The 72,089-nt window shown below is 41.2% G+C and overlaps 3 non-coding genes across 3 annotated transcripts; all 3 read left to right on the top strand.

Moving 5' to 3' along the window:
• Window positions 1-6: 6 nt before the first annotated feature.
• Window positions 7-79, top strand: TRNAF-GAA (transfer RNA phenylalanine (anticodon GAA)). Its single transcript has one exon. It is a non-coding gene; the product is annotated as a tRNA-Phe (tRNA).
• A 4,476-nt stretch (window positions 80-4,555) lies between these two features.
• Window positions 4,556-4,628, top strand: TRNAF-GAA (transfer RNA phenylalanine (anticodon GAA)). Its single transcript has one exon. It is a non-coding gene; the product is annotated as a tRNA-Phe (tRNA).
• A 36,982-nt stretch (window positions 4,629-41,610) lies between these two features.
• TRNAL-CAG (transfer RNA leucine (anticodon CAG)) lies at window positions 41,611-41,693 on the top strand. Its single transcript has one exon. It is a non-coding gene; the product is annotated as a tRNA-Leu (tRNA).
• Window positions 41,694-72,089: the final 30,396 nt, after the last annotated feature.

Below are 72,089 nucleotides of genomic sequence, written 5' to 3'. Positions count from 1 at the left end.
TGTCCTGCCGAACAAGCTCAGTTGGGAGAGTGTTAGACTGAAGATGTAAAGGTCCCTGGTTCAATCCCGGGTTTCGGCAAAAGTTTTTTTCTTCACCCATTAAATTTTAAGCAGAAAATAAACAAAGCATATGGACTGACTGTTTACAGAGAATGTAAAAATCCTAGTTATTATAATTATCTACAGGAAATAAAATGATAGAAACTTGAGAACCGAACACTTTTAACTTTTGAGGAAAATAATATTTTTTGTAATTTTTCCTTCATTCTGGACGTCATCACTTTGTTTTATTTTAGTTTGACTTAGCTGTATAAGGATTTAAAGGAAACCTGATAGCTAATACGGGCAGCATGTATCAGACACTAGCTGAATGATTTCAGCCATTTATGTGTGACTATGAATCGCTGTGGCATTACTGAGACAAATATGCTTCAAAAATATGCCAGGAACAAAGCTGTTTGGGGAAAAAGCCAGGAAGGCAAAAAACACAAGCCCCAACTCATGAACGTCATCTTTCATTCTAAAAATAGGGGTTTCCACGTTAATGGTAAGACAAAGAATCCACAGATTTGGCATTTCTCTAGCGAGGAGAGCCCACTTAAAATGTATGGGGTGCTAGTCTCCATAAGCGCAAGCTGGGCACTAAACTGGCTTATTTGCAATTCTCGATGTTGCAGAGTGAAAACACCTGTTGGACATTAATAGTAATTGCCGGTGTTGATGAATTCATTGTGAGGAGTAATTTATAAAATTGGATCACTTTGGAGGGATTTCTGCTGTTTTGGTACTTTTGGAACTCCGCAAATGTCACCCTCAAAATATTCTTGCAAAATCTGCATTCCCAAAACCCAAATAGCGCTCTTACTTTCAAAGCCCTGCTGTTTGACCAAACAGTAGTTTCTGAAGGCATATGTGGCATCACCGCATTTCAAAGAAATTGTGCAACTTTAGATATTTTCACAAGAAAAACTAAATATATATTGACCTAAATTTACCATTAATATAAAGTACAATGTGTTACAAAATAACACTATCAGAATCATGGGGATATGATAAGCATTTCAGTGTTATTGCCACATAAATTGATACATGTCAGATTTAAAAAACGGTGCTTGGTCATGAAGCTCAAAATTGGCTGTAACTAATAGGTTACAAATCAATATTAAACTAAAAGAAATCATGGTATATTTCCTTTCATCACAAGTAATGCTCATCTTTCTACTGCTTAGCTTAGAAAGAGTTAAATTACAAAAGCCAAAAGAAGTCAGGATGGCCGAGCGGTCTAAGGCGCTGCATTCATTTCACAGTCTCTCCTGGAGTTGTGGGTTCGATTGCCACTTCTGACATTAACATTTTCTTTCAAGAAATTGTACAGCTTCACTCCTGTTACTGATCAGTTGGGGTTCCGCTCTATTGGTGTCAATCTCAAATCGAAAACTAAAAGTGATGGGGCTTAGCAAAACCAATTCTCAAAGTTGGCACTTTGGCAGTGTTTCTGTGGGTCCTTGAGGCAAATCTTAAATGTCCTGAATTTGTGCTTTCACAAAAGACTTCTGGGAACATCAAATAGTTTCTTTGTGCGTATGTTAGTTGTTGTTTTGGCATCGGAAAAATACTGTGGATAGGAAAATGAGAGGGACTATTTCATCTCTATGTGTCCTCTGTCCCTATTAGGGCAGAGAGTGAACCTCCTAAGGTGTTGTCGAGGAAGATTCCTAGAAACCGAATTACCAGTAAGTCTAATTTCAGATTTTTCTACCTCAGGAATCAATGGACTATAAATATACTTAATAAACAAAAGCTAAAAGAGCAGATGAACATAGTTTAACAAGTCTGAAAGGCACATGTGATACTGACATCAAAGTTTCACCACATTTTGGGACAAATGTTTTCACTTTCAACATTAACAATCAGTAGAATATTTTCTCTAAATTTACATCTCCTTTCTTCACTCCAATTGTTTCCACCTAAGAAAAAATAAAGCTTGATGCAACATTATGCTTACAAATTGTGTTTTATGCTCAATCATCACCTGTCCTACAGAGACACAGTCAGAATTACCCTGGCGAATTGAGTAAATTTGAAAATGTAAAAAAAATGCAGAATTGCTGTTTTTTTCTATTCATTCAAAAAGAATTAATGTATGTTCTTAAATATTTACGCAAAATAGCAGGACTTTCAAATATAGATAATCTTGCAAAAACAAGTCAAAGTAAAAATAAATACATCCAGTTGTGACATCTACAGTGTGTTGAACATTCTTGAATCTAAATGTGTCCTGCCAAAATTGCTCATTTGGGAGAGCGTTAGATTGAATATCTGAAGGTCCCTGGTTCAATCTCGGTTTTCAGCAAAAGTTTTTTTCTTCACCCATTAAATTTTAAGCAGAAAATAAACAAAGCATATGGACTGACTTTTTACAGAAAATGTGAAAGTCCTAATCATTATAACTATCTACAGGAAATAAAATGATAGATACTTGAGAACTGAACACTTTTAACTTTTGAGGAAAATAATATTTTTTGTAATTTTTCCTTCATTCTGGACGTCATCACTTTGTTTTATTTTAGTTTGACTTAGCTGTATGAGAATTTAAAGGAAACCTGATAGCTAATACGGGCAGCATGTATCAGACACTAGCTGAATGATTTCAGCCATTTATGTTTGACTATGAATTGCTGTGGCATTACTGAGACAAATATGCTTCAAAAATATGCCAGCAACAAAGCTGTTTGGGGAAAAAGCCAGGAAGGCAAAAAACACAAGCCCCAACTCAGGACCGTTATCTTTCATTCTAAAAATAGGGATGCCACTTTAATGGTAAGACAATGAATCCACATATTTGGCATTTCTCTAGCGAGGAGAGCCCACTTAAAATGTATGGGGTGCTAGTCTATATAAGCGCAAGCTGGGCAATAAACTGGCTTATTTGCAATTCTGCATGTTGCAGAGTGAAAACACCTGTTGGACAAAATTAGTAATTGCCGGTGTTGATGAATTCATTGTGAGGAGTAATTTATAAAATGGGATCACTTTGGAGGGGTTTCTGCTGTTTTGGTACTTTTGGAACTCCGCAAATGTCACCCTCAAAATATTCTTGCAAAATCTGCATTCCCAAAACCCAAATAGCGCTCTTACTTTCAAAGCCCTGCTGTGTGACCAAACAGTAGTTTCTGAAGACATATGGGGCATCACCGCATTTCAATGAAATTGTGCAACTTTAGATATTTTCACATGAAAAATTAAATATATATTGACCTGAATTTACCATTAATATAAAGTACAATGTGTTACAAAATTACACTATCAGAATCACGGGGATATGTTAAGTATTCCAGTGTTATTGCCACATAAAGTGATACATGTCAGATTTAAAAAACGGTGCTTGGTCATGAAGCTCAAAATTGGCTGTAACTAATAGGTTACAAATCAATATTATAATAAATGAAATCATGGTATATTTCCTTTCATCACTAGTAATGCTCATCTTTCTACTGCTTAGCTTAGAAAGAGTTAAGTTACAAAAGGCAGAAGAAGTCAGGATGGCCAAGAGGTCTAAGGCGATGCATTCAGCTCATTGTCTCTTATTGAGGTGTGGGTTTGAATCCCACGTCTGACATTAACATTTTCTTTCAAGAAATTGTACAGCTTCACTCCTGTTACTGATCAGTTGGGGTTCCACTCTATGGTTGGCAATCTCAAATCAAAAACTAAAAGTGATGGGGCTTAGCAAAACCAATTCTCAACACTGGCACTTTGGCAGTATTCCTGGGGGTCCTTGAGGCAAATCTTAAATGTCCTGAATTTGTGCTTTCACAAAAGACTTCTGGGAACATCAAACAGTTTCTTTGTGCATATGTTAGTTGTTGCTTTGGCATCGGAAAAATACTGTGGATAGGAAAATGGGAGGGAATATTTCATCTCTATGTGTTCTCTGTCCTTATTAGGGCAGAAAGTGAACCTGCTAACGTGCTGTCGTGGAAGATTCCTAAAAAACCGAATTACCAGTAAGTCTCATTTCAGATTTTTTTACCTCAGGCATCAATAGACTATAAATATACTTAATAAACAAAAGCTAAAAGAGCAGATGAACATAGTTTAACAAGTCTGAAATGCGCATGTGATACTGACATCAAAGTTTCACCACATTTTGGGACAAATGTTTTCACTTTCAACATTAACAATCAGTAGAATATTTTCTCTAAATTTGCATCTCCTTTCTTCACTCCAATTGTTTGCACCTAATAAAAAAATAAAGCTTGATGCAAAATTATGTTTACAAATTGTGTTTTATGCTCAATCATCACCTGTCCTACAGAGACACAGTCAGAATTACCCTGGCGAATTGAGTAAATTTGAAAATGTAAAAAAAATGCAGAATTGCTATTTTTTTCTATTTATTCACAAAGAATTAATGTAAGTTCTTAAATATGTACGCAAAATAGTGGGACTTTCAAATATAGATAATCTTTCAAAAACAAGTCAAAGCAAAAATAAATACATCCAGTTGTGACATCTACAGTGTGTTGAACATTGCTGAATCTAAATGTGTCCTGCCGAAATAACTCAGTTGGGAGAGTGTTAGACTGAAGATCTAAAGGTCCCTGGTTCAATCTTGGGTTTTGGCAAAAGTTTTTTTATTCACCCATTAAATTTTAAGCAGAAAATAAACAAAGCATATGGACTGACTGTTTACAGAGAATGTAAAAGTCCTAATCATTATAACTATCTACAGGAAATAAAATGATAGAAACTTGAGAACTTAACACTTTTAACTTTTGAGGAAAATAATATTTTTTGTAATTTTTCCTTCATTCTGGACGTCATCACTTTGTTTTAATTTAGTTTGACTTAGCTGTATGAGGATTTAAAGGAAACCTGATAGCTAATACGGGCAGCATGTATCAGACACTAGCTGAATGATTTCAGCCATTTATGTTTGACTATGAATTGCTGTGGCATTACTGAGACAAATATGCTTAAAAAATATGCCAGGAACAAATCTATTTGGGGAAAAAGCCAGGAAGGCAAAAAACACAAGCCCCAACTCAGGACCATCATCTTTCATTCTAAAAAAAGGGGTTTCCACGTTAATGGTAAGACAAAGAATCCACAGATTTGGCATTTCTCTAGCGAGGAGAGCCCACTTAAAATGTATGGGGTGCTTGTCTCCATAAGCGCAAGCTTGGCAATAAACTGGCTAATTTGCAATTCTGGATGTTGCAGAGTGAAAACACCTGTTGGACAAAAATAGTAATTGCCGGTGTTGATGAATTCATTGTGAGGAATAATTTATAAAATGGGATCACTTTGGAGGGGTTTTTGCTGTTTTGGTACTTTTTGAACTCCGCAAATGTCACCCTCAAAATATTCTTGCAAAATCTCCATTCCCAAAACCCAAATAGCGCTCTTACTTTCAAAGCCCTGCTGTGTGACCAAACAGTAGTTTCTGAAGACATATGGGGCATCACCGTATTTCAATGAAATTGTGCAACTTTAGATATTTTCACAAGAAAAACTAAATATTTATTGACCTAAATTTACCATTAATATAAAGTACAATGTGTTACAAAATAACACTATCAGAATCACGGGGATATGTTAAGCATTCCAGTGTTATTGCCACATAAAGTGATACATGTCAGATTTAAAAAACGGTGCTTGGTCATGAAGCTCAAAATTGGCTGTAACTAATAAGTTACAAATCAATATTAAACTAAAAGAAATCATGGTATATTTCCCTTCATCACAAGTAATGCTCATCTGCCTACTGCTTAGCTTAGAAAGAGTTAAATTACAAAATCCAGAAGAATTCAGGGTGGCTGAGCTGTCTAAGTCGCTGCGTTCAGGTTGCAGTCTCTTCTGGAGGCGTGGGTTCGAATCCATCTTCTGACATTAGAATTTTCTTTCAAGAAATTTTACAGCTTCACTCCTGTTACTGATTAGTTGGGGGTCCGCTCTATTGGTGGCAATCTCAAATCGATAACTAAAAGTGATGGGGCTTAGCAAAACCAATTCTCAACGTTGCCACTTTGGCAGTATTCTTTGGGGTCCTTGAGGCAAATCTTAAATGTTCTGAATTTGTGCTTTCACAAAAGACTTCTGGGAACAATCATTATAACTATCTACAGGAAATAAAATGATAGAAACTTGAGAACTGAACACTAGAGATGAGCGTTGTTCTACTCGAACTGTTCGCCAATCTCAAATTCGAGCTGTTTTGGGCGGTGTTCGAGCCGTTCGGCGAACACGAACAATTTGAGAAAAATTCGGCTGTTCGAGGTTATGTTCGATAACTGTTCGTGCACCAAAATCATAACTGGATTTTTTCTCAGTAATGATGAAAATTAATGTTAATACACAGTTTGAGTGTACAGCGGGGTGGGGGGAGGGGCAGGGGGTGGATCTCTGCAGGAACAATGAAGATCTCCATTTTTTTTTCTCTTTCCCGCATTTACAGTGGGGAGGTGCAATCTGTCAGCCTATCAGCAGCGCACACACGGAGCGAAGTGCTTTTTTTCACACAAGCAAGGGCATGTGTCATTGGCAGTGTATGTCACATGTCCTTGCCCTATAAGACCAAGCCATTTTCCCCGTCGCCACCATTTTCTCACTGCTGCATCTGCGTGTTAGACGGCACCGCTGTTGCTGTGTGCGCTATACCTTGTTAATTTCAAGCAAATTTTCACACAAATATACAGATAGCTTGGGAGTAGGGAATAGTTGTGATTGCAGTCCTTTTAAGGACTAGGTTACAGCATTTCCTACGACTTTTATCAGGGAGGTCTGTGCTCTTAAATAGATAGGTTGTGGGAGTAAAGACTAATTGTAATTGGAGTCCTTTTCAGGACTAGGTTACATCAGTTCCTATCAGTTTTTGCCAGGCAGGTTTGTGCCAGTGCTGTGCAAGTTTTTTTCACAGCATTTGGCTGAATCTAGCAAAGATAATCCTTTTTGGCCTATTGCAGAGTGTGTTAGTCAGTGGAGTAGCCTATCTGTGTTGCAAGATATACCACCTGTGTATAGAATACCATTTTTTTTACTGCACCTAGTGAAGTAAAATCTTTTGGGCATAGCATCAGTCTATTAGTCCATCTATACTGACCTCCATCAGGTTGCAAACTGAATATATTTTTTTTTGCATCTACCTCTGAAAAAATATTGGGCTTCTAGCTGTGTGTGGGTCTTGTTCTATTAATCCATCTACACTGACCTCCATCAGGTTGCAAACTGAATATATTTTTTTCTGCATCTACCTCGGAAAAAATATTGGGCTTCTAGCTGTGTGGGTCTTGTTCTATTAATCCATCTATACTGACCTACATCAGGTTGCAAACTGAATATAATTTTTTCTGCATCTACCTCTGAAAAAATATTGGGCTTCTAGCTGTGTGTGGGACTTGTTGTATTAATCCATCTATACTGACCTCCATCAGGTTGCAAACTGAATATAATTTTTTTCTGCATCTAGCTCTGAAAAAATATTTGGCCTTCTAGTAGTGTGTCGGACTTTCTCTATTAGTCCATCTATTCTGACCTCCATCAGGTTGCAAATTAAAACTAATTTTATCTGCATCTACAGTACCTCTGAAAAAATATTTGGGCTTCTAGCTGTGTGTGGGACTTGTTGTATTAGTCCATCTATACTGACCTCCATCCGGTTGCAAACTGAATATATTTTTTTCTGCATCTACCTCTGAAAAAATATTGGGCTTCTAGCTGTGTGTGGGTCTTGTTCTATTAATCCATCTATACTGACCTCCATCAGGTTGCAAACTGAATATATTTTTTTCTGCATCTACCTCGGAAAAAATATTGGGCTTCTAGCTGTGTGTGGGTCTTGTTCTATTAATCCATCTATACTGACCTCCATCAGGTTGCAAACTGAATATAATTTTTTCTGCATCTACCTCTGAAAAAATATTGGGCTTCTGTGTGTGGGACTTGTTGTATTAATCCATCTATACTGACCTCCATCAGGTTGCAAACTGAATATAATTTTTTTTTGCATCTAGCTCTGAAAAAATATTTGGCCTTCTAGTAGTGTGTCGGACTTTCTCTATTAGTCCATCTATACTGACCTCCATCAGGTTGCAAATTAAAACTAATTTTTATCTGCATTTACAGTACCTCTGAAAAAATATATGGGCTTCTAGCTGTGTGTGGGTCTTGTTCTATTAATCCATCTATACTGACCTCCATCAGGTTGCAAACTGAATATATTTTTTTCTGCATCTACCTCTGAAAAAATATTGGGCTTCTAGCTGTGTGTGGGACTTGTTGTATTAGTCCATCTATACTGACCTCCATCCGGTTGCAAACTGAATATATTTTTTTCTGCATCTACCTCTGAAAAAATATTGAGCTTCTAGCTGTGTGTGGGTCTTGTTCTATTAATCCATCTATACTGACCTCCATCAGGTTGCAAACTGAATATAATTTTTTTCTGCATCTAGCTCTGAAAAAATATTTGGCCTTCTAGTAGTGTGTCGGACTTTCTCTATTAGTCCATCTATACTGACCTCCATCAGGTTGCAAATTAAAACTAATTTTTATCTGCATCTACAGTACCTCTGAAAAAATATTTGGGCTTCTAGCTGTGTGTGGGACTTGTTGTATTAGTCCATCTATACTGACCTCCATCCGGTTGCAAACTGAATATATTTTTTTCTGCATCTACCTCTGAAAAAATATTGGGCTTCTAGCTGTGTGTGGGTCTTGTTCTATTAATCCATCTATACTGACCTCCATCAGGTTGCAAACTGAATATAATTTTTTTCTGCATCTAGCTCTGAAAAAATATTTGGCCTTCTAGTAGTGTGTCGGACTTTCTCTATTAGTCCATCTATACTGACCTTCATCAGGTTGCAAATTAAAACTAATTTTTATCTGCATCTACAGTACCTCTGAAAAAATATTTGGGCTTCTAGCTGTGTGTGGGACTTGTTGTATTAGTCCATCTATACTGACCTCCATCCGGTTGAAAACTGAATATATTTTTTTCTGCATCTACCTCTGAAAAAATATTGGGCTTCTAGCTGTGTGTGGGTCTTGTTCTATTAATCCATCTATACTGACCTCCATCAGGTTGCAAACTGAATATAATTTTTTTCTGCATCTAGCTCTGAAAAAATATTTGGCCTTCTAGTAGTGTGTCGGACTTTCTCTATTAGTCCATCTATACTGACCTCCATCAGGTTGCAAATTAAAAATAATTTTTATCTGCATCTACAGTACCTCTGAAAAAATATTTGGGCTTCTAGCTGTGTGTGGGACTTGTTGTATTAGTCCATCTATACTGACCTCCATCCGGTTGCAATCTGAATATATTTTTTTCTGCATCTACCTCTGAAAAAATATTGGGCTTCTAGCTGTGTGTGGGTCTTGTTCTATTAATCCATCTATACTGACCTCCATCAGGTTGCAAACTGAATATAATTTTTTTCTGCATCTAGCTCTGAAAAAATATTTGGCCTTCTAGTAGTGTGTCGGACTTTCTCTATTAGTCCATCTATACTGACCTCCATCAGGTTGCAAATTAAAACTAATTTTTATCTGCATCTACAGTACCTCTGAAAAAATATTTGGGCTTCTAGCTGTGTGTGGGACTTGTTGTATTAGTCCATCTATACTGACCTCCATCCGGTTGCAAACTGAATATATTTTTTTCTGCATCTACCTCTGAAAAAATATTGGGCTTCTAGCTGTGTGTGGGTCTTGTTCTATTAATCCATCTATACTGACCTCCATCAGGTTGCAAACTGAATATAATTTTTTTCTGCATCTAGCTCTGAAAAAATATTTGGCCTTCTAGTAGTGTGTCGGACTTTCTCTATTAGTCCATCTATACTGACCTCCATCAGGTTGCAAATTAAAACTAATTTTTATCTGCATCTACAGTACCTCTGAAAAAATATTTGGGCTTCTAGCTGTGTGTGGGACTTGTTGTATTAGTCCATCTATACTGACCTCCATCCGGTTGCAAACTGAATATATTTTTTTCTGCATCTACCTCTGAAAAAATATTGGGCTTCTAGCTGTGTGTGGGTCTTGTTCTATTAATCCATCTATACTGACCTCCATCAGGTTGCAAACTGAATATAATTTTTTTCTGCATCTAGCTCTGAAAAAATATTTGGCCTTCTAGTAGTGTGTCGGACTTTCTCTATTAGTCCATCTATACTGACCTCCATCAGGTTGCAAATTAAAACTAATTTTTATCTGCATCTACAGTACCTCTGAAAAAATATTTGGGATTCTAGCTGTGTGTGGGACTTGTTGCATTAGTCCATCTATACTGACCTCCATCCGGTTGCAAACTGAATATATTTTTTTCTGCATCTAGCTCTGAAAAAATATTTGGCCTTCTAGTAGTGTGTCGGACTTTCTCTATTAGTCCATCTATACTGACCTCCATCAGGTTGCAAATTAAAACTAATTTTTATCTGCATCTACAGTACCTCTGAAAAAATATTTGGGCTTCTAGCTGTGTGTGGGACTTGTTGTATTAGTCCATCTATACTGACCTCCATCAGGTTGCAAATTCAAAATAATTTTTTTCTGCATCTAACCCAGCCAATAGTTTTGGCCTAATACCACAGTTTGGCCACTCAGCTCTGCTCGGTTACCATCCATTGTTTTTTTGTGCAAACAACTCCAGAGTTGTGAATTAGTTAACCACCAAAATGAGTGGAAAAAGGCCTGCTGCTGGTGGAAAGGGGAATAGGCGTGTTGGGAAGGGGAAAAAAGTTTGTGTCCGTGGGGTAGGTGTTAAAGCAACAGTAACATCTGCAGAAGAAAGACCATCTTCCAGCCAAACTAAAATGTCTACTTCTTTTAGCGGACAATGTGATAAGATCCCTTTCTTACGGCCACGCCAATCGCTACAAATTCCAGATGAGGCACAAAAACAGCAGGTGCTTCAACGGATATCAAGTGCTCCTTTAAGTGGGCTCTCCTCCACATCAACTTCAACATCACAAATACTCCAGTCCTCAAAGGTGTCACCCAAATCGCACTTGCTTCCTCACAGCTCCCAAATCTCCAGCTGCCCGTCTGAGTATGAGGTAGAACAGATGGTTGAGTCTGCAGAGCTGTTTACTCATACTATAGCCTGGGAATCAGAGGTCGACTCCAGCGCTTCTGTGAATCCAGACGAGGAAATGATCTGCACTGATGCCCAGAATCTTTATGAGTCGGATCCAGGACCGGACGCAGAAGGTTTTGACCATAATGTAGACCCTCATTCCCAAACTGTAACTCCTGTTGGTGGAGACAATGAGGAAGACGATGATAAGACTCAAATACCTGATTGGAGCGACAACTTTAGTTTTTTGTCAGGGCAGGAACAGGTTGGCTCTGAGGACGACGGGTGTGATAACGCACAGGGTGATGATGATGAGGTCGGAGATCCCACTTACTGTCAACCCACAGTCAGCCAAGAGATGAGGTCAGCAGAGGAGGTGGAGGAAGATGCTAGTGACGACGAGGTCAGGCTGCGCCTTCCTGGACAGAGACGAAGTACTGGAAGCACGTCAACAACTGCATCCTCAAACACAACTCTGCCTCTCACCACAAGTCGTGGTGGCTCTTCAGGTCGCATGGGTGCTAAGCCTTGCATAGCCTGGGCATTTTTTCAGATCGATAAAGATGACCCAACTCGTGTTATCTGTAACATTTGTCAGCAAAAGCTAAGTAGAGGCCAAAAAATACATAGTTTGAGTACTTCATGCATGAACCGGCACATGGACATGAAGCATAAGTTGCAGTGGGAAGCTCAGTGTGCTACAATGCGGCCTATCCGGCCGGGCAAACCACAGTCTGCCATATCTTGTGCATCCGCGGCCTCTTCATCCTCTGTGACTGGGGGGACAGCAGTCACACCTGTTTTGGGGCGCAGACCTGCCACCTCTTTACACGCAACAGCCAGCGTGATTGGCAGGTCATCATTTTCTTTGGAGGTGGTAACACCAGCTGGTGTTGAGCGCTGTCCGACATCGATAGCACCAGCTTTGGATCAAGGCAACCTAACATGTCCGCCTGCATCTTCCTCACAGACCGGCAGTTTGCCGGGGACACCCTTATCAACCCCGTCTAAGCACAATAGCCAGCCCTCGGTCCCTCAGATGTGGACAAGTAAAAGACCATTTCCTCCTAGCCATGAGAAAGCTAAGAGGTTGAATTTCACCATCTGCAAGCTCTTGGCTACAGAAATGCTGCCTTTCCGCCTGGTGGACACAGAGGATTTTCGAGACCTTATGTCCGTCGCAGTGCCCCAGTACCAGATGCCCAGTCGGCACTACTTCTCAAAGAAAGGTGTGCCTGCGCTCCACCAGCATGTCGCACACAACATCACTGCTTCTTTGAGAAACTCTGTGTGTGACAGGGTGCATTTCACCACAGACACTTGGACGAGTAGGCATGGAAAGGGGCGTTACATGTCGCTGACTGGGCACTGGGTAACTATGGTGACAGCAGGACAAGGGGCTGCTGTCCAAGTCTTGCCGTCCCCACGAGTTGTGCGTCAATCCTCTTTATGTCAAAGTTCCTCCACTGCTTCTGCCTCCTCAACCTCCTCTCGGTCTTCCACCTGCACCCAAAGCCTGTCTGGTCATGCCACAAGCTTTCTAACTGCGCAGAAGGGATCCTGCACACCTCCTTACTATGCTGGCAGTAGGGCTCAACGTCATCAGGCGGTTTTTACATTGAAATGTCTGGGAAATGTGAGTCACACAGCTGAGGAGTTGTGGTCAGCTCTGGAGAACCAATTTCATGAATGGTTGTCTCCACTGGACCTGAAACCAGGGAAGGCCGTGTGCGACAATGCTGCAAACCTGGGTGCGGCCCTTCGCCGGGGCAATGTCACACACGTGCCTTGTATGGCTCACGTGTTGAACCTGGTTGTCCAGCAATTTTTAGCCCACTATCCCAGACTAGATGGCCTTCTGCAGAGGGCACGGTCGCTGTGTGCTCACTTCCGCCGTTCGCATCCCGCAGCTCAGCGACTTACATCTCTACAGAAGTCGTTGGGCCTGCCACTTCACCGGCTAAAATGCGATGTGCCTACCCGGTGGAATTCAACTCTGCACATGTTGCAGCGACTGTGGCAGCACCGACAAGCCCTGGTGCAATACGTTCTGACGTATAGCCTGGGCCAACGAGATTCAGAGGTGGGGCAAACCACGCTGGAGGAGTGGTCTCAGATCAGGGACCTATGCACCCTTCTGCACAGTTTTGAAATGGCGACTAGAGATGAGCGTTGTTCTACTCGAACTGTTCGCCAATCTCAAATTCGAGCTGTTTTGGGCGGTGTTCGAGCCGGTCGGCGAACACAAACAATTTGAGAAAAATTCGGCTGTTCGAGGTTATGTTCGATAACTGTTCGTGCACCAAAATCATAACTGGATTTTTTCTCAGTAATGATGAAAATTAATGTTAATACGCAGTTTGAGTGTACAGCGGGGCGGGGGGAGGGGCAGGGGATGGATCTCTGCAGGAACAATGAAGATCTCCATTTTTTTTTCTCTTTCCCGCTTTTGCAGTGGGGAAGTGCAATCTGTCAGCCTATCAGCAGCGCACACACGGAGCGAAGTGCTTTTTTTCACACAAGCAAGGGCATGTGTGATTGGCAGTGTATGTCTCATGTCCTTGCCCTATAAGACCAAGCCATTTTCCCCGTCGCCACCATTTTCTCACTGCTGCAGCTGCGTGTTAGACGGCACCGCTGTTGCTGTGTGCGCTATACCTTGTTAATTTCAAGCCAATTTTCGCACAAATATACAGATAGCTTGGGAGTAGGGAATAGTTGTGATTGCAGTCCTTTTAAGGACTAGGTTACAGCATTTCCTACGACTTTTATCAAGCAGGTCTGTGCTCTTAAATAGATAGATTGTGGGAGTAAAGACTAATTGTAATTGGAGTCCTTTTCAGGACTAGGTTACATCAGTTCCTATCAGTTTTTGCCAGGCAGGTCTGTGCCAGTGCTGTGCAAGTTTTTTTCACAGCATTTGGCTGAATCTAGCAAAGCTAATCCTTTTTGGCCTATTGCAGAGTGTGTTAGTCAGTGGAGTAGCCTATCTGTGTTGCAAGATATACCACCTGTGTATAGAATACCAATTTTTTTACTGCACCTAGTGAAGTAAAATCTTTTGGGCATAGCATCATTCTATTAGTCCATCTATACTGACCTCCATCAGGTTGCAAACTGAATATAATTTTTTTCTGCATCTAGCTCTGAAAAAATATTTGGGCTTCTAGCAGTGTGTGGGACTTGGTCTATTAGTCCATCTATACTGACCTCCATCAGGGTGCAAATTAAAAATAATTTTTTTCTTCATTTATCTCTGAAAAAATATTTGGGCTTCTAGCAGTGTGTGGGACTTGTTCTATTAGTCCTTCTATACTGACCTCCAGCAGGTTGCAAATTGAATATAATTTTTTTCTGCATCTAGCTCTGAAAAAATATTTGGGCTTCTAGCGGTGTGTGGGACTTGATCTATTAGTCCATCTATACTGACCTCCATCAGGTTGCAAATTAAAAATAATTTTTTTCTGCATCTAGCTCTGAAAAAATATTTGGGCTTCTAGCAGTGTGTGGGACTTGGTCTATTAGTCCATCTATACTGACCTCCATCAGGTTGCAAATTGAATAAAAAAATTTTCTGCATCTAGCTCTGAAAAAATATTTGGGCTTCTAGCGGTGTGTGGGACTTGGTCTATTAGTCCATCTATACTGACCTCCATCAGGTTGCAAATTAAAAATATTTTTTTTCTGCATCTAGCTCTGAAAAAATATTTGGGCTTCTAGCAGTGTGTGGGACTTGGTCTATTAGTCCATCTATACTGACCTCCATCAGGTTGCAAATTGAATAAAAAAAATTTCTGCATCTAGCTCTGAAAAAATATTTGGGCTTCTAGCGGTGTGTGGGACTTGGTCTATTAGTCCATCTATACTGACCTCCATCAGGTTGCAAACTGAATATAATTTTTTTCTGCATCTAGCTCTGAAAAAATATTTGGGCTTCTAGCAGTGTGTGGGACTTGGTCTATTAGTCAATCTATACTGACCTCCATCAGGTTGCAAATTAAAAATAATTTTTTTCTTCATTTAGCTCTGAAAAAATATTTGGGATTCTAGCAGTGTGTGGGACTTGTTCTATTAGTCCTTCTATACTGACCTCCAGCAGGTTGCAAATTGAATATAATTTTTTTCTGCATCTAGCTCTGAAAAAATATTTGGGCTTCTAGCGGTGTGTGGGACTTGGTCTATTAGTCCATCTATACTGACCTCCATCAGGTTGCAAATTAAAAATAATTTTTTTCTGCATCTAGCTCTGAAAAAATATTTGGGCTTCTAGCAGTGTGTGGGACTTGGTCTATTAGTCCATCTATACTGACCTCCATCAGGTTGCAAATTGAAAAAAAAAATTTCTGCATCTAGCTCTGAAAAAATATTTGGGCTTCTAGCGGTGTGTGGGACTTGGTCTATTAGTCCATCTATACTGACCTCCATCAGGTTGCAAACTGAATATAATTTTTTTCTGCATCTAGCTCTGAAAAAATATTTGGGCTTCTAGCAGTGTGTGGGACTTGGTCTATTAGTCCATCTATACTGACCTCCATCAGGTTGCAAATTAAAAATAATTTTTTTCTTCATTTAGCTCTGAAAAAATATTTGGGCTTCTAGCAGTGTGTGGGACTTGTTCTATTAGTCCTTCTATACTGACCTCCAGCAGGTTGCAAATTGAATATATTTTTTTTCTGCATCTAGCTCTGAAAAAATATTTGGGCTTCTAGCGGTGTGTGGGACTTGGTCTATTAGTCCATCTGTACTGACCTCCATCAGGTTGCAAATTGAATAAAAAAATTTTCTGCATCTAGCTCTGAAAAATATTTGGGCTTCTAGCGGTGTGTGGGACTTGGTCTATTAGTCCATCTATACTGACCTCCATCAGGTTGCAAATTAAAAATAATTTTTTTCTGCATCTAGCTCTGAAAAAAAATTTGGGCTTCTAGCAGTGTGTGGGACTTGGTCTATTAGTCCATCTATACTGACCTCCATCAGGTTGCAAACTGAATATAATTTTTTTCGGCATCTAGCTCTGAAAAAATATTTGGGCTTCTAGCAGTGTGTGGGACTTGGTCTATTAGTCCATCTATACTGACCTCCATCAGGTTGCAAATTAAAAATAATTTTTTTCTTCATTTAGCTCTGAAAAAATATTTGGGCTTCTAGCAGTGTGTGGGACTTGTTCTATTAGTCCTTCTATACTGACCTCCAGCAGGTTGCAAATTGAATATAATTTTTTTCTGCATCTAGCTCTGAAAAAATATTTGGGCTTCTAGCGGTGTGTGGGACTTGGTCTATTAGTCCATCTATACTGACCTCCATCAGGTTGCAAATTCAAAATAATTTTTTGTCTGCATCTAGCTTTGAAAAAATATTTGGCCTTCTAGCAGTGTGTGGGACTTTCTCTATTAGTCCATTTATACTGACCTCCATCAGGCTGCAAATTAAAAATAATTTTTGTCTGCATCTACCTGTGAAAAAATATTTGGCCTTCTAGCAGTGTGTGGGACTTGTTCTATTAGTCCATCTATACTGACCTCCATCAGGTTGCAAACTGAATATAATTTTTTTCTGCATCTAGCTCTGAAAAAATATTTGGCCTTCTAGCAGTGTGTGGGACTTTCTCTATTAGTCCATCTATACTGACCTCCATCAGGTTGCAAATTAAAAATAATTTATATCTGTATCTAGCTCTGAAAAAATATTTTGCCTTCTAGCAGTGTGTGGGACTTTCTCTATTAGTCCATCTATACTGACCTCCATCAGGTTGCAAATTTAAAATAATTTTTTGTCTGCATCTAGCTCTGAAAAAATATTTGGCCTTCTAGCAGTGTGTGGGACTTTCTCTATTAGTCCATCTATACTGACCTCCATCAGGTTGCAAATTCAAAATATTTTTTTGTCTGCATCTAGCTCTGAAAAAATATTTGGCCTTCTAGCAGTGTGTGGGACTTTCTCTATTAGTCCATCTATACTGACCTCCATCAGGCTGCAAATTAAAATATTTTTTTTCTGCATCTACCTCTGAAAAAATTTTTGGGCTTCTAACTGTGTGTAGGACTTGTTCTATTAGTCCATCTATACTGACCTCCATCAGGTTGCAAACTGAATACAATTTTTTTCTGCATCTACCTCTGAAAAAATATTTGGGCTTCTAGCTGTGTGTGGGACTTGTTCTATTAGTCCATCTATACTGACCTCCATCAGGTTGCAAATTGAATATAATTTTTTTCTGCATCTAACCCAGCCAATAGTTTTGGCCTAATACCACAATTTGGCCACTCAGCTCTGCTCGGTTCCCATCCATTGTTTTTTTGTGCAAACAACTCCAGAGTTGTGAATTAGTTAACCACCAAAATGAGTGGAAAAAGGCCTGCTGCTGGTGGAAAGGGGAATAGGCGTGTTGGGAAGGGGAAAAAAGGTTGTGTCCGTGGGGTAGGTGTTAAAGCAACAGTAACATCTGCAGAAGAAAGACCATCTTCCAGCCAAACTAAAATGTCTACTTCTTTTAGCGGACAATGTGATAAGATCCCTTTCTTACGTCCACGCCAATCGCTACAAATTCCAGATGAGGCACAAAAACAGCAGGTGCTTCAACGGATATCAAGTGCTCCTTTAAGTGGGCTCTCCTCCACATCAACTTCAACATCACAAATACTCCAGTCCTCAAAGGTGTCACCCCAATCGCACTTGCTTCCTCACAGCTCCCAAATCTCCAGCTGTCCGTCTGAATATGAGGTAGAAGAGATGGTTGAGTCTGCAGAGCTGTTTACTCATACTATAGCCTGGGAATCAGAGGTCGACTCCAGCGCTTCTGTGAATCCAGACGAGGAAATGATCTGCACTGATGCCCAGAATCTTTATGAGTCGGACCCAGGACCAGATGCAGAAGGTTCTGACCATAATGTAGACCCTCATTCCCAAACTGTAACTCCTGTTGGTGGAGACAATGAGGAAGACGATGATGAGACTCAAATACCTGATTGGAGCGACAACTTTAGTTTTTTGTCAGGGCAGGAACAGGTTGGCTCTGAGGACGACGGTTGTGATAACGCACAGGGTGATGATGATGAGGTTGGAGATCCCACTTACTGTCAACCCACAGTCAGCCAAGAAATGAGGTCAGCAGAAGAGGTGGAGGAAGATGCTAGTGACAAGGAGGTCAGGTTGCGCCTTCCTGGACAGAGACGTAGTACTGGAAGCACGTCAACAACTGCATCCTGAAACACAACTCTGCCTCTCACCACAAGTCGTGGTGGCTCTTCAGGTCGCATGGGTGCTAAGCCTTGCATAGCCTGGGCATTTTTTCAGATCGATAAAGATGACCCAACTCGTGTTATCTGTAACATTTGTCAGCAAAAGCTAAGTAGAGGCCAAAAAATACATAGTTTGAGTACTTCATGCATGAACCGGCACATGGACATGAAGCATAAGTTGCAGTGGGAAGCTCAGTGTGCTACAATGCGGCCTAGCCGGCCGGGCCAACCACCGTCTGCCATATCTTGTGCATCCGCGGCCTCTTCATCCTCTGTGACTGGGGGGACAGCAGTCACACCTGTTTTGGGGCGCAGACCTGCCACCTCTTTACCCGCAACAGCCAGCGTGATTGGCAGGTCATCATTTTCTTTGGAGGTGGTAACACCAGCTGGTGTTGAGCGCTGTCCGACATCGATAGCACCACCTTTGGATCAAGGCAACCTAACATGTCCGCCTGCATCTTCCTCACAGACCGGCAGTTTGACGGGGACACCCTTATCAACCCCGTCTAAGCAAAATAGCCAGCCCTCGGTCCCTCAGATGTTGACAAGTAAAAGACCATTTCCTCCTAGCCATGAGAAAGCTAAGAGGTTGAATTTCACCATCTGCAAGCTCTTGGCTACGGAATTGCTGCCTTTCCGCCTGGTGGACACAGAGGATTTTCGAAACCTTATGTCCGTCGCAGTGCCCCAGTACCAGATGCCCAGTCGGCACTACTTCTCAAAGAAAGGTGTGCCTGCGCTCCACCAGCATGTCGCACACAACATCACCGCTTCTTTGAGAAACTCTGTGTGTGACAGGGTGCATTTCACCACAGACACTTGGACGAGTAGGCATGGACAGGGGCGTTACATGTCGCTGACTGGGCACTGGGTAACTATGGTGACAGCAGGACAAGGGGCTGCTGTCCAAGTCTTGCCGTCCCCACGAGTTGTGCGTCAATCCTCTTTATGTCAAAGTTCCTCCACTGCTTCTGCCTCCTCAACCTCCTCTCGGTCTTCCACCTGCACCCAAAGCCTGTCTGGTCATGCCACAAGCTTTCTAACTGCGCAGAAGGCATCCTGCACACCTCCTTACTATGCTGGCAGTAGGGCTCAACGTCATCAGGCGGTTTTTACTTTGAAATGTCTGGGAAATGTGAGTCACACAGCTGAGGAGTTGTGGTCAGCTCTGGAGAACCAATTTCATGAATGGTTGTCTCCACTGGACCTGAAACCAGGGAAGGCCGTGTGCGACAATGCTGCAAACCTGGGTGCGGCCCTTCGCCGGGGCAATGTCACACACATGCCTTGTATGGCTCACGTGTTGAACCTGGTTGTCCAGCAATTTTTAGCCCACTATCCCAGACTAGATGGCCTTCTGCAGAGGGCACGGTCGCTGTGTGCTCACTTCCGCCGTTCGCATCCCGCAGCTCAGCGACTTACATCTCTACAGAAGTTGTTGGGCCTGCCACTTCACCGGCTAAAATGCGATGTGCCTACCCGGTGGAATTCAACTCTGCACATGTTGCAGCGACTGTGGCAGCACCGACAAGCCCTGGTGCAATACGTTCTGACGTATAGCCTGGGCCAACGAGATCCAGAGGTGGGGCAAATCACGCTGGAGGAGTGGTCTCAGATCAGGGACCTATGCACCCTTCTGCACAGCTTTGAAATGGCGACGAAGATGTTTAGTGCTGACGATGCCATTATCAGCATGACTATTCCGGTGATTTACATGCTGGAGCACATGTTAAACAGAATTCGGAGTCAGGTGGTGGCACAAGAGGAGGTGGAGGAAGTAGAGGAGGAGGAGTTGTATGCGGAAGGGCTAACATCTGCAAGGTCCAGACGGTCGGCAGCACCAAGGCGGCAGGCATGTGAGGGTGGGGGAGATGGTTTTACCAGGGCGCATGGTAGCAGCCAAACTAGTGAGGAAGGTGCAGGAGCCCAGGAAGAAGTGGAGGACGAACTGATGGAAGACTCATCAGATGAGGGAGAACTTGATCACATTTCTGTTGTGCGAGGTTGGGGGGAGAGGACAGAGGAAGGAAGCATGATTGTTACCTCGCCACCAACACAACAGGGACTTGGTGCTCCTGGATGCGCAACACACATGAGTGCCTTCTTGCTGCACTACCTGCAACATGACCCTCGAATTGTGAGAATTAGAAATAATCCTGACTACTGGGTTGCCACACTGTTAGATCCCCGGTACAAAAGTAAATTTGCAGAAATTATTCCTGCCATAGAAAGGGATGCACGCATGCAGGAGTATCAGCAGAGACTGTTGCAGAATCTTACATGTGCTTTTCCACAAAACACCAGTGGTGCACGTAGTAAATCTCACAGTTCCAACTTGCCAACCATGGGACCGTCAAGTGTTCAGCACTCAAACCGTAACAGAACCACAGTATCTGCTGGTAACATCAATTTTGCGGAATCATTTCACCACTTTTTTAGCCCATCCTTTGCAAGGCCACAGGAGACAAGAAGTCTGACACATAGTCAACGCCTAGAGACGATGGTACAGGAGTATCTCCAAGTAAACATTGAAGCCATGACTGTGTCACTGGACCCTTGCTCTTTTTGGGCTTCCAATCTGGATAAATGGCCGGAGCTAGCCACTTACGCCTTGGAGATCTTGTCATGCCCCGCAGCCAGCGTACTGTCTGAACGTGTGTTCAGCGCTGCTGGTGGTGTGCTGACAGATAAGCGCACGAGGCTCTCCACTGATAATGTAGACAGACTCACGTTCATAAAGATGAACAAATCATGGATCCGAAATGACTTTCTACCCCTGTGTCATCCTGGGGAGAGTAAAAGCTTGATGATTGGTTAAAATCATCTCACCAACCATTTAAAGCTTTCAAATTACTAATCATGTTTATCTGTATCTTGGCTGGAAAATAATTTGGGCTTTGTAGCAGTGTGCAGCACTGATTCTATTAGGCCATCTATAATAAGCTCCACCAGATTTAAAATTACTAATCATGTTTATCTGTATCTTGGCTGGAAAATAATTTGGGCTTTGTAGTAGTGTGCAGCACTGATCCTATTAGGCCATCTATACTAAACTCCTCCAGATTTAAAATTAATAATAATTTTTAGCTACATCTAGCCCAGAAAATAATTTTGGGGCTCCGAGATGCGCAAGACACATAAGTGCCTTCTTGCTGCACTACCTGCAACATGACCCTCATATTGTCAGAATTCGAAGTAATCATGATTACTGGGTTGCCACACTCTTAGATCCCCCAAACTTTTCGATCAACCTTTTCATTTTAATAAAGACCAAAAAAATGGTCATTTTTGAAATTATAAGCATTAGCAGGTTATTAGAAACTGAAATCAAACAGTTTTCAACTCAAAACTTTATTCTAGGTGATGTTACATTTTCACATAGGACCACTTGTTCGAAAGGAGCTTCTGAACTCTCTCGTCCATTGAATTTGTCAGGTTTTGGATGGTTTCTGCTTCAATTGTTTTGCATGAGGACAGAATACCCTCCCAGAGCTGTTGCTTAGATGTGAACTGCCTCCCGCCATCATAGACACTCCTTTTGATGATGCTCCAGAGGTTCTGAATGGGGTAGAGGTCAGGGGAGCATGGGGGTCACACCATAAGTTTGTCCCCTTTTATGCCCATATCAGCCAGAGATGAAGATGTGTTATGTGCAGCATGAGATGGTGCATTATCATGCATAAAAATGATCTTGCTGTGGAATACACTGTTCTTCTTCTTGAACCATGGCAGGAAGTGCTGTTTGAGAAAATCCACATACATTATGGAATTCATCTTTACCCCTTCAGGGATCCGAAAGGGGGCGACAATCTCTCTCCCCATGATTCTAGCCCAAAACATTACCCAACCTCCTCCTTGTTGGCGCTGTAGCCGTGTTTGCGTGGGGTGTCCATCAACCAGCCATCCTCCACTCCATCCATCTGGACCATCGAGCGCTGCACGGCACTCATCCGTGAACAAAACAGTTTTGAAATCAGTCTTCATGTAATGTTTGGCCCACTGGAGCCGTTTCTGCTTGTGTGAAGTGGATAGAGGAGGTCGATAGGATGGCGTATGCACAGCTGCGAACCTCTGAAGGACCCTGCATCTTGTTGTTCGGGGGACGTTGGAGGCACCAGAAGCTTCAAAAACTTACTTGTCTGCTGCTATGACAAGGCTTTTTTGCCACTGCTCTTTTAACCTGACGTAATTGCCTGTAGGAAAGAGTCCTCAATTTGCCCTTATCAGCACGCACACGTGTGTACTGTGAATCAGCTACATACTTCTTGATTGCCAAGACACTTCATCCTGATCATCGCACAATGTTGATTGTAGTCATGCCTTGACCTAAACACTCCACAATTTGTTGCTTCTCAGCAGCCGACACATCCTTTTTCTTTCCCATTTTGGCAGAAAATGTAGGCTGCTTAATAATGTGAGACAGCCTTCTTAAGTAGTCTTGCCTTTCATTGGACACACCTGTCAAACTAATTAGCACAGGTGTCTGCAATTGCTTACAGTGATATAAAGAGCCCTGACACACATCACCATCAATGAGTTTAACTGACAAACAAATAAATTCTTCCCTTATCACTCCTAAACACTTTTTGCATAATAATTTGGAACACAGTGTACATGTGCTTTTCCACAAAACACCAGTGGTTCCCGTGGTGAATCTTACAGTTCTAACTTGCCATCCGTGGTCTGTATGGAGTTGTTCAATAAAGGGCCCAAAATGAAGATAACATAGATGGGAGAGGTCTCTATGAATAGGAATTCCTAAGTATTTGATACCCTGTGAGGGCCAGACAAAGGGAAAGTTGGACTGGATGGAATCCTGTATGGATTTGGGGAGGGAGACATCGAGGGCCTCAGACTTCGCTGCATTGATTTTAAAATTTGACCATGTAACAAAGTGATCTATTTCAGCCCTAACAGCATGGATGGATATATGTGATTGAGTGATATATACTAGGACATCATCAGCAAATAGAGAGCACTTGTACTCGGTGCCTCCCACCTCAATCCACCTAATATTGGGGTTATGGCGAATTGATGAGAGCAGGTGCTCCGTCACTAGGATGTATAAGAGAGGGGACAGAGGACATCCCTGCCTTGTCCCATTGGTGATTATGAAAGGTGATGAAAATGTTCTGATGCACCCCCTGGGCCTTGGAACACCCGGAGCCGGACCCTTTTTGGTGGATGCTGGTGGTTGCAGTCTCCATGGCGGCAAACCGGTTCCGTGGCTCAGGGCGGTCAAACCAGCGGCGGAACTATTTATGTTGTTTTGATGTTTAAATGTCCGACTACGCCACCCGTGGATTGCGGTCAGAGTGAACCGCCGCTGCAGGGCAGACCGCTGAGGCTGGTGTTGTGGGTGCAGCAGAGCGTAGCATAACTCCCCACGGGAGGAGTATAGCCTCAGGGCAATGTATGCAGAGGATGGGGGTGATGGTGCAGGGCAGCAGCAGTAACGACACAGAGTCAGTGATGCAGTCCAGGGCTTTTACTCACAGTTCTTATTATCCAGATCATGTCTGCAGGTAACGGCTGCCCACGTCGTACTGTGCTCACCAGGTGAGGGGCTCAGACAACTCCCAGATAACTTTGGAGCGCTTCACAGGACCCCCTTTGTGTGTCCTTTGTCTTGCCTTTCTTACCAACCCTTCTGTCCGACTGCCTCGGGCCTCCTCTTGGTAAACTTGGCGCCAGTTTCCCTGACCCTATGTGGTGCCTTCCTAGCGGGTGTAGCGAGGGGCTGCGCCACATAAAATGTCACAGCCTCCGGTTTCTAGCTGAGGGTCGTTTCCTGCCTCCACTAGTTTCGGGGACCGGTCTCCCCCTTTGGCCTGACCCCTCCACGCAGGTGGATTCGGGCGTGCAATGGCGACTCGCCCGTCCGCACCCCTGGGATCCCTTCATTCCTCGTTCCTGGAGCCTTCTCCGCTCCTCTTCCTTCCTTCTCCCCCTTCCATGCCTGGGCCTCTGTTACTAGGCCTGCCTCCGGAGCAGAGCTCATGCAGAGCTCCTGCTCCCTGCCACTTCTGCTCAGACTTCTCTGCACTGAACTAAGATGGTGCCCACCTTTTATACTCCCTTCTCAATGCACCCATGAACTGCTTCCTCCCTGCTCCTACACTACAGGGTTCCCTTTCCTCAGTGTTCCCTCCCCCCACTCCAGCCAGAGACAGGGACTGTCGTGCCCATCTCAGGGGCATATTGGTCGCCCTGCCCCACGGCAATGTGGTGTAATGCATGCAGGTGTCGGGTCCTGATCCACACTCCATCCTTACCTGAGAGTGAGATATCACACCTCTGGGAGAGGTGCAATACCTCTGTAGCAACCGAGCCCTCAGGGTGCTACAGTTCCATTTATCTTCAGCCTAGGTGACGTATTGCAATACAGGGCCGTGATTTGGCTATAAAAGGGACCCCTAGACCCCTACCCCAAGCTTTTTAAGAGAATAATATATGGTGTGCCAGGAGACTCTATGGAATGCTTTCTCAGCATCCAACGAGAGTATGTAATTACAAATTTTTAACTGCATCTAGCCCAGGAAATACTTTGTGCCTAGTAGCAGTGTCTGCTAGTCAGCGGATTATCCCGGCTGTTAAGCAAGCTACACCACCTGTAGTTTGGACACTTAATTTTTTCAAAGGAAATGCTTCGGGACCACGGGATACTCAGTGAAGAGCATCAGGAGGCACCCCAAGGCATAGGGGCTGGGACTGGCAGTAGGATGCCTTGCGGTGGACAGCCGAGCTCGATCCTTATAAAAGCTTTTTAACTGCAGCAGCTTTAGTGGACGCTAATGGAGCTGGAATTACGCGGCTGCTGGCATGAGACTTGCCCTCCAATAGATCCTTGTAAATGGATTTAAAGTGTATTCATTCAAATTAGAGAGACAATTTAAATTAAAAAGCTTAGAGCTGCCTCCACCACAGGGGGGCTCGCTCGACCCACCAGCGGACAGGCACCAGTATTGGGAGAGGGGGGCTGGCCGTCAGGGTTCACCGCGGCTCTGGCAGAAACCCGGCGACACGGAGGTGGCACGGGCAGGAGCGGACTGAACGTGTCGGCTTCTCACTTTTTGGATTTTAGAAGGGCATGACATGCCTATATCTGTGTCTCTCCCTCCTTTTACTACTCCACCTCTTTTCTTTTCGCATGACTATATGTACTTGTCACTTTTCCATGTGTTAGTTGTGTCTTCTGCGCAGTTTGTCAGCTTTTGGACACCTTTGAAGGTGTTTTCTATGTGTTTCTATGTGTTTTTGTTTGCCTGCCATTGGTTTTAACGGTGTTCGAAGGTGTTCGACGAACAGTTCGATGAACAGTTCGGCGAACACACGGGTGTTCGACGAACCGAACCGAACTCGAACATTACGGGGGTGGCTCAACACTACTCCTAAGGTGCTGTCGTGGAAGATTCCTAGAAACCGAATTACCAATAAGTCTAATTTCAGATGTTTCTACCTCAGGCATCAATAGACTATAAATATACTTAATAAACAAAAGCTAAAAGAGCAGATGAACATAGTTTATCAAGTCTGAAATGCGCATGTGATACTGACATCAAAGTTTCACCACATTTTGGGACAAATGTTTTCACTTTCAACATTAACAATCAGTAGAATATTTTCTCTAAATTTGCATCTTCTTTCTTCACTCCAATTGTTTGAACCTAAGAAAAAATAAAGCTTGATGCAACATTATGCTTACAAATTGTGTTTTATGCTCAATCATCATCTGTCCTACAGAGACACAGTAAGAATTACCCTGGCGAATTGATTAAATTTGAAAATCTTAAAAAAAATGCAGAATTGCTGTTTTTTTCTATTCATTCACAAAGAATTAATGTAAGTTCTTAAATATGTACGCAAAATAGCGGGACTTTCAAATATAGATAATCTTGCAAAAACAAGTCAAAGTAAAAATAAATACATCCAGTTGTGACATCTACAGTGTGTTGAACATTCCTGAATCTTAATGTGTCCTGCCGAAATAGCTCAGTTGGGAGAGCGTTAGACTGAAGATCTAAAGGTCCCGGGTTTCGGCAAAAGTTTTTTTCTTCACCCATTAAATTATAAGCAGAAAATAAACAAAGCATATGGACTGACTGTTTACAGAGAATGTAAAAGTCCTAATCATTATAACTATCTACAGGAAATAAAATGATAGAAACTTGAGAACTGAACACTTTTAACTTTTGAGGAAAATAATATTTTTTGTAATTTTTCCTTCATTCTGGACGTCATCACTTTGTTTTATTTTAGTTTGACTTAGCTGTATGAGGATTTAAAGGAAACCTGATAGCTAATACGGGCAGCATGTATCAGACACTAGCTGAATGATTTCAGGCATTTATGTTTGACTATGAATCGCTGTGGCATTACTGAGACAAATATGCTTCAAAAATATGCCAGGAACAAAGCTGTTTGGGGAAAAAGCCAGGAAGTCAAAAAACACAAGCACCAACTCAAGACCGTCATCTTTCATTCTAAAAATAGGGGTTTCCACGTTAATGGTAAGACAAAGAATCCACAGATTTGGCATTTCTCTAGCAAGGAGAGCCCACTTAAAATGTATTTGGTGCTTGTCTCCATAAGCGCAAGCTGGGCACTAAACTGGCTTATTTGTAATTCTGGATGTTGCAGAGTGAAAACACCTGTTGGACAAAAATAGTAATTGTCGGTGTTGATGAATAGAGATGAGCGTTGTTCGACTAGAACTGTTCGCCATTCTCAAATTCGAGCTGTTTTGGGCGGTGTTCGAGTTGTTCGACGAACCCGAACGATTTGCAAAAAATTCGGCTGTTCGAGGTTAGGTTCGATAACTGTTCGTGCACCAAAAGCGTGTCCTGCATGTCTGGTGCTATTTAGAGCACCAATCATGCAGGGATTGTCTGCCACTCACTGTAATGCCGCAGCCATGGTGGTTGTGGCATTACAGTGATTGCCCAAATCGATGGGAACAGTGCCAACAGTGAAACATGAAAAGCCGGCAATTCAGCAGCGGCATACACCGGTACCCGACAATTTAGAACCGAAAGAACAGAGCTTCACACATAGATTAGATAGATATAAACATGTCAGCCACATATATAAGAAGTACAGTGACAGTGTTGCTTACTGCATTTTTCATTTAGCGTAAAGGATTTATCAAAAAAAATAATAGTGTTTTCATGCACCGTCTCTTTAAAAAAGCCGGCCGGCAATTCAGCAGCGGTACCCGACAATTTAGAATAGAAGGAATAGAGAATCACACATAGATTAGATAGATAGAAACATGTCAGTCACATATATATGAAGTACAGTGACAGTGTTGCTTACTGTACTTGTCATTTAGTGTAAAGGATTTATCAAAAAAAATAATAGTGTTTTCATGCACCGTCTCTTTAAGAAAGCCGGCCGGCAATTCAGCATCTGTACCCGACAATTTATAACAGACAGAATAGAGCTTCACACATAGATTAGATAGATAGAAACATGTCAGTCACATATATATGAAGTACAGTGATAGTGTTGGTTACTGTACTTGTCATTTAGTGTAAAGGATTTATTAAAAAAAATAATAGTGTTTTCATGCACTGTCTCTTTAAAAAAGCCGGCCGGCAATTCTGCATCTGTACCCGACAATTTATAACAGACAGAATAGAGCTTCACACATAGATTAGATAGATAGAAACATGTCAGTCACATATATATGAAGTACAGTGATAGTGTTGGTTACTGTACTTGTCATTTAGTATTAAAATAAAGGATTTATTATTAAAAAAATTGGCGTGGGGTACCCCTTAATTTTAGGCTCTAGCGGAGGTTAAGCAGACAGCTGGGGCAGATGTTTGAAGCCTGGGAAGGGGGTAATACCCACGGAGCTTCCCAGGCTACTAATATCAGCCCCCAGCTGAATACATAGCCTTTACTAGCTATTAAAATGGGGGACCCCCCCCAAAAAAATGACGTGGGGTCCCCCCTAATTTAATAGCTAGCAAAGGCTAGGCAGACAGCTGGGGGCTGATATTAATAGCCCAGGAAGGGAGCCATGAATATTGGCCCCCTCCCAGACTAGAAACACCAGCCGTCAGCCGCCCCAGAAATGGCGCATCCATAGGATGCGCCAGTTCTGGCACTTAGCCTCGCTCTTCCACGCTGCCCCGGTGCGGTGGCAGGGGGTAATAGGGCTGCGGTTGATGTCAGCTTATAATGCCAGCTGACATCAAGCCCAGGTTAGTAATGGAGAGGCGTCTATAAGACACCCCCATTACTAACCCCATAGTCAAAGTTAAAAAAAACACAAACACCCAGAATAAAGTCCTTTAATTGAAATAAAGACACAATTCTTTATTGTTCTAAATTAAACCATACTTACCATCACACCCATTCCAGCTGAAGCCAACGATCTCCTGTAATAAAAATAAAATAATAAAGCAACCTCATCCTTACCTTTCCATGGTTCCCACGACAGCTTCAGCTCTGCTACATCGAGATGACAGGCTGGACCGCAGCAGAACGCTGCCATCCAGCCTGTCATCCCGCAGACACTGAGAAGCGCAGGCATGCTTGCGCTCCTCAGTGTCTCTCTGTGACGGCATCCAGATGAGCCGAGGTCATGTCCAATGAACTCGGCTCACCTCATGCACGTCACTGACAGCGTGGGAGAATTCTCACGCTGAAGCGCTGAGTGCAGGAGAATATTCCCACGCTGTCAGTGAGGTGGATGAGGTGAGCTGAGTTCATTGGACATGAGCTCACCTCATGCACGTCACTGACAGCGTGGGAGAATTCTCCTGCACTCAGCACTTCAGCGTGAGAATTTTCCCACGCTGTCAGTGACGTGCATGAGGTGAGCCGAGTTCATTGGACATGACCTCGGCTCATCTGGATGCCGTCACAGCCAGACACTGAGGAGCGCAAGCATGCCTGCGCTTCTCAGTGTCTGCGGGATGACAGGCTGGATGGCAGCGTTCTGCTGCGGTCCAGCCTGTCATCTCGATGTAGCAGAGCTGAAGCTGTCGTGGGAACCATGGAAAGGTAAGGATGAGGTTGGTTTACTATTTTTCTTTTATTGCAGGAGATCGTTGGCTTCAGCTGGAATGGGCGTGATGGTAAGTATGGTTTAATTTAGAACAATAAAGAATTGTGTCTTTATTTCAATTAAAGGACTTTTTTCTGGGTGTTTGTGTTTTTTTTAAATACTTTACTAGAAATTCATGGTGGTCATGTCTAATACTGGCGTGACCCCATGAATTTTGGGCTTGGGGCCAGCTGATAATACCAAGCTGGCCCTAACCCCTTTATTACCCAGTGAGCCACCCCACCAGGGCCCTGGATGAGTTGGGTACAGCGCCAGAAGATGGCGCTTCTATGAACGCGCCATTTTCCGGGGTGGCTACGGACTGCAATTTGCAGCGGGGGGGGCCCAGAAAGCTTGGGCCTCCCTGCGCTGCAGATTCCAGCCCCCAGCTGCCTGCTGTACCTGGCTGGACACAAATATAGTGCGAAGCCCCACTTCAATTTTTTTAAATTATTTCAGGAAATTCATGAAATAATTAAAAAAAAATTGACGTGGGGCTTCGCACTATATTTGTGTCCAGTCAGGTGCAGCAGGCAGGAACGGGCTGCCCCAACCACCAGCTGCCTATTTGTACCTGGCCGGACACAACAATATAGGGAAGCCCTTTTTTTCTTAATTATTTCATGAAATAATTTAAAGAAAATTGACGTGGGGCTTCGCCCTGTTTTTGTGTCCAGCCAGGTACAACTATGCAGCTGGGGGCTGGAATCCGCAGCGCAGGGAGGCCCAAGCTTTCTGGGCCACCCCCGCTGCAAATTGCAGTCCGCAGCCACCCCAGAAAATGGCGCGTTCATAGAAGAGCCATCTTCTGGCGCTGTACCCAACTCATCCAGGGCCCTGATGCGGTGGCTCACTCGGTAATAAAGGGGTTAGGGCCAGCTTGGCATTATTTGCTGGCCCTAAGCCCAAAATTCATGGGGTCACGCCAATATTAGACATGACCACCATGAATTTCTAGCAAAGTATTTAAAAAAAACACAACACCCAGAAAAAAGTCCTTTAATTGAAATAAACACACAATTCTTTATTGTTCTAAATTAAACCATACTTACCATCACACCCATTCCAGCTGAAGCCAACGATCTCCTGAAATAAAAGAAAAATAATAAAGCAACATCATCCTTACCTTTCCATGGTTCCCATGACAGCTTCAGCTCTGCTACATCGAGATGACAGGCTGGACCGCAGCAGAAAGCTGCCATCCAGCCTGTCATCCCGCAGACACTGAGAAGCGCAGGCTTGCTTGCGCTCCACAGTGTCTTTCTGTGAGGGCATACAGATGAGCCGAGTTAATGTCCAATGAACTCGGCTCACCTCATGCACGTCACTGACAGCGTGGGAAAATTCTCCTGCACTCAGCGCTTCAGCGTAGGAGAATTCTCACACTGAAGCGCTGAGTGCAGGAGAATTCTCCCACGCTGTCAGTGACGTGCAGGAGGTGAGCTGAGTTCATTGGACATGAGCTCACCTTATGCACGTCACTGACAGCGTGGGAAAATTCTCCTGCACTCAGCACTTCAGCGTGGGAGAATTCTCACGCTGAAGCGCTGAGTGCAGGAGAATTCTCCCACGCTGTCAGTGACGTGCAGGAGGTGAGCTGAGTTCATTGGACATGAGCTCACCTTATGCACGTCACTGACAGCGTGGGAGAATTCTCCTGCACTCAGCACTTCAGCATGAGAATTTTCCCACGCTGTCAGTGACGTGCATGAGGTGCGCCGAGTTCATTGGACATGAACTCGTCTCATCTTTATGACGTCACAGCCAGACACTGCAGAGCGCAAGCATGCCTGCGCTTCTCAGTGTCTGCGGGATGACAGGCTGGATGGCAGCGTTCTGCTGCGGTCCAGCCTGTCATCTCGATGTAGCAGAGCTGAAGCTGTCGTGGGAACCATGGAAAGGTAAGGATGAGGTTGCTTTATTATTTTTCTTTTATTGCAGGAGATCGTTGGCTTCAGCTGGAATGGGCGTGACGGTAAGTATGGTTTAATTTAGAACAATAAAGGATTGTGTCTTTATTTCAATTAAAGGACTTTATTCTGGGTGTTTGTGTTTTCTTTTAACTTTGACTATGGGGTTAGTAATGGGGGTGTCTTATAGACGCCTCTCCATTACTAACCTGGGCTTGATGTCAGCTGGCATTATAAGCTGACATCAACCGCAGCCCTATTACCCCCTGCCACCGCTACAGGGCAGCGTGGAAGAGCGAAGCTAAGTGCCAGAATTGACGCATCCTATGAATGCGCCATTTCTGGGGCGGCTGACGGCTGGTGTTTCTAGCCTGGGAGGGGGCCAATATTCATGGCACCCTTCCTGGGCTATTAATATCAGCCCCCAGCTGTCTGCCTAGCCTTTGCTAGCTATTAAATTAGGGGGGACCCCACGTCATTTTTTTTGGGGGGTCCCCCATTTTAATAGCTAGTAAAGGCTATGTATTCAGCTGGGGGCTCATATTAGTAGCCTGGGAAGCTCCGTGGGTATTACCCCCTTCCCAGGCTTCAAACATCTGCCCCAGCTGTCTGCTTAACCTCCGCTAGAGACTAAAATTAAGGGGAACCCCATGCCAATTTTTTTTAATAATAAATCCTTTATTTTAATACTAAATGACAAGTACAGTAATCAACAATGTCACTGTACTTCATACATATGTGACTGACATGTTTCTATCTATCTAATCTATGTGTGAAGCTCTATTCTGTCTGTTATAAATTGTCGGGTACAGATGCTGAATTGCCGGCCGGCTTTTTTAAAGAGACAGTGCATGAAAACACTATTATATTTTTTAATAAATCCTTTACACTAAATGACAAGTACAGTAAGCAACATTGTCAGTGTACTTCATATATATGTGACTGACATGTTTCTATCTATCTAATCTATGTGTGAAGCTCTATTCTGTCTGTTATAAATTGTCAGGTACAGATGCTGAATTGCCGGCCGGCTTTTTTAAAGAGACAGTGCATGAAAACACTATTATATTTTTTAATAAATCCTTTACACTAAATGACAAGTACAGTAAGCAACACTGTCACTGTACTTCATATATATGTGACTGACATGTTTCTATCTATCTAATCTATGTGTGAGGCTCTATTCCTTCTTGTCTAAATTGTCGGGTACCGGTGTATGCCGCTGCTGAATTGCCGGCCGGCTTTTTTAAAGAAAGCGTCTTCTGAGCAGTTTGTCAGCTTTTGGACACCTTTGAAGGTGTTTTCTATGTGTTTCTATGTGTTTTTGTTTGCCTGCCATTGGTTTTAACGGTGTTCTAAGGTGTTCGACGAACAGTTCGACGAACAGTTCCTCGAACATCCCGGTGTTCGACGAACCGAACCGAACCCGAACCCGAACACTATGGGGGTGGCTCAACACTATTGATGAATTCATTGTGAGGAGTAATTTATAAAATGGGATCACTTTGGAGGGGTTTCTGCTGTTTTGGTACTTTTGGAACTCCGCAAATGTCACCCTCAAAATATTCTTGCAAAATCTGCATTCCCAAAACCCAAATAGCGCTCTTACTTTCAAAGCTATGCTGTGTGACCAAACAGTAGTTTCTGAAGACATATGGGGCATCACCGCATTTCAATGAAATTGTGCAACTTTAGATATTTTCACAAGAAAAACTAAATATATATTGACCTAAATTTACCATTAATATAAAGTACAATGTGTTACAAAATAACACTTTCAGAATCACGGGGATATGTTAAGCATTCCAGTGTTATTGCCACATAAAGTGATACATGTCAGATTTAAAAAACGGTGCTTGGTCATGAAGCTCAAAATTGTCTGTAACTAATAGGTTACAAATCAATATTAAAATAAAATAAATCATGGTATATTTCCTTTCATCACAAGTAATGCTCATCTTTCTACTGCTTAGCTTAGAAAGAGTTAAATTACAAAAGCCAGAAGAAGTCAGGATGGCTGAGCAGACTAAGGCGCTGCGTTCAGTTCACAGTTTCTCCTGAAGACGTAGGTTCGAATCCCACTTCTGACATTAGTATTTTCTTTCAAGAAATTGTACAACTTCACTCCTGTTACTGATCAGTTGGGGTTCTGCTCTATTGGTGGCAATCTCAAATCGAAAACTAAAAGTGATGGGGGGCTTAGCAAATCCAATTCACAATGTCGGCACTTTGGCAGTATTCCTGTGGGTCCTTGAGGCAAATCTTAATTGTCCTGAATTTGTGCTTTCACAAAAGACTTCTGGGAACATCAAATAGTTTCTTTGTGCATATGTTAGTTGTTGCTTTGACATTGGAAAAATACTGTGGATAGGAAAATGGGAGGGACTATTTCATCTCTATGCGTTCTCGGTCTTTATTAGGCAAGAGAGTGAACCTCCTAAGGTGCTGTCATCGAAGATTCCTAGAAACCGAATTACCAGTAAGTCTGATTTCAGATTTTTCTACCTCACGCATCAATAGACTATAAATATACTTAATAAACAAAAGCTAAAAGAGCAGATGAACATAGTTTAACAAGTCTGAAATGCGGATGTAATACTGACATCAAAGTTTCACCACATTTTGGGACAAATGTTTTCACTTTCAACATTAACAATCAGTAGAATATTTCCGCTAAATTTGCATCTCCTTTCTTCACTCCAATTGTTTGCACCTAAGAAAAAATAAAGCTTGATGCAACATTATGCTTACAAATTGTGTTTTATGCTCAATCATCACTAGTGTTGAGCCACCCCCGTAGTGTTCGGGTTCGGTTCGGTTCGTCGAACACCGGGATGTTCGAGGAACTGTTCGTCGAACTGTTCGTCGAACACCTTAGAACACCGTCGAACACCGTTAAAACCAATGGCAGGCAAACAAAAACACATAGAAACACATAGAAAACACCTGCAAAGGTGTCCAAAAGCTGACAAACTGCTCAGAAGACACTCTCTTTAAAAAAGCCGGCCGGCAAATTCAGCAGCGGCATACACCGGTACCCGACAATTTAGACAAGAAGGAATAGAGCATCACACATAGATTAAATAGATAGAAACATGTCAGTCACACATATAAGAAGCACAGTGACAGTGTTGGTTACTGCACTTGTCATTTAGTGTAAAGGATTTATTAAAAAAAATATTAGTGTTTTCATGCACCGTCTCTTTAAAAAAGGCGGCCGGCAATTCAGCATCTGTACCCGACAATTTTGAACAGAAAGAATAGAGCTTCACACATAGATTAGATAGATAGAAACATGTCAGTCACATATATAATAAGTACAGTGACAGTGTTGCTTACTGTACTTGTCATTTAGTGTAAAGGATTTATTTAAAAAAATAATAGTGTTTTCATGCACTGTCTCTTTAAAAAAGCCGGCCGGCAATTCAGCAGCGGTACCCGACAATTTAGAACAGAAAGATAGAGCATCACACATAGATTAGATAGATAGAAACATGTCAGTCACATTTATAATAAGTACAGTGATAGTGTTGGTTACTGTACTTGTCATTTAGTGTTAAAATAAAGGATTTATTAAAATAAAAATTGGCATGGGATCCCCCATAATTTTAGGCTCTAGCGGAGGTTAAGCAGACGGCTGGGGCAGATGTTTGAAGCCTCGGAAGGGGGTAATACCCACGGAGCTTCCCAGGCTACTAATATCAGCCCCCAGCTGAATGCTTAGCCTTTACTAGCTATTAAAATGGGGGACCCCCCAAAAAAAATGACGTGGGGTCCCCCCTATTTTAATAGCTAGCAAAGGCTAGGCAGACAGCTGGGGGCTGATATTAATAGCCCAGGAAGGGTGCCATGAATATTGGCCCCCTCCCAGGCTAGAAACACCAGCCGTCAGCCGCCCCAGAAATGGCGCATCCATAGGATGCGCCAATTCTGGCACTTAGCCTCGCTCTTCCCACTGCCCTGTAGCGGTGGCAGTGGGGTAATAGGGCTGGGGTTGATGTCAGCTTATAATGCCAGCTGACATCAAGCCCAGGTTAGTAATGGAGAGGCGTCTATAAGACACCCCCATTACTAACCCCATAGTCAAAGTTAAAAAAAACACAAACACCCAGAATAAAGTCCTTTAATTGAAATAAACACACAATTCTTTATTGTTCTAAATTAAACCATACTAACCGTCACGCCCATTCCAGCTGAAGCCAACGATCTCCTGTAATAAAAATAAAATAATAAACAAACATCATCCTTACCTTTCCATGGTTCCCAGGACAGCTCCAGCTCTGCTACATCGAGATGACTGGCTGGACCGCAGCAGAACGCTGCCATCCAGCCTGTCATCCCGCAGACACTGAGAAGCGCAGGCATGTTTGCGCTCCTCACTGTCTCGCTGTGACGGCATCCAGATGAGCCGAGGTCATGTCCAATGAGCTCGGCTCACCTCATGCACGTCACTGACAGCGTGGGAAAATTCTCACGCTGAAGCGCTGAGTGCAGGAGAATTTTCCCACGCTGTCAGTGAGGTGCATGAGGTGAGCTGAGTTCATTGGACATGAGCTCACCTCATGCACGTCACTGACAGCGTGGGAGAATTCTCCTGCACTCAGCACTTCAGCGTGAGAATTTTCCCACGCTGTCAGTGACGTGCATGAGGTGAGCCGAGTTCATTGGACATGACCTCGGCTCATCTGGATGCTGTCACAGCGAGACAGTGAGGAGCGCAAGCATGCCTGCGCTTCTCAGTGTCCGCGGGATGACAGGCTGGATGGCAGCGTTCTGCTGCGGTCCAGCCAGTCATCTCGATGTAGCAGAGCTGGAACTGTCCTGGGAACCATGGAAAGGTACGGATGATGTTGGTTTATTATTTTATTTTTATTACAGGAGATCGTTGGCTTCATCTGGAATGGGCGTGATGGTAAGTATGGTTTAATTTAGAACAATAAAGAATTGTGTGTTTATTTCAATTAAAGGACTTTATTCTGGGTGTTGTGTTTTTTTTAAATACTTTACTAGAAATTCATGGCGGTCATGTCTAATATTGGCGTGACCCCATGAATTTTGGGCTTGGGGCCAGCTGATAATACCAAGCTGGCCCTAACCCCTTTATTACCCAGTGAGCCACCGCACCAGGGCCCTGGATGAGTTGGGTACAGTGCCAGAAGATGGCGCTTCTATGAACGCGCCATTTTCCGGGGTGGCTGCGGACTGCAATTTGCTGCGGGGGGGGGGCCCAGAAAGCTTGGGTTTCCCTGCGCTGCAGATTCCAGCCCCCAGCTGCCTAGTTGTACCTGGCTGGACACAAAAATAGGGCGAAGCCCCACGTATTTTTTTTTTAATTATTTCATGAAATTCATGAAATAATTAAGAAAAAAAGGCCTTCCCTATATTGTTGTGTCCTGCCAGGTACAAATAGTCAGCTGGTGGTTGGGGGCAGCCCGTTCCTGCCTGCTGTACCTGGCTGGACACAAATATAGTGCGAAGCCCCACTTCAATTTTTTTTAATTATTTCATGAAATTCATGAAATAATTAAGAAAAAAAGGCCTTTCCTATATTGTTGTGTCCGGCCAGGTACAAATAGGCAGCTGGTGGTTGGGGGCAGCCCGTTCCTGCCTGCTGTACCTGGCTGGACACAAATATAGTGCGAAGCCCCACTTCAATTTTTTTTAATTATTTCATGAAATTCATGAAATAATTAAGAAAAAAAGGCCTTCCCTATATTGTTGTGTCCGGCCAGGTACAAATAGGCAGCTGGTGGTTGGGGGCAGCCCGTTCCTGCCTGCTGTACCTGGCTGGACACAAATATAGTGCGATGCCCCACTTCATATTTTTTAAATAATTTCAGGAAATTCATGAAATAATTAAAAAAAAATTGACGTGGGGCTTCGCACTATATTTGTGTCCAGTCAGGTGCAGCAGGCAGGAACGGGCTGCCCCTAACCACCAGCTGCCTATTTGTACCTGGACGGACACAACAATATAGGGAAGCCCTTTTTTTCTTAATTAATTCATGAAATAATTTAAAGAAAATTGACGTGGGGCTTCGCCCTGTTTTTGTGTCCAGCCAGGTACAACTAGGCAGCTGGGGGCTGGAATCCGCAGCGCAGGGAGGCCCAAGCTTTCTGGGCCACCCCCGCTGCAAATTGCAGTCCGCAGCCACCCCGGAAAATGGCGCGTTCATAGAAGCGCCATCTTCTGGCGCTGTACCCAACTCATCCAGGGCCCTGATGCGGTGGCTCACTGGGTAATAAAGGGGTTAGGGCCAGCTTGGCATTATCATCTGGCCCTAAGCCCGAAATTCATGGGGTCACGCCAATATTAGACATGACCACCATGAATTTCTAGTAAAGTATTTAAAAAAAACACAACACCCAGAAAAAAGTCCTTTAATTGAAATAAACACACAATTCTTTATTGTTCTAAATTGAACCATACTTACCATCACGCCCATTCCAGCTGAAGCCAACGATCTCCTGAAATAAAAGAAAAATAATAAAGCAACATCATTCTTACCTTTCCATGGTTCCCATGACAGCTTCAGCTCTGCTACATCGAGATGACAGGCTGGACCGCAGCAGAACGCTGCCATCCAGCCTGTCATCCCGCAGACACTGAGAAGCGCAGGCTTGCTTGCGCTCCACAGTGTCTCTCTGTGAGGGCATCCAGATGAGCCGAGTTAATGTCCAATGAACTCGGCTCACCTCATGCACGTCACTGACAGCGTGGGAAAATTCTCCTGCACTCAGCGCTTCAGCGTGGGAGAATTCTCACACTGAAGCGCTGAGTGCAGGAGAATTCTCCCACGCTGTCAGTGACGTGCAGGAGGTGAGCTGAGTTCATTGGACATGAGCTCACCTTATGCACGTCACTGACAGCGTGGGAAAATTCTCCTGCACTCAGCGCTTCAGCGTGGGAGAATTCTCACGCTGAAGCGCTGAGTGCAGGAGAATTCTCCCACGCTGTCAGTGACGTGCAGGAGGTGAGCTGAGTTCATTGGACATGAGCTCACCTTATGCACGTCACTGACAGCGTGGGAGAATTCTCCTGCACTCACCGCTTCAGCGTGAGAATTTTCCCACGCTCTCAGTGACGTGCATTAGGTGAGCCGAGTTCATTGGACATGAACTCGGCTCATCTGGATGCCGTCACAGAGAGACGCTGAGCAGCGCAAGCAAGCCTGCGCTTCTCAGTGTCTGCGGGATGACAGGCTGGATGGCAGCTGCGGTCCAGCCTGTCATCTCGATGTAGCAGAGCTGAAACTGTCGTGGGAACCATGGAAAGGTAAGGATGAGGTTGCTTTATTATTTTTCTTTTATTGCAGGAGATCGTTGGCTTCAGCTGGAATGGGCGTGACGGTAAGTATGGTTTAATTTAGAACAATAAAGGATTGTGTCTTTATTTCAATTAAAGGACTTTATTCTGGGTGTTTGTGTTTTTTTTAACTTTGACTATGGGGTTAGTAATGGGGGTGTCTTATAGACGCCTCTCCATTACTAACCTGGGCTTGATGTCAGCTGGCATTATAAGCTGACATCAACCCCAACTCTATTACCCCCTGCCACCGCACCAGGGCAGCGTGGAAGAGCGAGGCTAAGTGCCAGAATTGGCGCATCCTATGAATGCGCCATTTCTGGGGCGGCTGACGGCTGGTGTTTCTAGCCTGGGAGGGGGCCAATATTCATGGCTCCCTTCCTGGGCTATTAATATCAGCCCCCAGCTGTCTGCCTAGCCTTTGCTAGCTATTAAATTAGGGGGGACCCCACGTCATTTTTTTTGGGGGGTCCCCCATTTTAATAGCTAGTAAAGGCTATGTATTCAGCTGGGGGCTGATATTAGTAGCCTGGGTAGCTCCGTGGGTATTACCCCCTTACCAGGCTTCAAACATCTGCCCCAGCTGTCTGCTTAACCTCCGCTAGAGACTAAAATTAAGGGGAACCCCACGCCAATTTTTTTAATAATAAATCCTTTATTTTAATACTAAATGACAAGTACAGTAACCAACACTATCACTGTACATCATATATACGTGACTGACATGTTTCTATCTATCTAATCTATGTGTGAAGCTCTATTCTGTCTGTTATAAATTGTCGGGTACAGATGCTGAATTGCCGGCCGGCTTTCTTAAAGAGACGGTGCATGAAAACACTATTATTTTTTTTAATAAATCCTTTACACTAAATGACAAGTACAGTAATCAACACTGTCACTGTACTTCATATATATGTGACTGACATGTTTCTATCTATCTAATCTATGTGTGATGCTCTATTCTGTCTGTTATAAATTGTCGGGTACCCTGCTGAATTGCCGGCCGGCTTTTTTAAAGAGACGGTGCATGAAAACACTATTATTTTTTTGGATAAATCCTTTACGCTAAATGACAAGAACAGTAAGCAGCACTTTCACTGTACTTCGTATATATGTGGCTGACATGTTTATATCTATCTAATCTATGTGTGAAGCTCTATTCTGTCTGTTCTAAATTGTCGGGTACCGGTGTATGCCGCTGCTGAATTGCCGGTTTTTCATGTTTCACTGTTGGCACTGTTCCCATCGATTTGGGCAATCACTGTAATGCCACAACCACCATGGCTGTGGCATTACAGTGAGTGGCAGACAATCCCTGCATGATTGGTGCTCTAAATAGCGCCAGACATGCAGGACAAGCTTTTGGTGCACGAACAGTTATCGAACATAACCTCGAACAGCCGAATTTTTTGCAAATCGTTCGGGTTCGTCGAACAACTCGAACACCGCCCAAAACAGCTCGAATTTGAGATTGGCGAACAGTTCTAGTCGAACACCGCTCATCTCTAATCATCACCTGTCCTACAAAGACACAGTCAGAATTACCCTGGCGAATTGAGTAAATTTGAAAATGTCAAAAAAATGCAGAATTGCTGTTTTTTCTATTCATTCACAAAGAATAAATGTAAGTTCTTAAATATGTGCGCAAAATAGCGGTACTTTCAAATATAGATAATCTTGCAAAAACAAGTCAAAGTAAAAAAAAATGCATCCATTTGTGACATTTACAGTGTGTTGAACATTCCTGAATCTAAACATGTCCTGCCGAAATAGCTCAGTTGGGAGAGCGTTAGACTGAAGATCTAAAGGTCCTGGGTTTCGGCAAAAGTTTTTTTCTTCACCCATTAAATTATAAGCAGAAAATAAACAAAGCATATGGACTGACTGTTTACAGAGAATGTAAAAGTCCTAATCATTATAACTATCTACAGGAAATAAAATGATAGAAACTTGAGAACTGAACACTTTTAACTTTTGAGGAAAATAATATTTTTTGTCATTTTTCCTTCATTCTGGACATCATCACTTTGTTTTATTTTAGTTTGACTTAGCTGTATGAGGATTTAAAGGAAACCTGATAGCTAATACGGGCAGCATGTATCAGACAATAGCTGAATGACTTCAGCCATTTATGTTTGACTATGAATCGCTGTGGCATTACTGAGACAAATATGCTTCAAAAATATGCCAGGAACAAAGCTGTTTGGGGAAAAAGCCAGGAAGTCAAAAAACACAAGCCCCAACTCAAGACCGTCATCTTTCATTCTAAAAATAGGGGTTTCCACGTTAATGGTAAGACAAGGAATCCACAGATTTGGCATTTCTCTAGCAAGGAGAGCCCACTTAAAATGTATGGGGTGCTTGTCTCCATAAGCGCAAGCTGGGCACTAAACTGGCTTATTTGCAATTCTGGATGTTGCAGAGTGAAAACACCTGTTGGACAAAAATAGTAATTGTCGGTGTTGATGAATTCATTGTGAGGAGTAATTTATAAAATGGGATCACTTTGGAGAGGTTTCTGCTGTTTTGGTACTTTTGGAACTCCGCAAATGTCAGCCTCAAAATATTCTTGCAAAATCTGCATTCCCAAAACCCAAATAGTGCTCTTACTTTCAAAGCCCTGCTGTGTGACCAAACAGTAGTTTCTGAAGACCTATGGGGCATCACCGCTTTTCAATGAAATTGTGCAACTTTAGATATTTTCACAAGAAAAACTAAATATATATTGACCTAAATTTACCATTAATATAAAGTACAATGTGTTACAAAATAACACTATCAGAATCACTGGGATATGTTAAGCATTCCAGTGTTATTGCCACATAAAGTGATACATGTCAGATTTAAAAAACGGTGCTTGGTCATGAAGCTCAAAATTGGCTGTAACTTATAGGATACAAATCAATATTGGAATAAAAGAAATCATGGTATATTTCCTTTCATCACAAGTAATGCTCATCTTTCTACTGCTTAGCTCAGAAAGAGTTAAATTACAAAAGCCAGAAGAAGTCAGGATGGCCGAGCGGTCTAAGGCGCTGCGTTCAGGTCGCAGTCTCTGCTGGAGGCGTGGGTTCGAATCTCACTTCTGACATTATCATTTTCTTTCAAGAAATTGTACAGCTTCACTCCTGTTACTGATCAATTGGGGTTCCGCTCCATTGGTGGCAATCTCAAATCGAAAACTAAAAGCAATCGGACTAAGCAAAACCAATTCTCAACGTTGGCACTTTGGCAGTATTCCTGGGGGTCCTTGAGGCAAATCTTTAATGTCCTGAATTTGTGCTTTCACAAAAGACTTCTGGGAACATCAAATAGTTTTTGTGCATATATTAGTTGTTGTTTTGGCATTGGAAAAATACTGTGGATAGGAAAATGAGAGGGACAATTTCATCTCTATGTGTTCTCTGTCCCTATTAGGGCAGAGAGTGAACCTCCTAATGTGCTGTCGTGGAGGATTCCTAGAAACCGAATTACCAGTAAGTCTAATTTCAGATTTTTCTACCTCAGGCATCAATAGACTATAAATATACTTAATAAACAAAAGCTAAAAGAGCAGATGAACATAGTTTAAGAAGTCTGAAATGTGCATGTGATACTGACATCAAAGTTTCTCCACATTTTGGGACAAATGTTTTCACTTTCAACATTAACAATCAGTAGAATATTTTCTCTAAATTTGCATCTCCTTTCTTCACTCCAATTGTTTGCACCTAAGAAAAAATAAAGCTTGATGCAACATTATGCTTACAAATTGTGTTTTATGCTCAATCATCACCTGTCCTACAAAGACACATTCAGAATTACCCTGGCGAATTGAGTAAATTTGAAAATATAAAAAAAATGCAGAATTGCTGTTTTTTCTATTCATTCACAAAGAATTAATGTAAGTTCTTAAATATGTACGCAAAATAGCGGGACTTTCAAATATAGATAATCTTGCAAAAACAAGTCAAAGTAAAAATAAATACATCCAGTTGTGACATCTACAGTGTGTTTAACATTCCTGAATCTAAATGTGTCCTGCTGAAATAGGTCAGTTGGGAGAGCGTTAGCCTGAAGATCTAAAGGTCCTAGGGTCAATCCTGGGTTTTGGCAAAAGTTTTTTTCTTCACCCATTAAATTTTAAGCAGAAAATAAACAAAGCATATGGACTGACTGTTTACAGAGAATGTAAAAGTCCTAATCATTATAACTATCTACAGGAAATAAAATGTTAGAAACTTGAGAACTGAACACTTTTAACTTTTGAGGAAAATAATATTTTTTGTAATTTTTCCTTCATTCTGGACGTCATCACTTTGTTTTATTTTAGTTTGATTTAGCTGTATGAGGATTTAAAGGAAACCTGATAGCTAATACGGGCAGCATGTATCAGACACTAGCTGAATGATTTCAGCCATTTATGTTTGACTATGAATCGCTGTGGCATTACTGAGACAAATATGCTTTAAAAATATGCCAGGAAAAAAGTTGTTTGGGGAAAAAGCCAGGAAGGCAAAATACACAAGCCCCAACTCAGGACCGTCATCTTTCATTCTAAAAATAGGAGTTTCCACGGTAATGGTAAGACAAAGAATCCACAGATTTGGCATTTCTCTAGCGAGGAGAGCCTACTTAAAATGTATGGGGTGCTTGTCTCCATAAGCGCAAGCTGGGAACTAAACTGGCTTATTTGCAATTCTAGATGTTGCAGAGTGAAAACACCTGTTGGACAAAAATAGTAATTGCCGGTGTTGCTGAATTCATTGTGAGGAGTAATTTATAAAATGGGATCACTTTGGAGGGGTTTCTGCTGTTTTGGTACTTTTGGAACTCCGCAAATGTCACCCTCAAAATATTCTTACAAAATCTGCATTCCCAAAACCCAAATAGCGCTCTTACTTTCAAAGCCCTGCAGTGTGACCTAACAGTAGTTTCTGAAGACATATGGGGCATCACCGCATTTCAATGAAATTGTGCAACTTTAGATATTTTCACAAGAAAAACTAAATATATATTGACCTAAATTTACCATTAATATAAAGTACAATGTGTTAAGCATTCCAGTGTTATTGCCACATAAAGTGATACATGTCAGATTTAAAAAACGGTGCTTGGTCATGAAGCTCAAAATTGGCTGTAACTAATAGGTTACAAATCGATATTGAAATAAAAGAAATCATGGTATATTTCCTTTCATCACAAGTAATGCTTATCTTTCTACTGCTTAGCTTAGAAAGAGTTAAATTAAAAAAGCCAGAAGAAGTCAGGATGGCCGAGCGGTCTTCCGGTGTTCAGGTTGCAGTTTCTCCTGGAGGCATGGGTTCGAGTCCCACTTCTGACATTAACATTTTCTTTCAAGAAATTGTACAGCTTCACTCCTGTTACTGATTAGTTGGGGGTCCGCTCTATTGGTGGCAATCTCAAATCGAAAACTAAAAGTGATGGGGCTTAGCGAAACCAATTCTCAACGTTGGCACTCTGGCAGTATTCCTGGGGAACCTTGAGGCAAATGTCCTGAATTTGTGCTTTCACAAAAGACTTATGGGAACATCAAATAGTTTCTTTGTGCATATGTTAGTTGTTGCTTTGGCATCGGAAAAATACTGTGGATAGGAAAATGGTAGGGACTATTTCATCTCTATGTGTTCTCTGTCCCTATTAGGGCAGAGAGTGAACCTCCTAAGGTGCTTTCCTGGAAGATTTCAAGAAGCTGAATTACCAGTAAGTCTAATTTCAGATTTTTCTACCTCAGGCATCAATAGTCTATAAATATACTTAATAAACAAAAGCTAAAAGAGCAGATGAACATAGTTTAACAAGTCTGAAATGCGCATGTGATACTGACATCAAAGTTTCACCACATTTTGGGACAAATGTTTTCACTTTCAACATTAACAATCAGTAGAATATTTTCTCTAAATTTGCATCTCCTTTCTTCACTCCAATTGTTTGCACCTAAGAGAAAATAAAGCTTGATGCAACATTATGCTTACAAATTGTGTTTTATGCTCAATCATCACCTGTCCTACAGAGACACAGTCAGAATTACCCTGGCGAATTAAGTAAATTTGAAAATGTAAAAAAAATGCAGAATTGCTGTTTTTTTCTATTCATTCACAAAGAATTAATGTAAGTTCTTAAATATGTACGCAAAATAGTGGGACTTTAAAATATAGATAATCTTGCAAAAACAAGTCAAAGTAAAAATAAATACATCCAGTTGTGATATCTACAGTGTGTTGAACATTCTTGAATCCAAACGTGTCTGGCTGAAGTAGCTCAGTTGGGAGAGAGTTAGACTGACGATCTGAAGGTCCCTGGTTCAGCTCTGGATTTTGGAAAAAGCTTTTTTCTTCACCCATTAAATTTTAAGCAGAAAATAAACAAAGCATAGTGACTGACTGTTTACAGAGAATGTAAAAGTCATAATCATTATAACTATCTACAGGAAATAAAATGATAGAAACTTGAGAACTAAACACTTTTAACTTTTGAGGAAAATAATATTTTTTTGTAATTTTTCCTTCATTCTGGACGTCATCACTTTGTTTTATTTTAGTTTGACTTAGCTGTATGAGGATTTAAAGGAAACCTGATAGCTAATATGGGCAGCATGTATCAGACACTAGCTGAATGATTTCAGCCATTTATGTTTGACTATGAATCGCTGTGGCATTACTGAGACAAATATGCTTCAAAAATATGCCAGGAACAAAGCTGTTTGGGGAAAAAGCCAGGAAGGCAAAAAAACACAAGCCCCAACTCAGGACCATAATCTTTCATTCTAAAAAAAGGGGTTTCCACGTTAATGGTAAGACAAAGAATCCACAGATTTTGCATTTCTCTAGCGAGAAGAGCCCACTTAAAATGTATGGGGTGCTTGTCTCCATACGCGGAAGCTGGGCACTAAACTGGCTTATTTGCAATTCTGGATGTTGCAGAGTGAAAACACCTGTTGGACAAAAATAGTAATTGCCGGTGTTGATGAATTCATTGTGAGGAGTAATTTATAAAATGGGATCACTTTGGAGCGGTTTCTGCTGTTTTGGTACTTTTGGAACTCCGCAAATGTCACCCTCAAAATATTCTTGCAAAATCTGCATTACCAAAACCCAAATAGCGCTCTTACTTTCAAAGCCCTGCTGTTGACCAAACAGTAGTTTCTGAAGACATATGGGGCATCACCGCATTTCAATGAAATTGTGCAACTTTAGATATTTTCACAAGAAAAACTAAATATATATTGACCTAAATTTACCATTAATATAAAGTACAATGTGTTACAAAATAACACTATCAGAATCACGGGGATATGTTAAGGATTCCAGTGCTATTGCCACATAAAGTGATACATGTCAGATTTAAAAAACGGTGCGTGGTCATGAAGCTCAAAATTGGCTGTAACTAATAGGTTACAAATAAATATTAAAATAAATGAAATTATGGTATATTTCCTTTCATCACAAGTAATGCTCATCTTTCTACTGCTTAGCTTAGAAAGAGTTAAATTACAAAAGCCAGGAGAAGTCTGGATGATCAAGCTGTCTAAGGCGCTGCGATCAGGTCACTGTCTCTTCTGAAGGAGTGGGTTTGAATCCAACTTCTGACATTAGCATTTTCTTTCAAGAAATTGTTCAGCTTCACTCCTGTTACTGATCATTTGGGGTTCCGCTCTATTGGTGGCAATCTCAAATCGAAAACTAAAAGTGATGGGGGGCTTAGCAAAAACAATTCACAATGTCGGCACTTTGGCAGTATTCCTGTGGGTCCTTGAGGCAAATCTTTAATGTCCTGAATTTGTGCTTTCACAAAAGACTTCTGGGAACATCAAATAGTTTCTTTGTGCATATGTTAGTTGTTGCTTTGGCATCGGAAAAATACTGTTGATAGGAAAATGGGAGGGACTATTTCATCTCTATGTGTTCTCTGTTCCTATTAGGGCAGAGAGTGAACCTCCTAAGGTGCTGTCGTCGAAGATTCCTAGAAACCGAATTACCAGTAAGTCTGATTTCAGATTTTTCTACCTCAGGCATCAATAGACTATAAATATACTTAATAAACAAAAGCTAAAAGAGCAGATGAACATAGTTTAACACGTCTGAAATGCGGATGTGATACTGACATCAAAGTTTCACCACATTTTGGGACAAATGTTTTCACTTTCAACATTAACAATCAGTAGAATATTTCCTCTAAATTTACATCTCCTTTCTTCACTCCAATTGTTTGCACCTATGAAAAAATAAAGCTTGATGCAACATTATGCTTACAAATTGTGTTTTATACTCAATCATCACCTGTCCTACAGAGACACAGTCAGAATTAATCTGGCAAATTGAGTAAATTTGAAAATGTAAAAAAAATGCAGAATTGCTGTTTTTTTCTATTCATTCACAAAGAATTAATGTAAGTTCTTAAATATGTGCGCAAAATAGCGGTACTTTCAAATATAGATAATCTTGCAAAAACAAGTCAAAGTAAAAATAAGTACATCCAGTTGTGACATCTACAGTGTGTTGAACATTCCTGAATCTAAACGTGTCATGCCGAAATAGCTCTGTTGGGAGAGCGTTAGACTGAAGATCTAAAGGTCCCTGGGCTTCGGCAAAAGTTTTTTTCTTCACCCATTAAATTTTCAGCAGAAAATAAACAAAGCATATGGACTGACTGTTTACAGAGAATGTAAAAGTCCTAATCATTATAACTATCTACAGGAAATAAAATGATTGAAACCTGAGAACTGAACACTTTTAACTTTTGAGGAAAATATTATTTTTTGTAATTTTTCCTTCATTCTGGACGTCATCACTTTGTTTTATTTTAGTTTGACTTAGCTGTATTAGAATTTAAAGGAAACCTGATTGCTAATACGGGCAGCATGTATCAGACACTAGCTGAATGATTTCAGCCATTTATGTTTGACTATGAATCGCTGTGGCATTACTGAGACAAATATGCTTCAAAAATATGCCAGGAACAAAGCTGTTTAGGGAAAAAGCCAGGAAGGCAAAAAACACAAGCACCAACTCAAGACCGTCATCTTTCATTCTAAAAATAGGGGTTTCCACGTTAATGGTAAGACAAAGAATCCACAGATTTGGCATTTCTCTAGCGAGGAGAGCCCACTTAAAATGTATGGGTTGCTTGTCTCCATAAGCGCAAGCTGGGCACTAAACTGGCTTATTTGCAATTCTGGATGTTGCAGAGTGAAAACACCTGTTGGACAAAAATAGTAATTGCCGGTGTTGATGAATTCATTGTGAGGAGTAATTTATAAAATGGGATCACTTTGGAGGGGTTTCTGCTGTTTTGGTACTTTTGGAACTAAGCAAATGTCACCCTCAAAATATTCTTGCAAAATCTGCATTCCCAAAACCCAAATAGCGCTCTTACTTTCAAAGCCCTGCTGTGTGACCAAACAGTAGTTTCTGAAGACATATGGGGTATCACCGCATTTCAATGAAATTGTGCAACTTTAGATATTTTCACAAGAAAAACTAAATATATATTGACCTAAATTTACCATTAATATAAAGTACAATGTGTTACAAAATAACACTATCAGAATCATGGGGATATGTTAAGCATTCCAGTGTTATTGCCACATAAAGTGATACATGTCAGATTTAAAAAATGGTGCTTGGTCATGAAGCTCAAAATTAGCTGTAACTAATAGGTTACAAATCAATATTAAAATAAAAGAAATCATGGTATATTTCCTTTCATCACAAGTAATGCTCATCTTTCTACTGCTTAGCTTAGAAAGAGTTAAATTACAAAAGCCAGAAGAAGTCAGGATGGCTGAGCGGTCCAAAGTGCTGCGTTTAGTTCACAGTCTCTCCTGTAGGCGTGGGTTCGAATCCTATTTCTGACATTAGCATTTTCTTTCAAGAAATTGTACAGCTTCACTCCTGTTACTGATCAGTTGGGGTTCCACTCTATTGGTGGCAATATCAAATCGAAAACTAAAAGTGATGGGGCTTAGCAAAACCAATTCTTAACGTTGGCACTTTGGCAGTATTCCTGGGGTCCTTGAGGCAAATCTTAAATGTCCTGAATTTGTGCTTTCACAAAAGATTTCTGGGAACATCAAATAGTTTCTTTGTGCATATGTTAGTTGTTGCTTTGGCATCAGAAAAATACTGTTGATAGGAAAATGGGAGGGACTATTTCATCTCTATAAGTTCTCTGTCCCTATTAGGGCAGAGAGTGAACCTCCAAAGGTGCTGTCGTGGAAGATTCCTAGAAACCGAATTACCAGTATGTCCAATTTCAGATTTTTCTACCTCAGGCATCAATAGACTATAAATATACTTAATAAACAAAAGCTAAAAGAGCAGATGAACATAGTATAACAAGTCTGAAATGCGCATGTGATACTGACATCAAAGTTTCACCACATTTTGGGACAAATGTTTTCATTCAGTAGCGGACAACCCCTTTAACTTTAACTGCAGGGTAGTGATGAGTGAGCGTGCTCGTTTAACCCTTTCGCCGAGCTCGCTCGGGTGCTTACCTAGTATCTTCTGCAAGCTCGTATATTAAGTTCAAGTCCCGGGCGTCTGCATGATTTATGGCTGTTAGTCAGCTTCACCACATGCAGAGATTGCCTGTTTGTTAGGGAATCCTCACTTGTTGAGGCTGATTATCAGTCACAAATCATGCAGGCAACTTAATAAACGAGCATGCCAAAGATACACGAAAGCACCCAAGAGTGCTCGGCGAAAGCGTTAAATGAGCATGCTCGCTCCTCACTACTGCAGAGTCATCACAAGGAACATTTAAAGATTTTCACCTATTGACATCAATGGACTGCATTTGTATTAAACAGATTGTATTGCGTCTTCTAGAGATGTTTTGTAGGTGCTGTTTTCTTTGGCAAATAGATGAGAGTCAAGCAAGGGACTCCCCTCAAATAACAGGAAATGTCCTAACAGCATATTGAAAATTAGAAAAACCCTTTAATATTTCTCTATCAGTCAATGGATGTCTACTTTCTACATGGGCAAACACAAAAGTGACCAATAGAAAAAAATGTTCTACCAAAACTCATTGAAAAATATAATCAAAATCATCAAGATCAACTATAGCTAAGAGCGTATAAACATCAAGGCCAACTACCACCAAGGGTGTATCACCATCAAGGCCAACTGCAACCAAGGGTATAAAATATCTAAGGCCAACTACCACCAAGGGCATAAAAACATCAAGGCCAACTACCGCCAAGGGTATAAAAATATCTAAGGCAAACTACCACCAAGGGCATAAAAACATCAAGGTCAACTGCTACCACCAAGGGTGTATGAATATCAAGGCCAATTACCTCCAATGGTGTATAAACATCAAGGTGAACTACGACCAAGAGCACAAAAACATCAAGGCCAACTACCACCAAGGGCGTATCTACAGACATGCCAACCATTAACTTTTCAGGGCATATATATGTTTATGGTCACAATAACCCATCTTTTACACACATTAAACACAAGTATTATGAATGACACATGTTAGGTTGGGGGAGCTGTGACAAAATTTGCATCTGATTGACCCAATATATGATATTTACTTTACACAATTTTCCACCTGAATGTAGAGATTACCTCCAGATTACTGTTGTAATAACTGTCCCTGTGTTACTCTTTTATAGTTGGATAATTGGTGCAGCAGTGGCTGATGCCTTCTATTCCCCTAATTGCAATCAGATTGGTGAGTTACTCAGAAAAAGGGTTCAAATTGGTGATGAACTATAGTTTTGGTTGGGTTACCATAGTGTCAGGTATGCCAAACCCAATGTTACTCACCCAATTCATCTCTTGTCTATATCATTAGATCAATTACAGCTAATAACTATTTTATTCTGTGCTTTACAGTATTTCCTGCTGGGATCCTTCAGCCTCCATTTTTCAGCAAACAACAGCCGCAAGGATTGAACTTTGGTGGAATCGGTATGGTCATTGGTCACGAAATCACTCACGGCTTTGATGATAATGGTAATGATGAGAAGTAACTGATGCTTTACTACTACGTCATTGAGGTTCCAGTGGTACATTTATGGAATAAGTAAATAGTAGTTCTGTATGTTTTTTTTTTCCTTTTATAGAAACTTTATTGCAAAAATAAGAAAAACAAAAACAAGTCTTCCACATCCTTGAGGCCAGCTCTAAGGGGTAGATACAAAGGAGTTTCTGTTAGTCACGTTGGACAAACAGGTCTAGATTCAGAAATTAGCCGTTATTCATAACTGTCATAGCTGTCTCTGTATGAGCCTCCGGACCTATCCCCGTAACTGCCTTGGCTTCTGCCACTTCCATAGTAGTCACAAGATCCACCACCATATCCTCCACTCCTGTTGTCAAACCTGCTGTTTCCATATTAATCCAAAAAGTGAAAAGCCTATTTGGGACAATACTTCTATTCAACAAACACCCGATCAGGTCAAAAAAGTATAGATGCACAAATTCGATAAAAAGATTTTGAAACTTTTATTGAATTATTTTAAAAGAAACACTACTGTCCCTGAAGAAGCTGATTGCGAAATGCGCATTGGGGCAGTCCTTAACTGCAGTTGAAAGGTTGTATTGTCTCTATTTACATTCTGTTTATCTCTATGCCTGATGATAACATCTGTTTATTTCCATGCTTGGTGATACCATCTATATTTTGTGGGCCATGATTGACTTTGCCCTACATTGTCACTTCTCTACCATTTGTGGGCTTTATGGCTTCTTTCTATATGACCTATTGACATATTTATAGATATATACCTTTACGGCATTTTGACTACATTTTTTATGCTGGATACTTTAAGGTGGGTACTTGTAATCCACTAATGCTTACTAGATGAATGAATTTTGGATACTGATCCTTTATTTATTTATTTATTTATTTAATTCTTCATATATTTATCACTGGGTTCATTGATATGATCTCCTTTTGTTAGTCTTGTTAAACAGAATAAATGATTGATTACCCTTGTTATTAGCACTGCAGGCACCTTCATTGGTTCACTTCTCCTTTATGTGTGTTTTTTAAATTTCTTTTAAAATAATTCAATAAAAGTTTCAAAATCTTTTTATCGAATTTGTGCATCTATACTTTTTTGACCTGATCGGGTGTCTGCTGTTTCCATAACCTCGGTCTCCACCACCACGTCCTCTACCACCATGGAAGAATCCTCTGCCACCTGAAGAGCCTCCTCTGTAAACCCCACGTCTTTCACCAGACGACTTGCCAGCCTGGTCTACACGAATCTGACGCCCATCCACAGCCTATATACAACTTTCAAAAGCTGATGAAACTCTGATGGCAAAAACTGACACTTTAACCAAATACTGATCAAACACAGATCAAAATCATTGATGAAACTTGCACCGTTTTTTTTCATACGATAAAAAACTCTGACCTCTGAATGAGCTCTAACAGTTATAGTCAGTGAAGCTCAGCATCATGTATATGGATTATGCTCAATGATGGTTGTTATTTAACAGGAAGGAATTTTGACAAGGACGGAAATATGTTTGATTGGTGGAGTAACTTCTCTGCAATGCATTTCAAAGAGCGGTCCCGATGCATGGTCTACCAATATGGCAATTACACCTGGGAATTAGCTGGGGGGCAAAATGTGAGTATGTTTTTCTCTTTTTCTAAATATGCCATCAGAGATATATCTCCCAGTTGACTGAAAACACCAGTGAAATGGATGAGATGACCAGACTGACTGAATAAGATGTCTGCATGGGCAAACACTTGACAGACGAGGTTTAATGTTGATAAGTGTAGAGTAATGTACCTCGGCCGGAGTAATCCTATTGCTGCATATATGTTAAAGGTAAATATACTCAGGACTATAGAACAGGGCAAGGACTTGGGTATTCTGATTACAAGTAAGCTGGGCAGCAGTACTCAATGTCAGGCTGCAGCTGCAAAAGCAAACAAGATTTTAAGATGTATAAACAGAGAGAGAAAATCCAGCAATCCAAGTGTATTGTTACCCCTTTATAAATCACTGGTGAGGCCACATCTAGAATATGGGATCCAGTTTTGGTCCTCACATTTTAAAAAGGATATTCAGAAGTTAAAGTCAGTTCAAAGACGGGCAACTGGATTATTACAAGGGACGGAAGGCCTCTCATATGATGAGAGGTTGGAAAAGTTGGGCTTGTTTTGCTTAGAAAAAAGACGTCTCAGGGGAGATTTCATTTATATGTATAAATACATTTGTGGTCAATAGAGAGGACTGGCACATGACTTATTCCTTCCAAAAACCTTACAAAGGACCAGGGGGCACTCATTAAGGGTGGAAGAAAGGCAATTCCGGCAGCTAAATAGGAAAGGGTTCTTTACAGTTAGAGCAGTCAGAATGTGGAATGCCGACCACAAGAGGTAGTAATGGCAGACACTATAACAGCTTTTAAAAAAGGGCTGGATGATTCCCTCAGTACAAATAATATTGTGGTTGTAGGGCTACTGCCAGATTCCCTGCATGGTGTCCCTTCCCCTTCCATGCAGGGACGCTGACTCAATCACTGCCAGGTCCTCAGCATGGACTCTAGCATGCTCCTGCTTCTGTGTGTGCCGCACTGTGTCTCAGAGGCACACCTAGTATGCGCTCCCCTGCTCTTAAAGAGGCAGCGTGCGCACATCGTAAATGTCCCCAGCTATCAGCTGGGAGGCATTTAGTTAATGTGATTACCTGCAAGGTGTCTCCCAGCCATTAGCTAAGAGGCATCTTGTATAAAAGCCACCATCCCCAATTGGGAGGTGCCTGAGCAACCCCTATAGTTATGGTAGGTGGTTTGGTGTGTGTAACTGCATGTTGCCAGGTCCTTCATCCTTATTCTGTTAAAACTATTCCTGTATCCTGTGTCCCTTTAGTCCAGTATAGTTTGTCCGTGTTCCTGTCACCGCTTCGGCGGTGTCCATATCCTGAAAATGACTATGCAGTACCTGTCTGCTACTCTGGGGCCTGAAGGCTCAATACCCAGGCCTGAACCCTTAACCTGTCCCAGTGGCCATCTTGTCTGCACAGTCTGAATATGTCCCAGTGGCCGTCCTGTCTGCACAGTCTGAACCTGTCCCAGTGGCCATCGTGTCTGCAGTCTGAATCTGTCCCAGTGGCTGTCCTGTCTGCACAGCAGATCCTGTCCCAGTGGCCATCCTGTCTGCACAGCAGAACCTGTCCCAGCAGCTGTCCTGTCTGCACAGTTTGAACCTGTCCCAAGTGGCTGTCCTGTCTGCACAGTTTGAACCTGTCCCAGTGGCAGTCCTCTCTGAACAGTTTGTACCTGTCCCAGTAGCTGTCCTGTCTGCACAGTTTGAACCTGTCCCAAGTGGCTGTCCTGTCTGCACAGTTAGAACCTGTCCCAGTGGCTGTACTGTCTGCACAGTTTGAACCTGTCCCAGTGGCAGTCCTCTCTGAACAGTTTGAACCTGTCCCAAGTGGCTGTCCTGTCTGCACAGTTTGAACCTGTCCCAGTGGCTGTCCTCTCTGAACAGTTTGAACCTGTCCCAAGTGGCCGTCCTGCCCTGTTGAGAATCTGAATTAATGTTATTTACCCTTGGGGTCAGCTGCTACTGCAGAAAGCCGCCCTGAAGTGTCACCTTACAGCTATCAGCCGCGCAAGCCTGACCTCACCACTACAGGCTCCTGCGAACATCAAGGTAGCTGCATAGTTACGCCCCTCCAGGGCAAATCTGCTTTGTGGCATAGTGGGTCCACGAATTACGTGCTACACCTATATAAATAATCTAGTGATACAGAATGTATAACTGGTGGAGAAAGGTGGAACTTGATGGACCTTAGTATTTTTTCAATCTATGTAACTATGTAATATAAAACTAAATCAATAGTGCAAGGTAGTTGGGCACTTCTGTATTGTCTTTATTGACAGGTTTATCCCACTGGAGCATGTGCTATAAGTAGAGAATATGAAGAGGGTGGTCTCAGATGCTTTTATATTTATGGTAATCTACATGGAATTAAAAAGATTAACAGATAATGTTTACTAATTGAGACAAATGGATTCTGGAGGCGCTCCCATGGAAGGTTTAGTAACCAAAAAAAATTGTTGAATCTTCCAATTGTGGTGCAATCACATGGAGGATATTCCACCATATTTTTTTATCCAGGGATTAATATTTGTAGGTTTATTAAAAAAATCATAAAACCATGAATACACATAAGGGACATGGATGTACAAAAGGGAAAGGGAGAAGGAAGTCTTTAAAAAGGATCACACAACGCGTTTCTGCTCATAGAGCCTTCATAAAGGAAGCCTATAACATACTGTCTGACACCAAATATTACAAACCAATTACATCTGACCCCACTGATGTCTTTGAAAAAGAATATAATAAGCTGATACAAGAAGCCTTTCAAGCTAAGATATTGAATAAAAGAGAAAAGCGTTATCTAACAAATAATAGCCCAAATCAAGCTTTCTTTTACCACCTACCAAAAATACTCAAAGACACAAAGAATCCCCCCGGAAGACCCATCATATCAGGGATAGGCTCTCTCACTAGCTCTCTATCCCATTTTATTGATCTTTTTCTTCAGACTTATGTCCTTAACTTACCATCCTTTTTAAGAGACTCATCCCAACTCATTCTGGAGACAAAGGATCTACAATGGGGAGAAAACTATATGTTTCTCACCCTAGATGTATGTGCTCTATATTCCAACATAGAACACAGTTTAGGTCTTGATGCAGTAGACCACTTTCTATCAGGGGGCAAAAAATATACCACCGGAACAAAAAACATTCCTGTTGAAAGGTCTAAGATTCATTTTGGAGCATAACCTTTTCTCCTTTCAAGATAAGATGTACCTCCAGCAGTTCGGGACCGCGATGGGGACTCGGGTCGCACCCAGTTTTGCAAATCTTTTTATCGGGCGATTCGAGTCCCTATCGCCTATTACATCTCCAAAATATACCGAACATATATGTTATTATCATCGATACATCGACGATTTATTCCTCATATGGAATGGTACAGAAGAGGAAGCGTCTTCCTTCATCAACGAACTAAATCAGAACAACTGGGGAATCTCATTCACAAGCAATATGTCCAGAGAAAGAATTATTTTCTGGACTTGGAATTATTTACTAAAGATCAAACCATTCAGAGCAAAACCCATTTTAAACCAGTTGACACCAATGGTTATTTAGATTTCTCCGGCGCTCATTACCCCAGATGGAAACATAACATTCCATCCAGTCAATTTCGCCGGATCAGGCGCAACTGCACTTCCACAATAGATTATATTGAACAATCTAAAATCAAAATATCCAGATTCGAAGATAAAGGTTATCCAAAAGAATTGATCCAGTCCTCCTACCGAAAAAACCTGACACTTACACAAAATATTTGCTTAGAAAATTCACAAAAAGATTCGGTAAAGGATATATCAAAGTGGAGGTACAGTTTTATCACTGCATTTAACAGTGGTAATTCAAACATCCGTAGAATACTAAAGAAGTACTGGTATCTTATCAAAAAAGATCCAATTCTGAAAGGGATGGTACCCTCTAGACCCAGCATAGTTTTCAGAAGAGGTAAGACTCTAAAAAATAACATAACACCGAGTCTTTTAAGAGATAAGGAGGTAAACGACAGGAATGCTAAACATCAGAAAAAAAGAGAAAATGTGAATATCTAAATGTGGAAATACAAGATGTCACTGTTGTAAGATTATCAATTGGGATATGAGGAAGAGTAGCCACACTAAGAATCCCAAGATGACCTTAAAACCCACCCAAGAGCTCACATGCAGCTCGGAATTTGTCATCTATGTGGTAACATGTAGTTGTGGGTTACATTATGTAGGACGGACCACCCAAACACTACGAAGCCGTATGAATGGCCACAGGCATAACGTTAAAAATGGGTTTCTCAAACAGAGCCTTTCCAAACATATCACTCTTGTGCACAACAAGAACTTTGACTCCATAACAGTTACACCCATAGAGCAAATTCCACCACTCACCAAGAACAGAAAATCGGTCCTCAATGCGTAAGAATCCTACTGGATCTACAGACTTGGTAGTCTGTATCCAGATGGATTAAATGACACAGTTGAGACATTATAAGAGATATGTAGTTAGCTGAATAACACCACTTTTTCCATGGCAATTAACATCATGACACTTACAGTAAAGTCCTGTATCAAAACTAAGGACCTGTGGCATCTATCTGGCAATCCCTGATATCTCTCCAATACATCATATGTCTTTGACCAGTTGGTCTCATTTGACCTCCTTCTCATATAACCTGTTTATATGTGCAAATCATTCCATCTGAGGATTAACATTAACGTTGTAGTGGCAAGTAACATCAATATACGCGTCATTGGTTTTTATTTTTCTTTCAAATTTTTTTTTGTTTTTGTTTTTTTATTTTTATTATTTTTTTAAATTATTATTATTTATGTTTTTATTTATTTATTTATTTTTATTATTTCCATTTTTATTACTTTTTATTAATTTATTTTTTTAATTATTATTATTATTTTTTTTATCTTATTTTTTTTTTGTTTTTGTTTTTTTTTTTGTTTTGTTTTGTTATTTTTATTTTATTTTATTTTTATTTATTTATTTTTTTTGCTACCCATCATATCAGTCCAATGCCTCCCTAAATCAATTTTTAGATTTCTTGTAGGAACTCCACACGGTAGATAATTATAGAATTTGACAAAATAGTTATTTGGTTAACATAGGCTTGCAGCTCACATTTGGGTGATGATTTTTAAAATTTGAGCAATGACACTATTGGTAAGAAATATATGTATACAAGAGTCCACCTATATTCATCAATTAGACTCCAAACTCCACAACAGAGAAGAAGAGTAGATTGGAGTTGGATGTTACCTCTGAGGGTGACCCCACCCACAAGTAAAGATGCTGGGTATAAGAGTTCAGTCAAACCTAAGGTCTCATACACACCTGATGAAGGCTCTATGAACAGAAACGCGTTGTGAGATCCTTTTTAAAGACTTCCTTCTCCCTTCCCCATTTGTACATCCATGTCTCTTATGTGTATTCATGGTTTTATGATTTTTTCATAAACCTACAAATATTAATCCCTGGTGGAATATCCTCCATGTGATTGCACCACAATTGTAAGATTCAACAATTTTTTTTGGTTACTCTTTCTTCCACGGGAGCGCCTCCAGAATCCATTTGTCTCAATTTGTTCACGTGGTGGCTGTCTGTCAGGTAGAACAAATATACCTCCACCGTCTATGGAAGAGCTGCAAACCGTGGTCTGAGAACCCAAATAACGGACAAATTCCTCAAATAGAGTTGTGCCTATCAGAACAACTTGCTCAGGTGAGCATAAAAGATTTTATATTTTTTTTTAGTTTCAAGTCTCTACTTCCTACGCTCAGGTAGCGCTCTCTTTCCCTTTTTCCTCCACTTCTTTCTACCCAGGAACCATCAGATAATGTTTACTGGAAGTTTCAATGATATCATTCACATATAGTGTACAACACTAGACCATAATACATCTAATAAAAGAGAAAAAGGAAGGAAGGAGGAAAGGGAAAAGAGACAAAGTTTAAATGGGTTAAAATGTAAATAAAATACAAATTTTAATCACATTTCTTTAAAAAAATACTATATTAGTGTGATTTATTCCTTAGTCATTTATGAAATTAATCCAGACCAAAAGTTTCACAAAACCAATAGTTGGGTAGTGAAAGGGAGTGGTAAACCTAGACTACTATTACTGGAATAAAAATAATATTTGTCAATTAAAATGTTATTTGAGGAGATAATCACACAGAGCTAGTAAGAACTCCAGTAAAACCATGGTGTATTAAACCTACTGTATGATTAGTCCAATTTTTTTAAGACGTCTTATTTCAGACAATTTCTGCCACGGCTGTAGTTTGTTAAAACATGACAAACTGAGCTGTAATCGCCTTCCCCGGGTCCAACGGCGAGTCTCAACCGCTGCTTCTGGTGCCTTGGATTGGCTGCAGCGCTGACGCCACATCCACAGTGTGGTAGTCAATCAGTGAGCTTAGCGGCTCTGAATAGGGTGCTTCACCTACACAACCAGAGCAGCCGAGCTCATGATTGGCTGTTGCGCTATTGACATAACTTCAGCACCGCATGCTGGACATGGGTGCAGCGGCAGAGACTCATCATTGGACCTAGTGAAGGTGAGTTCAGTGTAGTTTATGGTTTAAAAAGCTGTAGCAGAAATTGCCTGAAAGGAGATAACCCCTTTAACCTATGGTGTGACTAAGTAGATCCAGTTGGTCCACTTCAAGTTCCTTCTCTTTGCTTTGTCTGTTTACTGATCCGTTGACCAGAAACCTCTCATTAAAGCATTCATATAACGTGTGATTTTAGAAAGAAGACAAGTCCCTTTAGAAGACCACATAAATTATATAAATTCATGATTTCTCATTTTTTAGGTAAGTGGTATCATTACCCTAGGAGAAAATATTGCAGATAATGGCGGAGTCCGACAGGCTTACAAGGTAAACTATTATGAGGTGTTTTTTTCTTCAAACTTGTTATTGTCAGTGGAAATGAATGGAGGATTACAACGTTCTGACATTGAAATGTCACAATAATTAATGTCCTTCATGGTTTTTAGGAAGCGACTCAGTATTTAATGTGGTCAAATCTGCAATCTTTCATGACGAGTTAGTTACAGCGTCAGCCTAAACATGCAGCCGGCGAGCTCGGGTCTCTGTATACTGGTGTTTTTCATTTTTTTAAATTTAATTTTAACAACAGTTAATCTCCTGCGAGAGTCTTCTGTCTCCTTTGTATATTAAGGACTTAAGTATTTAGGGTAGAGGTATTACTTGAAGCTCCTGGACCCCAATACAAAACACAACTTAGGTCTATTGCACTCCCGAGAGTTATTGCTCTAAATATTAATCAAAATACAAGACAACTACTCACCAAAAGCATAAATGTCTACTGATGGTTTGGCCATAATTGGCCCCGGTTCTAGAGTCTTGAGATTTGATGGTTATGGTGAAGATTTTTTTTGGTTGACTTATAGGCATATCTGAAATGGGTGGAGAGACACGGAAAAGAGCCCAGGCTCCCCGGATTGGACCTGACGCACAAGCAGCTCTTTTTCCTGAACTTTGCACAGGTGAACTTTATAGGCTTTTTGCAATACTGTTAGTCTAATATACAGTAGGTTATAGATATTATCATTTAGCAAAATAGTGCTGGTTAGAGGTACTTATTTCATATTACAAGAGAGTACTATTAGTATAATACAAGGTATTGATGCCTATTCCATATTACCAGGCAGTACAGTTACTATAATATGGATACTAGCTTGTTATTCCATATTGCTAGGCTGTAGTGTTACTACAATATGGGTAATACTTATTCCATATTCCTAGGCTGTAGTGTTACTATAATATGGGTTATACTTATTCCATATTACTAGGCTGTAGTGTTGGGATAATATGCGTTTTAGATACTTTTTTCCATATTGTAAATGAATGAGAGCTATTGGTAGAATTTCAGATATTGTTACTTATTTTATCTTATGCTCAGTATTGTTGGAGCAATGTAGGTAATTGAGATATATATATACAGTACAGACCAAAAGTTTGGACACACCTTCTCATTTAAAGATTTTTCTGTATTTTCATGACTATGAAAATTGTACATTCACATTGAAGGCATCAAAACGATGAATTAACACATGTGGAATTATATACTTAACAAAAAAGTGTGAAACAACTGAAAATATGTCTTATATTCTAAGTACTTCAAATTAGCCACCTTTTGCTTTGATGACTGCTTTGCACACTCTTGGCATTCTCTTGATGAGCTTCAAGAGGTAGTCACCAGAAATGGTCTTCCACCAATCTTGAAGGAGTTCCCAGAGATGCTTAGCACTTGTTGGCCCTTTTGCCTTCACTCTGCGGTCCAGCTCACCCCAAACCATCTCGATTGGGTTCAGGTCTGGTGACTGTGGAGACCAGGTCATCTGGCATAGCTCCCCATCTCTCTCCTACTTGGTCAAATAGCCCTTACATAGCCTGGAGGTGTGTTTGGGGTCATTGTCCTGTTGAAAAATAAATGATGGTCCAAATAAATGCAAACCGGATGGAATAGCATGCCGCTGCAAGATGCTGTGATAGCCATGCTGGTTCAGTATGCCTTCAATTTTGAATAAATCCCCAACAGTGTCACCAGCAAAGCACCCCCACACCATCACACCTCCTCCTCCATGCTTCACTGTGGGAATCAGGCATGTAGAGTCCATCTGTTCACCATTTCTGCGTCGCACAAAGACACGGTGTTGGAACCAAAGATCTCAAATTTGGACTCATCAGACCAAAGCACAGATTTCCACTGGTCTAATGTCCATTCCTTGTGTTCTTTAGCCCAAACAAGTCTCTTCTGCTTGTTGCCTGTCCTTATCAGTGGTTTCCTAGCAGCTATTTTACCATGAAGGCCTGCAGCACAAAGTCTCCTCTTAACAGTTGTTGTAGAGATGTGTCTGCTGCTAGAACTCTGTGTGGCATTGACCTGGTCTCTAATCTGAGCTACTGTTAACCTGCGATTTCTGAGGCTGGTGACTTGGATAAACTTATCCTCAGAAGTAGAGGTGACTCTTGGTCTTCCTTTCCTGGGGCGGTCCCCATGTGAGCCAGTTTCTTTGTAACGCTTGATGGTTTTTGCAACTGCACTTGGGGACACTTTCAAAGTTTTCCCAATTTTTCGGACTGACTGACCTTCATTCCTTAAAGTAATGATGGGCAATCATTTTTCTTTACTTAGCTGCTTTTTTCTTGCCATAATACAAATTCTAACACTCTATTCAGCTGTGTATCCACCTGACTTCTGCACAACACAACTGATGGTCCCAACCCCATTTATAAGGCAAGAAATCCTACTTATTAAACCTGACAGGGCACACCTGTGAAGTGAAAACCATTTCCGGTGACTACCTCTTGAAGCTCATCAAGAGAATGCCAAGAGTGTGCAAAGCAGTCATCAAACAAAAAGGTGGCTACTTTGAAGAACCTAGAATATAAGACATATTTTCAGTTGTTTCACACTTTTTTGTAAAGTATATAATTCCACATGTGTTAATTCATAGTTTTGATGCCTTCAGTGTGAATGTACAATTTTCAAAGTCATGAAAATACAGAAAAATCTTTAAATGAGAAGGTGTGTTCAAACTTTTGGTCTGTACTGTGTATATGTGGTGCCCCTGAGGGTTTAGTCACCACAGGGGTACTGCACCTCTGAACGAGGTATGGTATCTCCTCTCCAAGGTAAGGATGGAGTACCACACAGGACCCCAACCACACACTCAACACTACACCACTCCAGTTCTGAAGGGGGCCTAAAAGCACCATAGTGCTGCCCCGGGCCGGAATGGAGGAGTTGGGGGGAACCAAAGTTAGGGGGAACCACCTAGTGAGTGAGGGTGGAGGAAGCACTTTACTTTAGCACTTAATAGAATCATATATAACTGGAGGCCATTTTAATAACCGGGTCTTTGTTCGTGGGTCTTTGGGACGGCAAGTTAGCACAAAGCTGCAGCCGGCTTAGGGGTCCACGGTTCTCGGTCTCAGGCCTCAAGACGGGGGATTGGGGCAGAGTATAATCAGCTCTGTCCCCGGTCTTAGTCCAACCAAGAAGGCCCAGGAGGGGAGCAGAGGAGTTAGGCTCCACAGGCGAAAGGATCTCCGGGGGTGCGGAGGGAGCGCAGTCTCCACCTGTATTCCCTAATCTGAGTTCATCCAGAGGGACCCGGCCTTACGCCACGTTCTCACCACTAGTAACCAAGAAAGGCACCCAGTCGGTCCGGGAGCTACACGCTACCCATCAAGGACATCGCAGTACCCGTATGGGACGCAGTGGGGGACACAAGGCGGGAGAAGTTCAACTAGATAGGAACACACTAGAGCGGAGGTCCTGTCAAGTGCCCCTGAACTACCTGGAGCGTGCTGAACCCCACCCTGGCGGCCGCAGCTCGCCGTGTGACAGCAGAGAGGAGCTCTCAGCTGAGAAAACACTACCGTGAGTAAAAGACTTGGATGACTTCAACTACTGCCTCTGTTTGTTCTTTCCTCCGTGGCTCTGCACCCACCACTGCTCTACTCTGTATCCCCCTCTCTAACTACACTGCCTTGAGGCCCTGCTCCATCTGTGGGGAGCAGCACCAACTAAGCACCAACACCTGCCTCAGAGGACTGTCGCAGCGCTGGTGGTCCTCACCAGATACCACGGGTGGCATCACGAACATTCCCCTCTCCCATACACCTTTTCCCCCATTCCTTGCTTTTAAGAGTGACCCCAGGGTACGGGCCCGGGAGCCGGCCACCGCGACATCCCCCCCCCCCAAAACTAACAGCAAGGCCCGGGCGCCGAGTCGTCCCCATCCCCTGGGCGCGTCATATATATATAAAGTATAAATAGTAGACAGCTGGCAGAATCCTGGAAAGCGCTGAGGGGGTTAATAGGAAAAATATATGGGTCCAGGTTTGTTAGGAACGATTAGTTGAGATGGGCAGAACTAGCCATTCCCACCCTCCAATCCAAGAGGTGCAGCTGGTTTAAAAGGGCAGCTGAGCTGTTCATTCCTTGTCTGGGAGTAGAGATGCGAACACCTCTCGTATTTGGATCTGGGTATGCACGGTGGAGGACCTGTGTAAGTTGTTTAGACTCTGCAAGAGCCCAAGTATTGGGCTTTGAATATTGAGCAGCTGAACCGCTCTGTTTCTCATACTGCTGTATGGACTCTTTGTTTTGTTATTACTTTTTGTGGAAGTTTTTGGAGTTCTGTGTGGACAAGAATCTGTGTGCCTGTGTGAACACTACCAACGAGCTGAATCCCTACTATATATACAGTATATATGTTCTATACTACTAGGCAGCACTATTATTCTAATATTAGTCATCATTTTTTTTCAAAATTACTGCACAGTACTGTGGTATAATATGGGTTAATGGGTTGTAAACACTTAATAATGCAACGCAGTACCACTGGTATAGTATAAGGTATTGTATTACTTATTCCATATTACTGGGTAGTACTGTAGGTATAACATAGGGTATTTTTACTTCTTCCATATTAGTAAGCAGTACTGCTGGTATAATATAGTATTTTGTTACTCATACAGTCAAGGTCGAAAGTGTTGGCACCCTTGAAATTGTTCCAAATAATGAGGTATTTCTTCCAGAAAATTATTGCAAATCACATTTTTTGTTATACACATGTTTATTTCCATTGTGTGTGTTGAAACAACACAAAAAAAAACAGAAAAAAGGCAAATTGGACATAATTTCCCAAAGTGGACAGGACAAAACTGTTTGCACTCTCAACTTAATATTTGGTTGCACACCCTTTGGAATAAATAACTGCAATCAATTGCTTCCTATAACTATCAACAAGCTTCTTACACCTCTCAACTGGAATTTTGGACCACTCCTCATTTGCAAACTGCTTCGGGACTCATATTTGAAGGGTACCTTCTCCCAACAGCAATATTAATACCTCTCCACAGGTGTTCAATGGGATTTAAATCCGGACTCATTGCTGGCCACTTCAGAACTCTCCAGCACTTTGTTTCCATCCATTTCTGGGTGCTTCTTGAAGTATTTTTGGGGAGTATTTCCTGTTGTAAATCCCCTGACCTAGGATGCAAACCCAGCTTTCTGACATTGGGCACTACATTGCAGCCCAATATCCTTTGGTAATCTTCAGATTTCATGATGCCTTGCACACAGTCGAGGCACCAAGTGCCAGAGGCAGCAAAACAACCCTAAAACATCTTTGAACCTCCAACACATTTGACTGTAGGTACTGTGTTCTTTTCTTTTTAGGCCTCATTCCATTTTCAGCAAACAGTAGAATGATGTGCTTTAACAAAAATCTTTATCTTAGTCTCAGAAGACGCTTTCAAGAAAGATTTTGGCTTACTCACATACATTTTGGCAAACTGCAGTCAAGCCTTTTTATGTCTCTGTGTCAGCAGTTCAGTCCTCCTGGGTCTCCTGCCATAGCATTTCATTTCATTCAAATGTCGACAGATCGTTTGCACTGACACTTATGCACCCTGAGCCTGCAGAACAGCTTGAATTTCTTTGGAACTTGAATGGGGCTACTTATCCACCATCCGGACTATCCTGCGATGCAAACTTTCATCAATTTTTCTCTGTCGTCCACATCCAGGGAGATTAGCTATATTGCCATGGGATGTGAACTTCTTGATTATGTTGCGCACCGTGGACAAAGGAACATCTCTGGAGATGGAGTTGTTACCTTGAGATTGTTGATATTTTTCAACAATTTTGGTTCTCAAATCCTCAGGCAGTTCTATTCTCCACTTTCTGTTCTCCATGCTTAGTGTGGCATACACAGACACACAATGCAAAGTTTTAGTCAACTTCTCCCCTTTTTCTCTGGTTTCAGGTGTGATTTTCATATTGCCCACACCTGTTACTTACCACAGGTGAGTTTGAAAAAGCATCACATGCTTGAAACAAAGTAGTTTATCTAAAATTTTGTAAAGGTGTCAACAATTTTGTTCGGCCCACTTTTGGGATTTTGTGTGAAATTATGTCCAATTTGCCTTTTTTTCATTTTTTTTTTGTGTTGCTTCAATAAACAGACAGGAAATAAACATGTGTATAACAAAATATGCGTAATTGCAATAATTTTCTGGGAGAAACACTCAATTTTCTGGAACAATTTCAAGGATGTCAAAACTTTTGGCCATGGCTATATTACTTGGAAATATCGTTGACATAATATTAGTTATTGTTACTTATTTCGTATTAGTAGGCAGTACTGATGGCATAACATGCGTTATTGTTACTTATTCCCTATTACTAGGCAGTATTGTTTGTATAATATGGGGCATAGCTACTTATTTTAAATTAATTGCGGTATTGTTGGCATAATGTGGTTTTAATATTTATTCCATATTGCTAGGCAGTGTAGTAGTACTTTAGTAAATGTACTGTAGTAAAGGGATAGATCTTAGCCCCTGTAAAATGTCTTGTACACACAGGTATGGTGTGGATCTTATCGACCAGAGTATGCCAGGCACTCGATAAAGACAGATGTACACAGTCCATTTAATTACAGGTGAGTTATTTTTTTACTATCTCACTGATTTTAAGCTTTTTTTGGTAAGTGACCATGTGTATCACAGTCATCTATTTATTTCCTCCATCCTTTGATCTGTCCTCTGTTTCTTTTTCCTCTTTGTTTCCTTCTATTTCACATTTTTATATCGTTATTTATTTCCGTCTTCTGGTGGTTCTTCTTTCAGTTCTCTCTTACCTTCTACCTTTTTGTCCTTCTATCTTCTATTTTTCTTCCATTCCTCCTGTTTATTTGCCTCCTCCTCTTTCTGCTGCTTCTTCTTTTGCTTCTTTTTCTTCTCCTTCTTTTACTTTTTCTTCTTTCTTTTGCATGTAGTCTTCTTTTTTGTCTTCTCCATACAGTCTACTCTTTACCTTTTATCACCTCGTTTGCTTTTGTCTTGTGTATATCTTTTTATATCTTCATTATTCTACACCTTATTCTTCTTTTCCTTCTCTTCCTTTGGATTCCTCTTCTTTTCTTTCTTTTCTCTTCTACCCCCTGATTGTTGTTCTTTCTTAAATCTTTTTCCACTAATTAGTTGTTTTCCTCTTGCTCCTATTCCTTATCCTTCACTTTTCCTTCATTTTTTTTTCTTACGCATTTTCTTCTATCATTTGTTTGCTTCTTTCCCCCTCTTTAATATTCCTTTCTTACTTCCCTAATTTCTTCTATTGTCCCATTCAATGCCCTTCTTTAGCATCTCTATATATTCTTCTTCCTTAACTTTTTCAGTTTCTTTTCCTTTTCTCCATCCTCTTTTTTTACATCTCCCTTTTCTTTATGACATAGGCTTAAGAAATAAACTTTTACTTCCATTAAAATTACATTTTTTCTTGTTGTTTCTCATAGCAACATCTTTAGACGTGAGTCATTTAAAATGTTTGAATTATAAAGTTCTGCTTTAAAGGAGTTGTCAACCTTTTTCCTTTTAAAACCTTGCTCATTATCATAAAAAGATGTTAAAGAAACTTCACTCGAGGACCAATCTCACACACTTCTCCACAGCACTGCCCTGGTCTCCTCGCTTCCTCATTCTGCAGGATGATTCGTGACCACTGCATCCAGATAGTAATCACTCCTGCAGTCACTGAATGGCTGCAGTGGTCATGAGCCGTTCCCACCAGAAGTGAAAGTGATGAGACAAGCAAGGGACCTGAGAAGCGCTACAGTGGAATAAAGGGCGATTGGTAGTGAGCAGAGATGATCAAATCTGTTAAGATTCAAATTTGACAAATCATGCAAATTTAACAGGGAATTTTCATTTGCATCAAAGTTATTCGATGTGCATTGATTTTCCTTATTATGTTCTGTGGGCTCTTCAGAACACAGAATGTAAGCATAAAATAATAATACTGTAGCCCACCATCTGGTCCATCCCGTTTCTTCTTTTTGCCTAGCTCTATTGCATGCATCCTCTTTGGCCTGTTTCATTCTATGCCGGGGCTTCAGGCACCGGCTAGGCCTCTGACGTCAGTATGCGTTGTGCCATCAAGGTGCACATTAGATAGTACTACGTGCATCTTCAGTGGCTCTGACTACATCATTCAACACGTCTCACGATGGCACGGAGTGCAGTGATCTCAGAGGTCTAGTCAGTGGCGGAAACCCCAGCATAGAGTGAAGCAGGTTGAAGATGATGAATGCGACAGGGAAAGGAAAAAGGAAGAGGTACAGAAGACCAAACAGTAGTTTGCAAGGCAAGGGTGGCAGAACAGATAAGGTAACTATTTTTTTTTAACCTGTTGCTCGTCAAAATGGTAGCCGCGTGGAAGAAATTTCAAAAGATCCATATTATGCAAAATAGGAATTTTGTAACCTTTTAAGAGAAATCAATTCCAGGTGAATAAATTTGCTCATCTCTTGTAGTAAGCACAGTTGTTTGTTTTTCATTTTTTGGACCATTACTCTTAACCATTCATGTTTGTAAATCATGTTCTCATTATCATTACAGGGTGATGGGATCCTTACAAAACTTTGAAGCTTTCTCTGAAGAATTTAACTGCAAGAAAGGCACCACAATGCACCCTGTAGAAAGATGCCGAGTTTGGTAGTCTCAAGTCTTGATCTTCAAAAATCAATCTAAAAATGTCTACTGGGCTGGCTTATACATTTTGCCAATGATGTGCCTGGTATTTCCCTCTGATTCGGTCAGAGCCATGGTGTGTGTAGCGAGTCAGGGACAAGCAAGGCGGCAGGCATACTGGTTTAGGGTTTCTATAACGCAAGTGTAGAATTTTATGCCGTATGTCGCATGGAGAAAGTTATGATAGAAAAGACTGTTTTAATGGCTTGATTGTTATAAAAAAAAAATTCTGCTGTCAGGTTTCAAAGACTAGTTCCAAGAAGATGTATTTTTTTCTCAAGTTATCTTGGCTTTTGATATTATGTAGTATGTCTGTGCTGCTCTCATTTCACATTTTCAGAAACATTTAAAACAAAATATTCATGGGAAAATTACAGAGGAGAAAGCAAAAGCAACTCTTTTATAAACTCCCCAGTAAGGTTAGCCACTAGAACAGGACACAATTTAAAAGTTACTTCCTAACTTTGTCATCATCCCTTCCTGTGACCTTTAGGTGGCGTGTTTTATTCTACCACTGCATAGCAGTTATTCAATAGAATTTTCATAATTGTTACTATTTTTTTATTAGATGCAAGGTTAAATAATGCAGAATGCAATTGTAAAGTTTTTTTGGAAAGTTCTTCACTTGGCACGCCACAGCATAACAGCTTTGCCTGAAGTGTTTCTTTAGTCCAATTAATCGGAGCAAAAACTGAAAAATGGAGTTCCTTTTGTTCTAATGCTAAAAAAGACACCAATTATAGAATTAGGAATATATCCTTCAGAGTGGACTCGCTTTATATTTTTGCAGTTTACGCAACTGGAGCACAGTAATGTGATCACTGGACATTTTATGCCCCTCCAAACTATTCAGTAGTGCTCCCAAATAATACAGAAATGCCAATTTTTACTTCAAATTTCTATTTAACTTCAATTATTACAGGATATTAAGGGGTGTTGGCAAGTAGGTTTAATGCAGATCGTGTTTAATGAAGTCAATGAACGCATAGATGACATGATATAAATATATATATATATAGACTTAATATTGGCATCTGTTTTGTCTAAAAATCTACGCAAAGCTCATTATTTTTTTACAGAAACTATTAAAATTTCAGAACTTGTCATTGACACACATCAGATGGTTGCTTGAAAGTGATTCGTTTTAGAGAACTATATATACAAAGGCTATGTAATTTTGTTAAAGAAAAATAAAAGTATATATAAATATATATATAAATTTAAATCTACATAAATGTGCTGCGTGTCGTCTCAGGCTTTCTGTAGGAGAGAAATAATTATATTGCAATGTATGTTCTTTTCAGATTGCTATGATGTCATGTTTCAATGGTATATGGTGTCATTATTGTATGTCGATAATTATTTTTGATTAAAATGACATGTTAATGGCATTCACGACCTGTCTTATTGTCAGTTTGCTTGTGGCTGCAGCCAGTACAAAATAGGAGTTGTTGCTGTGGCGTAACAAAAGGCTACCCAAATTTTTACATGCCCTCCCTTCAATTTTTTCTTCATTCATTATGAAATTTAAAGGCAAGGTAAAGGGGACCTGTCATCCCTTGAAAAGTTTTCAATTTTTGTTCTTATTTTATTCCTGCTACATCCTTGAGTATTCTGTTTTTTTGTTTTTGTTTTTGTTTTTTTTATAAATCTGCCATACAGTTTTTGAAATATGACCCTTTTTATTTATTGCTAATTCATATGGTTTTTACCATGAGGGTGTGGCTCACATGATCCTCTGGGGAATGTCTTTGGACTGGGCATCAATACCCTGTAAGAAAAGGGTATGTAGTGTGTAGAGGATGTGCCGTGCAGTGTGATCTGCAATAAGTAACGTGCTTCTTAGTGTGATCTGCTGTAGATGTAGTGTCGTGCGACTTAAAGTAGAAGGTCATCTTTTGCAGGTCAAGCTATGCAACACATCATCTGTTTTGTGTAACCTGCAATAGATGACAGGCTGTTTTGTGTGATCTGCAATAGATGACATGCTGGGTAGTGTAAGCTGCTGTACATGATGGGCGGTGTAGTGTGAGCTGCAGTAGATGTGCTGTGTAGTGGGAGCTGCAGTAGATGGCGCGCTGTGTAGTGTGAGCTGCAGTAGATGATGTGCTTTGTAGTGGGAGCTGCAGTAGATGATGTGCTGTGTAGTGGGAGCTGCAGTAGATGGCACGCTGTGTAGTGTGAGCTGCAGTAGATGATGTGCTGTGTAGTGTGAGCTGCAGTAGATGATGTGCTGTGTAGTGGGAGCTGCAGTAGATGGCGCGCTGTGTATTGTGAGCTGCAGTAGATCAAGTGCTGTGTAGTGGGAGCTGTAGTAGATGATTTGCTGAGCATTGTGAGCTGCAGTAGATGATGTGCTTTGTAGTGGGAGCTGTAGTAGATGACATGCTGTGTAGTGTGAGCTGCAGTAGATGATGTGCTTTGTAGTGGGAGCTGTAGTAGATGACATGCTGTGTAGTGTGAGCTGCAGTAGATGATGTGCTTTGTAGTGGGAGCTGTAGTAGATGACGTGCTGTGCATTGTGAGCTGCAGTAGATGATGTGCTTTGTAGTGGGAGCTGCAGTAGATGGCGCGCTGTGTATTGTGAGCTGCAGTAGATTATGTGCTTTGTAGTGGGAGCTGTAGTAGATGACGTGCTGTGCATTGTGAGCTGCAGTAGATTATGTGCTTTGTAGTGGGAGCTGTAGTAGATGGCACGATGTGTAGTGTGAGCTGCAGTAGATGACATGCTGTGTAGTCGGAGCTGCAGTGGATGACCTGCTGTGTATTGTGAGCTTCAGTAGATGATGTGCTGTGTAGTGTGAGCTTTGAGAGAGAAATATGCTTTCTTACTTATACAGGGAACGAGGCGCATGGGAGGCTAGTCGGACAGGCCGGTCCTAAATAGCTTCTTCAAACCTGCTCCCCATGAGTGATGAGTCTATCCCTGAATATGTGTATAGGGAAAAACCTGTCATCATTGGTAGCAGGCATGGAGAAGCTCCAGAGACTCAGCTGTCTGATTAGTCTACCATGTGGCTAGGTTTGCGGCAGCTCTTAAAATGTGTTTTTCTCTGGCAGCTCTTAAACTATGTTTTTCAGAGTCAAACTTACCTGGCTGACATCATGAAGCCAGTGTCTGATACTAGATGCCTGTGTATATGTTGTCAGGTTCCCTGTGAAGAGTAATCACTGTTTTAACCCCCCCAACCCGTCCCCACCATAAATCAACAGTACAATAAATATTAAACTTTGTAATATGTCTTATTAGAAAAATCTGCTTCTTTCTGCTTCTGGACGAATCCTTCATTCTCAATCACAAGTAAAATGTGTATTCAGTGAACACTGATTTTCCCATTAATGATAGGAGATGACAGTTGGTGCTAATAAAGGTCTATAGAGCAGTGTAACTGTCATTTCAGGAGAACTTGCTTCAATGTCTGTGTCTGCCTTTAGCTCCTCCCTCCTCCCCTCTCCATAGAATTTTAAAAGTACCAACTGTGATCTCCTATCTCAGCAATGGGAAAATCTGTCTTCAATGAATACAGATTTTACCCATGAATTGAGAGTAAAAGCTCAGTCTAGGGGGAGAAATAATCAGATTCTCTGATAAGATATATTACAAAATTTCTTATTTCCGTGTTTTAATTTTTATTTATTAAATACAACAGTTTCTAAGAGAGGGAGATACAGTGGATATTGTAGTGTATGGACTTAAGAAGCAAAATAAGGCAGTAATAGCACAAAAGGACAGGCAGAATATCATAATAATCCAAACCTTTGCATTTAAACAAATCTCCATAATACTAATATCCCCAGGAGTTACAGAAGTGATAATCCTAAATATAAAAAAATAACTTGTCAAAGAAAAGTAAACATGGCTGCAATCTTACCTAAGGCAAATACTTGGAAAAAGAAGAAAAAACAAGAAAGCTGGATATAATTAGTATCAATAAAGGTACTTTGGTTAATGGCATTCTCCCATCTATTCTAAGGGAACTGAGCTCAGTTTTGGCCAGACAACATTTTTAATCTTCAAAGACATTGTTTCCTCGGGTTCAATGTGTCACAATCAAAATTATATTTGTTTCCAATGTTTTATAAATTCCCCCGAAAAAATATTTCTAACTGGCATATGATTCTACAACATACAGTTGTCCAAAATACCTAGAGTCTCTCAACAATCATTACAGGGAATGGCTCATTTGTAATGTGATGTTTAGGTCCAAACATTCTTGGTCAATTAATTCTGTAATATATTCCTTTTGAAGTTGGAGCTTTATTGATCTTATACAGAGCTCCAAATCCACTGTGAAGACCTAGATAAGACTAAAAAAT

The sequence above is a fragment of the Phyllobates terribilis genome, unplaced genomic scaffold (genome assembly GCF_046119375.1).
Source record: "Phyllobates terribilis strain yellow unplaced genomic scaffold, ASM4611937v1 Scaffold_12__6_contigs__length_324123572, whole genome shotgun sequence".
Lineage (NCBI taxonomy): Eukaryota > Metazoa > Chordata > Amphibia > Anura > Dendrobatidae > Phyllobates > Phyllobates terribilis.
Note: the sequence above shows the minus strand (reverse complement) of the source record. Positions and strands in the feature narration are given on the sequence as shown.